At 41.0% G+C, this 55,827-nt stretch overlaps 1 protein-coding gene across 1 annotated transcript; it reads right to left on the reverse strand.

Annotated features, from left to right (window-relative positions):
* Positions 1-1,131: 1,131 nt before the first annotated feature.
* LOC113172128 (vertebrate ancient opsin-like) lies at positions 1,132-39,637 on the reverse strand. The gene is made up of 4 exons (XM_026374962.1): positions 39,265-39,637; positions 33,571-33,899; positions 12,075-12,308; positions 1,132-2,920 (listed from the first exon to the last, which is right to left on the reverse strand). Exons 1-4 carry the CDS (start codon positions 39,635-39,637, stop codon positions 2,645-2,647), a joined length of 1,212 nt encoding a protein of 403 aa, XP_026230747.1. The 3' UTR covers positions 1,132-2,644.
* Positions 39,638-55,827: the final 16,190 nt, after the last annotated feature.

The raw sequence follows: 55,827 nt of genomic DNA on the forward strand, positions 1-55,827 counted from the left end.
AGAACACCCGGAGCCGCTGGTTAATGGAGTCCATCATTACAACGCTGTGTTACAGCCACATTGATTATTTAGGCCGCCTCTTATCTCCGCACACCAGGGGCTTTACAGTCAACAGTGGTGACCAAGACCAAGTGTTACACAAAAACAATTAGCAGAACATCCCTGAAGATGCACTGAAGCCTGAAAAAGATTTGCTCAACCTGACGTCTCTCTACCAATTTAAGTTGGGATCTCCAGTGAATAGGTTAGTTTGCGCAGTTCTTCTGAATCTTTTGTGTTGTTATGCACTGATAACACATAGTTTACATCCTCTCCTAATCTTTGTAGTTTATTATCTATTGTGCATAATATAATAATGCACAGTATTTAAATAAATAGGCCTCATTCATTCATTTTGCTTTGAAGAAGAAAAACGCAAAGCCAAGACAGGCTATCATTACCCTAAACTATGTTGCAGCAGCATCCATGACCACCGGTAACTGACATAATGTATACTTTGCTGTTACTTTCGAGAAAATGAATGCAGCATAAAACTCCATGGACTTATGGATGTAGGGTAGTCTTAGGCTTGTGCTGATCAGATCAGCTGTCATTTGAACACAAACAGAAGCTGCAGGCAGCTCTGCCATTAGTGTGTGTGAGAGTATGTGTGTTCTTGTGTGTGCAAATGGGTGAATAAGATAAAATAAAAATAATGATAATGAAAGTCTGTGATTATTCCGTATATATAGTAAATTCCTGTAATTACTGACAGTTACCTTATTTTTTATAACTATAATAATGACAATGGAATACTTTAAGGATCCCTAAGGTGAACTTGTTTCCGTCAATTTTTCTTGGACAGCTGCCCAGAGGTATATTGGCACTACTACAGGGTTTTTGTAGGTGTCTGGTCCACTGACACCTCAACATGTGTGCAGGAGGAAGTGTGAGTCATGTATGTAAACAGACATACACAAGCTTGAGAACAGGGATCAGAAAAAACCATTAACCCTTCTTAACCCCTCCCACACCTACTACTACCATCTCACACACACACACACACACACTAAGAGAAAGACACGTGCAAACAAATTCTAACAAACACTGCACAGATTTATATTTTAAAAAAATGATTTAACAGCACCCATCAAAAATATTACAATTTCTTTACCTTTGGTATCAACTCATGTACACAGATGTATACAAGAGCTCGACAGCACATAAAAACATTTATGTGCTAAAAAGTGAACTGTAAAAAAAACTTGCAGGAGCCTAAAGCACCACACGACTTATAGCTTAGACATTCACTGACAACACAGCATTAATGCACTTTCAGAAACTCCACAGTTGTCTTGGTATTGCAAGTAGGGAAAAGTTTAAAATCAGTTATTAAAAAATTGTACAAGATGCAAACAAGCACATGGCAATGCAAATACATAAATATATACAAAACAAACGTACCCCATCTAACATTGTTTGTTTGAGGCTCCAGGTAAAATTATGTTCTGGGAAATGTCGCAGAAGAACTTCTACTTTGGTTGTTCTTTCTAATACGACTGCAATGTGTGATCATGCCAATTATTTGTAGAGCCAAATATCCAAATCAACAGTCAGATACCTGTGCACATGTGCATGTGAATAAGGAGCTGAACTTGTGGTTATTCAAGGCTGTTTAAAGTTCTATCACACAATGCAAATGTCCTGTGACTGAACATGGGACATCCAACAGTTTGGGTTTCATCAACTCCAGCACAATGAACATTGAATTTCAAAGCTGTATGTACAGTACATGTAGAATTCAATAGAAAAATTTAAAAAACCCAGAGAAGTAGTCATTTTTAAGTATCCAAGTATCTGGATGAGTGGTATTCAGTGAACAGAAGCTGTTTCCAATTCATTCACATATTGAACTTCAATCATTATTATAATAACTATAGAGTAACTCTCATGCGTCTCTCTCTTATTAACCCTAAAAGTCACTATTGCTGGTAATAAATAAAAAAATAAAGAAAAAATAATGCCACAAAAAACACACTGCTTTCCTAAAAACAACTTATACAAAGTGATGAGGGAATGAAGGCTTAGAAACTGATAGCTTAAAAGCATAACAAGCACATTCTCATGACTTTGCCAGCTCTCTTTTGTCTCTTTGTCTTTTCTAACCTTGGAAAAAAGCTTCAAAAACTTCAGGTAATCATTTGATCTTCAGCATCACTTTGTACACACAGTCAGTAATCAATTGGTGCAACAACACATCCTTCTTCCTGCACTCTCACACATTTCTATTATGACCTTCCCAAACATTAGAGAAGGCATAAAATAAATGATCCCTACAATTCCTCTTTTATTACTAGACCGGTCTGATGATGATTTTATTGTCTTGCTCGCTCTTTGCAGGACAGATGCATACTGTTTCTCTTCCAGACATCCAGCTTCTGCAGGCTTACCACAGATACTTGGATTTCTGCTCATATTGTCCAGAGGCCGTCCGTGATTTCCCTTTGATACAGATCTGTCAGCTCTGCTATTCGAGCCAGATTTGATGCAACAGCCACGTTAAATCCACCTGCAGTGGCAGGCTGCTGCTCAGGACTCACAAGCACAATGTCTTTTGCCATTATTAGTGATTTCCTGGCTGGAGACTCCTGGTTGTAGCCAATTATCAGTCATCTACTTGAGCCACTAGTGATACTATAACAGGTTTGTTGATGTCTGAAGAAGGAGCTTTGGTGATATCAATGGTGGGTTCAAAAGAGGCACCCAGTTGGGGCACTGTGGCAGCTGGCTGACCCAGGGAGGCTACCATAAATAGGAAGTCATTCGTACGACGTGGGCCCATGACTGCTGCACCTCTCATGGCAGCCTTGGAAGAGCTCTTTAAGCTGGAGCCTCGTCGGGGTGCCTCACAGCGCAGCAGGGCTTGAAAACATCTGTAAAACTGGGGCAAACATACAAAACAAATGTAACCAGAAATGCTGCAAAATTAGAAACCACAAAGAGAAATGCTGTAATGTAGTGCTAGACCTCGACTGATTACAGTAAATATACATGTTGAATATGATTCAAGTTGCTGCTTCTATGGGAAGTAAATTGGCCTGATAATTTTCCCCACCTCTCTCTTACTCTAATGAACCGAATTACAAATAATTATCACTCTCCCATGCAGTATTTCTCTCCTTTTGATGTGGAATACACATCATGAATACACGCAGCATTTGTCCAAATGCTGCTGTCTCCAAATTGAGTGAAATATTTAGCTGATTACATCTTTAATCAGAAAGGAAAATGACTGCATTTTCAATAGATGTTACTAATGTGTGTTTATATAGAGTGGAGATGTTGCTGAGAGAGAGAGAGACTAAACTATTGTAACCATTCAAGTTTTCCATTATTGGATGTGCTCAACAATTTTCATAAAAAAGGCATAAGAAAAATGTTATAAAATATAATAATATATAATAAAAACTCTGATATAACCTTTTAGAATAAAGAATTGTAAATTAAATAGGCTACAACATTTATTTGTTTTGTATCATCCTGTGGTCTATCTAATGTTTCTATGTCTGCTGGGCAGAGAAACATTTCATGGGGCACCAGAAAAGTATGTCAATCAGAACAACAAGTGGAATACATGCATGAATTAATGTCAGTAAGTGTCCACTGAAAAAGCCTCCTACAATTTGTACCACTTCACTAAAATGCAAACAATGCCTGCAACAGAGGAAGCAGCCAGAATGAAAAGAGAATGGCAGAAAATCTAAGGTCATAGTCAGGCTTCAAGTTCGAGCAGGATAGAACGAAGACATTTTTAACGCCATCATCTCAAACTCTTTACATTTACTTTTCTAAAAGATTTTGTTTATTTAGTAAGTTTCTGCCTACAGTTCTCCTAGATTTAGACAGTCCTTATATTGTTCCCTTTTCCTACACAAAGCTCAGCAGGCCACTAAGAGTCTGCTGTCTGCTGGTGGGTGCACAGACGGGCTTGTACCAATCTTTCACATAACGTCAGAGATTTCTTTCACCTTCCTGCTTTCTCTTTCTTCTTCCACGTAGATGAACCCAAGTGAAGTCTTACAAAGACAGGCTCGATACTGGAAGTGAGGCAGCCTCCAACAGCGCAATGGGAGCTCCCACATTCTTTCTTTACAATAAGCTCCACATGGTTGGTGGAGAAGTGGCAGCAGCTATCAGTGTCTTCATGGGTTTTTTTTTTTTACCATACTATGAGACAGCTAGAAGTGTCAAGACCTAACAACTCTTTGGAGATGAGACAGTAAGTAGCTCTTAGCTGTTGCTCTAAGAGCTCTGAATCGCCATAGAGCCTCTGAAACTAGAGAGGAAATGTGTATTCTGTCATTCTGCCTTGCCTTCGGTGTTGGAAAAATATCCACATAAGGTTTGATTTACCACATATTGTCCAACCCTTAACACATTTGTATTGAAAAGGACATTTTCATTGTTGAGCTCTTAAATGGGTTTTACAAAGCATTACATTTAATTTTCAAGCTGATAATTGGCTCATTTGGAACTGAGCAAAGCACCAAACATTGAAAAGTGGACAGAATTCTCCATTGTTAGAAGCTGAAGAAAGACCTAGGCAAACATTCACTATAGCCAGTCCCAAAACTTGCAGTACGCCCCGAGATACTGCTCTCTAGCTCAAAAGTGGACATGTTAGCACTCAATAATTAGTCACAGAAGGTGCAATTGACCTAATGTCTGCTAGTGAAGTGCCCATTGTGGTAGCTCCTTAATCCACTAGGTCTGGGCAAGATTGTCAATGGAGAATGGGGCTGATGAATCTCTTCTATGTGCTCAGTCCATCCCAAAAAGTACTTCTGCCTCCCACAGAGGGGTGAGGTGTTTCTCTAAGGAGTCTGTTGACCCATTTACATGTAAACTATTGTGTCTTCACTGCCAACACAGAGATCGGGTTCTCTTTGTGTAATCAGGTGCAGAGTAAGGGGGTAAAGGTCGATGTTATGAATGGACGAGTAGCACATGTGACTTTAATGCAGGAGACTAGAGCCTCTCATAATAGACTTGCAAATTGACATTTATTTTTAATTGCCTAACCTTAACCTCATTTTGACCTCACAGACAATCCATATGTTTCCTTAACAATACCAGGAGGTGAGAAACCTTGGCCCTGTTTCAATAATGAATTCTCTTGTTTGGCAAAGGGATTGGTTATAGGGCTCCATTTGTGCTCCTAGTGTATGAATTTTAGCAGCTCTAGTGCTAGCATTAGTTGCCTGAGCTGAAAGGACACTGTTAAATTAGTAAAAAGATCCTCAAGACAGTCCTCTGAGAAACAGATCTGGACGTCTCGTGATTATGATTTCATGCAGATCCTCCTGTTTCACACCATCTTCTACAGATACACAGTCCGGGTACCTGCTGATGGACAGATAGGAAGATACTGAATAATTGACAACCCCAGCAGCAAGTTGAAAACCTAACAATGCATTCAGGGTGTTCGGCCGTACTTTAAATTCTAGGTATTTCCACATTGAAAGCGTATTCCCTCTACAGAGGTGAGCACTAGCTCACAATTTACACCAATTTCAAGTCCTCTTCCTCAGCTCCTGTTAATGTGGACTCTGAAGGTGCCACTCATGAGTAAACGTAGTATACTTAGTATACTTTCTGAGTTCATGTATACTTATAGTCTACTACATTTGCTCATAAGATGCAAAATATGAAGAAACTATTTCACAGCAACTTTGTTAGAGTAATCATGTAAGGAAAATACACGCTGTGAAGGTTATTCAGCTACAAGTATCAACAATATTCTATTATGACATACTGAGAGAGAAAGCTAAAATAAAAATACAGTATACAATATTAGAAATGAATTACATCAATTAAAATAACAGACTGAAGCACTATAATGTTGATGTGTACCTGCAGTTGCACTGAAAAAAAAAATCAATGCTGGTGCGCTAAACAAACCATCAACAAATGGTCCATTCAATGCTTTTTAGTAATATTTGGGGAAAATAAACTACAGTGTCCAGCTGTAAAAGGATATATAGGCTTTAAACCCAGTCTTAAAAATTACATCTTCAATTAAGAAACAGCGGGTTTGGGACTAACAGGTCCTGGAAGTTGTGAAGTATTTAGAGACAGGCTAACACAGTGTTGGATTTGGGCTTCTCGTAGGATTTGTTAACTGTAAAACATAGTATGTTGGCTGAAATACGTGAACTTAAGACATCTCTAACACATGAATTTTTTACCACACCACAGCCTCGTCTCAGGAGAATTTCTTAGTCATTTGACTTAACATTGAACTTCTCCTTGACATTCCTGTTTGTCAAATACTTTCTGGGTATGTAGAGATGCAGAGAGGGAGAGTGTGCGAGAGAAATGCCTCAGGACATAAACAAAGATTCTCCGCATGCTGTGTCTACAGGCAGTACATACGACCCCTCTGTCAGCCTGTCCACAACCTGGGGTCATCTAAGAGTGAAGGCTAGCAAGGAGATGAAAAGAAATGAGGTAATCAACACCTCTCCGTGGTGCTGATGTACGCTCCCCACTGCCCTCAGCTATCCAAACAACACAGTGAAGAGGAGTGGAAAGATGGATGAGGCTGTGACGTCTGGAACAGACAAATGGTTAAGGATGAAGTTAGTTAAGACACACAGATGTCAAGGCTAAGGTCCAGAGAAAGGTGAAAGCAATGACAGATGAATAGATACAGCACGACAGGGCAACGGAGGGAACGAGACGCACCAGCAGAGTATTTTAGAAAGACAGGAGACTGGCGGTGACTCACAAAGTCTCATCTCAGAGTGGTCACATCACATTTGGGTGAAGGGTAGAGGATGACAAGAGGTCAAGTGTCAGACATCATCACAGACAGTAAGGCCTTCGTCTATTATTTAAAGCAGAGGATGTCAGCCTAAAGCCGGATTCCACGGTACGTCCATCTGTTTGTACGTGACAGTGCAAAGTTCACACACGTTCGGCTTTTCAGCGGGAGACACTGCTTTGGTTTGTTGTGTAGAAGTCCAGCAAAATGTAGAAGAGGAGGTTTTTCATGTTCAAGACACAAATATTCAAAGCTTTAGCAGCGTTCAGATACACAATTTGGCAAAACGTTGATTGCAGACTATCACTTCAGTACATACTTTAGTGATCTAAATGAAGTAAGCCAGTGGTAGAAAGCTTTACGCTGTAAGCCTCTGTTATTGGTATCAACAGATAACCCGCTGCTTCCTTTGACAATTGCGTGACTTAATTTGATCCACTACACTCCCCGGCGTTGTGAAGTATCCCGCAGAACATAGAATGTAATAAAAATTGATCTGAGCGCTCTAGCTGGAAAATGACAGCCACATGGAAACATGTGAACAGAATGACAATCGTCCAGTTCCCTCTCTGGATTTTCTGGTCGCATTCTTAATTCAGCAAAAGGTTGTACCGCATTTGTATTGTGTGTATCAATCAGTCTTTTGCAGGAAGAAAGGAAGTTTCACATTTTAGACTTAATTTCATTATTTATCCAAATGTTTGGTTCTTGACAGTACAATAATTCATAAGTATGGATTATGGATTATTGTATTTGAACATTTTCAGATGCACCATCTGAACAACACTAAACTAATTCAGTTTTTATGATATATTTATATATTTACAAGTTGGGCGTGAACATAGTGTAACAGTACACACAATGGTGCATACACATTATCTGTGATGCCAACAGGGCAAGTTAGGGTATGACGCTATTTAAAAATATCAATTAAAAAGATAACATAAAGCAGTAGATCTGTGAGTGTGTCAGCCTTAAGGCTCCTAAAACCATGTCACGAATGCTTCCCCCTATTCAGGTCAGACTGAAAACTGGTTTATAAACCGCAGTGAAATACTCTACGTCCTGTATGCCGGGAATTTTGCACCAAAATTAAATTTAAACCTGGCTCCTGCTTTATAATAAGCTGCGTTCCTTATTGAGAGAAAACTTCTGCTGTCACTGTTAAACATACAGAATCCTTACATTAAAATCAGTTGTCGACGTGACGACGGAGTAAATCACTCAGGAAATCACGGGGCCCGTCAAGCTGTCAGTCGTGATAAATCATTTCACAGCTGCTGTACAAAGGGAAGCAGCTGACATGAGACCACCTGTCAGTTTGTTTGATGTATAGTTTAATTGTTTGAGTCTGTCCCTCTTGACAATAAGTAATTACAGAGTTTTTTTTAATGATGCATCTGCAATTTGTTGACAGATAATTAGTTCTTTTGAAACACTGCTGGTTGGCTTATGTTGTCTTGAAAAGTCTCATACACTCTGATTTTTGCAGTATTGTTTGTAACAATGATAAGGTTAATTAAACAGTTTGGTATTTTGGGTAACATGCTCATTTGCTTTCTTGCAGATACATGACAACACCTCTCTTATGTCTGTCTGCTAAATAATCCAATCTGACTCCAGGTATTCCTTTAATCATGCACTCTTCTATTTGTATTAGTTTGTGTAGTCCGTGTGTGCACAGGGTTTGTTGCACAGTCGCTGTGTGCGTCTCTCCACTGGGCCCCCCGACAGACTCTGCTCTATTAACTTCAAGGTTCAGCCAAACTGCTGGAGTGTTAATTCCCTACCCCTGAAGTGTGTGTTACCTGCTGAGAGGCACTGAGCTGCAGCTGTAAACATCAGAGAAGTTGCGGAAAGTTTATGGAGCCACAACATTTGCGTTTCCATTTGTGCCGAACAGTAGTTATCAGGGTAAAGCTCTGCTGTATACTCAGCAGACATACAGATGAGAAAAAAAAAAACCAATAAAATAAACCAGTATAAACTTACCCATAATTCCTGGGTTGTTATGTGCATGTTCTTGACATCCAACCCCGGTCTCTTGACTGTGAATTTCGCTGATTGTTGATGGGACAACAAGCCAGCTGCTACTTGTATCTGTACAGCATTTTTAGTCTTCAACTCGCCTCAACTCACAGTTTCCATAGTAACGGGCTGGGAGGAATTGAAGACTGAAAATGACATACAGGACATCTGGTGCCCCTCTCTGGCTCTGGCTCTTTGCCTCGATGTCACGCTGATGTGTGGGTTAAAATGTCCCTGTAAGGTCAGTTAGAGGCAGGAGTGGTGGTGGTGGTGGTGGTGCCTCGACTAGGAAGGCAGAGGGAGATGAAACATCCAGCTGACATGACAACATCTGGACAGGATGTTAGTTTGTGTTGATTTCCAACTTTACAATGAAATAACTCCTGGCAGAAACCACATAGAAATATCTGCTTGAGTCTGAGGGGAAACATTTCTAAACCCTTACGCAGCATTTTGTGCATCACATTACCTCGTCAGACTGAGATGATAAAGATAAACGCCGGGCAAAGTTTGCCACAGTGGAAGGAGAACGTGAATTATCGTCTTGTGTTTTTTTCCTCACTGTGGTGAAATAACAAAGTCTAAATGTGCTGTTTGATACAAAAACTTTCACTGCAGGAAGGAATTTGATAAGGAAGTTGAATAAAAGAAAACACATTAAATCTTAAACGATAAGGCGCTCGACAGTAATATTATCTGTCAACAGAGCAGAAAAATTCTCTGCAGGACTTTTCTTTGAATGTATGTTATTAATCATTTTACAACAGGTCTCAAATGCTTCTAATCTCATTTAGGAAGCTCATAAATTTCATCTTGTGGCCTTTAGTGAGGAAGTGCATTTGAAGGTTTTATCAGCTAAAACATTAGATACACACAGCAGATAATTAATGTTTGATACAGTGTGCATACAGTGAGTTTGAAATTATGAAAAAACGATGCTGTTAATACAAATACTCAAAGGAACACAAAGGAAAATGTAAGTCTGGCCATTTTTCACCCAGTCCCTGGTTTTTCTAGTGTTTTATTTCCCCCTGTTATGTCAGTGGATCCTGTTCAAAACTTCCCATACTTGACTGCAGTGCTGTCATTCAGCGGCAGTGCTGCTCTCCAAAATGCACTCCAAGATCCAGGGCACTCTCCAGGAGTCATACTCAAAATCCAATTACTGATTATCCATTTCTTAAGTGCTGCAGCATACGGCAGCTGACGAGTACTGGAGACTGTTTAAGTATGCTGATGCTGCGTTCACGTCACATAGGATGTTCTGTAAATACAATCTGTCGACAGGAAAGAACGTTCCTGCCAACTTCCTCGTGGGATTTAGAGAGTAAGATCTGTGGACGTTTGTGCAGCTGTTGTTATCACACACCTGTGAATTCGACATTATGGATTTATACACAATGTTGTAGGGATTTTTTTTCTTTGGCTGTAATCATAAATGATTGAATGGGTGCTCTGATGAGTTATGCATGCTTTAAAAGTGCATACAGTAAACAAATTAAAACAAATTTATGGATGATTGACTCAGAAATTCGCTGCCACACGTTAAAGTTTTACAGGTATTGACATATTATTTAGATTACACACAAAATGTCAGTTTTTGGACTTGAATTTCTACTGAGAAGATTTATACTAATATCTAAAGGTCTACAGTGAAGAAGGTTATTTCAGCGCAATTAGTCATGTTACAAAACAGCAGGACATTAAGACTTCATTAAACATCGCTGGATTTCTCCATTAAAAAAATCCTGCCCTGTTAGCGTGGTCTCTTTGGGCAAAACTACATCAGTAGTCCTACTGGTTTGGCAATATCTCATTAAATCTGACTTAAATTCACCAAATGCCTTTGCTGGAAATAACCTAATCTCCTTTTCAGGAAGGAGGATCTCGGAAACATTGTTCCGGACCTTGAGCTCTTTCTTGGCCGAACCTGTAATTTCGAAATAAAAAGGGATTCAGCTGAATGATTCAACAAAAACATGTCTGTTTCTTTCACTCTGTGAGTTGAATCAAATAACACAAACAAGCGAGGGTTGCATGATAAATGTGACGCTACTTTTAAGGTCCACCGAGGTTAATTATTTGGGTATAAAGGCTTTGTGTGTCCCCTGTACACTTAGAATCAGATGGTTCTCTACATTTTGGCCACTAGAGCCATAACAAGACACATGTCTGATCTTGGCATTCATGTCCCAACACTGACAGCCTTTTGGCTTTCATCCTGTGTTCTGTCTCTCTGGCCCTGTAGACACACACACAAAAAAAAACTCTTCTAACTCTGCCGCAGTGTAAGAGTCTATTTTCCAAAACGTCAGTCTGGTCCTTAAATGCTGGGGATATAATTTAAACAAATGGATTTAAAACCAAGTCTTCAAATTTGAATGGCATTCAAGTTTAATATAATAGGAACAGGCACAGATCAGCAGCTGAATGCCAGTTTTGATTTATCTAAACACAGACAACAATAAATTAAAGTGAAAGAGCAAATTAAACATAATGATAGTTCCAGGCCACTTCTGACAACAACCCGAAAATAGGAGCTGCCAGTTAAAGATAATAACTCCCAAAGCTATGCATCATATTGTCTAAAGTGGGCACGGGCCAAGGTTAATTGAGACCTACTGTGAGTTTAATTATCAACACTTCAGACGATGGGCGCCTTCATGACACTGCAATTCCCCACTGTTATTTGACAAACGCTCAGTAAGCGCCAGAAACTGGTTGGAATCACATGAAAGGCTCAGATTAGTTGAATATGAAATAAATTGGATTTGTTAAACATCGCCTGAGAAATGCAATCTTGGACAAGACAGAGCAGAGAAGGATCAACACAGTGACTTCCCTCTCCCCTCTTATTGAATTGTTCCTGCCATTAGATGACTGGGTTTCAGACCCTGTGATGCTTCTTGGTGCAGCTAGCTAATTTACAAAGACTGAAATCCCTCACACTCACGTCTAAGACAGACTTTTTCACTGAGAGTCTATGGAGAGTCAAACGTGAAAAAATAGCTTCTTCATCTGCACACATGTACATAATTTAGATTATTCAGTGTCAACAAGGCACTGGAACACCATCTGATAGGAATATGAAACACTGACTCATTTCCATTATATCAAAGCACCTTAAAAAAGTATCAAGAGGACTGGCATCAGAGGGCGAGGTGACCTCTGCCTGCTGCTTTGTGACAGCAGAAGATAAAAGGCAATGACCCCAGCTGCAACCTCTCTCCGTCTTTCTTACCTGCTTATTCATAAAGACATAGATGACTGGATTGATGACTGTGCTCGTCTTGGCCAAGACTGAGGGGATGATGCTTGCCTCTGGTGTGACCAGGCCTGGAGGCCCGAAGGTGGCCAGCAGGGCCATGATCCCGTACGGCAGCCAGCACAGGAGGTAGCAGATCACCATAATCACCACCATGAATAACACGCGCTGCTCGCGTTTTCTGCTCGTCGATGAATTGATTCCACTCACCTGGAGGCAAAAAATAGAAGCAGGACTTTAATTAGCTGGCCAGCTCCTGTGATGACGTACTGTCCTGAGGCACTCTGAGCTGTTAGCAAGAGATATAGAGAGCGTAAGAAGACAAAATGCAGAAGTGACAGAGCAGATGGGTTGAGATAAAAATCATTTGAAGAGAGCAAGAAACTGACCTAAGTGAACATAAACTCACTACACCAGTGCAGACTAATGGAGCGCATTTATTAAGAGGTGTTTCTTACGTTATAGCCACCCTATGTACATTAATAACAGGCCCAAAACATTAGAAAAACCTCAACCTCAATAAAAAAACATATAATAGAATAATCACCACCTTTCTGACAGTTTCAGCTAAAACAGAGAAATTCTAACCTGCTGTATTGTGTTCCTGGTAAAGTGACCAGTAAATGTATATTTCGCCATTTTCAGAAATATCTACATAAATATGGGGATACATGAAGTCTTGAAGTCAAATAAGGACAAATCTGAATTCTCACAACTTGGATCCTATTTGCACTAATGAGCTAATTTATATGATTTGGAAATCAGTTGGTGTATAACTGAAATGTAAAGATGACAGCTCACAGTTTTCTAGGAGGTTTTGTGTTCCACTCTTTCTTAGCGAAGAGTAGTGACTTCCTGGCATCTCAGCTGGATGCCTGCAAACAAATGAGCTATAACACATTAATTGCTCTTTCCAGGTTTTATGCTGGATACAACAAAGGGGAGCGCTATCGATCTTCTTATTTAGCTCTCAGCAAGCAAACCAGAAAATTGCCCAAGAAAGTCAAAGTATCCTATTAATTGCTGACATCTGGAAACACTTCAAAATCACTAAAAATAAATCAGACAGACAGCACTCAGCCTTGTTGACTATTACCAGGTCGGGTTTTTGAGAGAATAAAACAAGAGTAAATAATAAGTTATTATCCAAATTGTTACATACTGTACATCTATGATGTGTTATTGGTTAAAATACTGTTAGACTGGATGGAAATAATGAGCAAAACTGCAAAAATTTGACTTTTAGTGGGCAAGAAAAGGCTAAACAACAACATTCACCTTTGAACACCTTCCCTCTCCACAGACGTCAGCCGTCTGATGGGTTTGTGTTGGCTACTGTCACTCACTTTCATCGCCATGGAGACACTTTTTTCATTTCCTTAAAGGGGAATAAGGAAGCAGTGCAACTACACTGTGCACATTACTAGCTCACACACACACACACACACACACACACACACACACACACACACACAAGCAAAAAACTCAAAGCAGAATGCAGTATTAAGAAAACAACTTCAGACCCATTTTCATCATCACTCATATTTCTGTACACTATACAGAAGCAATAGGGTTCAAATAAATATGGCATGGTATGATTAGGTGTTGTGCTGCATTAATCAGTTCACATCACACTGACCACGCTGTAAACTCACACCTGGTGACTCATGCGTTGTCAGTCAGTCAACATAGCACTGAGTTTACACAATAAGAATAAATGTTTCTCCATTATGACAGCCTAATCAAGCCAAGTCGGTGATTGGCAGCCTCTTTACATACATCCCCAAGAGGCTTAACAGCTCCGCAAATAAGAATTTATAGGAAAGTTTTATTTATCACTTTTATTGAGACTCAGGGCTTTAATGGCTCAGATTACTTCCTTTCAGACCAACAGTCTCTAGAAGTATGCACCTCATTTCTGGCTGACAGCTGTTGATAGCAGATTTTATCAGCTGAACCAGCTAAATAACCGAGCTAATGTCATGTGCATGAGTTACAGTGTGCTGCAGGTGGTTGACTTGTATTTTTATTTTGTATCAAGCAGAGGGAAAGCTGCACATAGAGATATGCAGGGAGACGCTTTTTATTTACCAAAAATGCCCAGGTTTTGAGATACACATAAGTATCGCTAGAAACCAACTTGGCAACCACAGGTGAAACATGTGATTGGACAATTACTGTTCGGGGGAGGGCACGAATACTAGTGGCCATGCAATCTCTGACCCCTGACCTCTGGCTGGACAACAAGTCCAACAAATCATCTCCAGTACACAATACAATTTTGTGTGTGTCTTTGTTGAAAGGAGCCATTAGAAACTCAAAGCAACCAAATTTAAGAAGTTATAGACTCCCCCAACAACCGGTTTGACTTTGACCCCCTCCCCCATAGACTTTCTAACTTTGTCAGCCCTGGAGAATAGGTGACTAATAGACTCCAATCTTGGCTCTGATTAAATAAATGAAGTGGCAGAGATCACAGACAAATGGAGGAAATGGAGTAAGTGCTGAATGATTGCAATCAAAGGCAGGGTGGCTGGTGAAAGGAGCTGGCTTACTAATTGACCGGCCTTACAGAGAAACTGCTTCATATGCTAAACAGCCGTCCCCAGAGCTGTATAATGAATATTTATGTGTTGTGTCTGTGTGACAGCACAAATCTGTTGCAGCCTTTTGTCAAAATGTTGAAGACTACAAGCTCGGTAATAAGCATCAAACTAACAGCAGGTTATGATGGACAACATGATGTTGCACTAGGCGTAAAGTCGGTAAACTGAGAACAGCAGCTTCTTCTTTTTTTTTATAGCTCAGCATCGTGACAGTTTGAAATAGAGTCGTAGATTAGGGGCAGCGGTCCAATGCGGCACTGTTGTTCACAGAGTGTGGATAGACGGGTGAGAAAGGATTTGTCAAGAGCTGTTTGACAGGAAATGTTTGTTAAGAGAGAATGTCTTCACAGCTTTCACTGACTTAATTGGATATCCGATGGCTAATTTTCATTTTGCGACGACAGAAGGAGCATTGTCTCCTCTTGAGTCCCTGGCAGGCTGTCAATTATTCAGACAGATCATCTGGCCAGTGTGCTGCAATCTTAAAATTAGTTTAGTGCCATAATAGAAGAAAGTGCATGGAAATAGAACAAAGTTTAGGCATCGGTATGTGAAATGCCTTCATGCTTACATCATCACAATATATATGTGCTTTTACTCTGTGTCCAACTCTCTATGTATTCCTGATATACAGTGAATGAATAAATGAATGAAACTGTTTGGCCCAATACTCCAAACAGCCATGTTTTTCTGGAAAATTGACCTTTTGTTGCCGTGAATAATGACATGTTGAGAAGAAATAGGGGAAAAAGTGCAACACTGTTGTAGCACCCCAGTGTCTCTCAAGGGTGAGGTCACAGTGGACGGTTGAGCATTCAAAGCATTGTTTTCATCTTGTCTCCTACCAGCAGTGTTGGTTTCTTTAAATCATGATCACAACCATACCCCTACCGTAAACAGGCTATGATCAAAACATTCATATCAGCATGGAATAGATGACTGCGTGTACACTGACAAACCCGTGCACAAAACCAGAACCCTACAACTGAAACCTGTCCAAATTTCTTCTCTGACAAAGGTGTGCATCAAACACGAGTATACAAACACAGCAACCTGTTCATTCTATTCAGAGGTGCTCCCTCAGGGTGTTAGGTTTCTGCCACTTTCTGATAAATGGCTCGAATAACATGAAAACGAAACTTTGTACGAGACCAAATGGTAAGACTTGTTCTGAGTCTTCTTACTGTGAGTAGAGCAGTAGTTTTACAAACCTGTGATTTAGCCTATTACAGGTGGATTGTTTCTCATGTTTTCTGGGGGTTCTGGATTTTGTGATTAGAAAAGACATAAATTCTTACATAGTATTGGCTTAGTAAAGACAGCACTAGAAGAAACTGATGGGCCCATGTTTGGCCCACTGTGTAGGGAAGATGTTGCAAATCGATGGACAGACAGGCAAGAAAACAGCAGCGCTGTGTTACTCTTGTTGATTTTACTTTCTTACCTCTTAACTATACTTCACACTACTGCATGTAAAAGGCTATGAAAGTGTGTACAAGTATTATTTGTTGCTGGACCAGTATGAAGTATACATTGAGTGAGGAACAGTGCATGTTCTGGTACTGACAAAAGTTAATTTGCCCTGCACAATGGAGAGAGGTCACTCCACAGTGAGAGGGAAGCAGCAGACGGAAGCAGAGTCAAAGGATGTGATGAGCAGGTCGTCTTACAGAGGGGAATGCAGCAGGTTGTGGCAGAATTTAGAGCGCTGGTTGGGACGCATGGTGCAGGCTGCATCTCCAGTCATTAGCCTTGTTCAAGGAGGAAATTGTCGAAGGAAATGCAAGAACTGGAATCATTGATGTGTTTCAATTTTGAAGAATGTTTCAGCGGCCTGGCTGCAACTTGTGCCGCAGTGGTCCAGGCAGAGGATGATTAATGTTTGAGGAAAGAGTCTTGAAGATCCTCAGATTTGATGGATTTTGGGGAGAGAAAACTCCAATACTTGGGCTGCAGCTGCATTATATGACAGCTTGTCTAGATTCCTGTCAGATAACCTGCTAGTTTTAAGTCAGGACTTGTTTTAAACCTCTCAGCTGTGATTGAAAGGTCTAGTGCAGGGGAAAAGTGCTGTAGAGTCCTAACATCCATCTTCATCTATTTTTTAGTATTGTTGGTTTTCAAGGAGAATCGTTCACAGCTGGTTGTTGTCATAGACTGTAGGTTATATACAGTGGCAAATAAAGTATGTGAACCTTTTGGAATTTCATGGTTTTCTGCATTAATTTGTCATAAAATGTGATTTGTTCTTCATCTAAGTCGAGAGTATTTAGAAATATGATGTGCCTAAAAATAATAACACACAAAAATTATGATCATCGTGTCTTTATTGAGAACAACCATAAATACCTCATAGTGAGAGTGTTAAAAGTATGTGAACCATTAAAATGGGTGATAAGGTGTTAGCATAACTAGAAGACAATTTACATTTACATTTACATTTAGTCATTTAGCAGACTTTTATTTAATTATTTTGAGGGTGTGGGACTAAACACTCTAAACACTTTTTGAGTTAGCTCCATTCATGAAGAATGTGCTTATGTGAGCCATGCCTCACCAAAAGGAGCTTTCAGAGGATCTAGAATAGTTCATTTACATAAAGCTGGAAAGACTTTCGGTCTAATACTCACCGGTCTACAGTTAGGCAAACAAACTACAAATGGCCAGTCAAAATGAGCCTCACAGCATTACAAACAGTCATTAAATCATTACATTTGTCCTAAAAAGGTCACTGCATGTTATGATCAAAACAACATCCCAATCTTAAGGTATGGTGGAGGAAACCTCAAGATTTGGGCCTGCTGTGCTGCATCAGGGCCTGGTCAGCTTGCAGGGATTGAGGGGAAGAGGAATTCCCAAGTGTATCATTATATTATATTATTATTATTATTAGCTCAACTCTTTAGAAGGTGGATGATGCTATAGGACAATGACCCAAACACATAACAGAATGGCTTCAGAAAAAACGCCTTTTGAAGTCAGAGCACAGACCTCAACCGAAAGGGATGCTATGGAACGACTTCAAGAGAGCCACACATGAGACGTCCAAAGAATATGACCAAGCAAAAACAGCTCTGTAGGAAGAATGGGCTAAAAATCATCCTGAACAATGTGCAGTTCTGATCCACAGCTATAGGACGTGCCTGGTTGAAGTAATTGCTGCAAAGTTACTAAGCATATTAGATTTATTAATGTCAAATCACATTTTATGACAAATGAAAGCAGTGTGTATTGAATAACACACAGTGGGCAGTGAACAATGAGGAATTAAATGTGCCTGTGCTTTGCAGCCAGACATAAAAAACTGATTGTTTGCTTTGATCAACAGTCTGTGAATGACACTAATGTTTCTTAATTATTTTTTGTTTCTTTCAGGCAGAGAGAAAATTTACTGAAGTGAACATTTATATTAGTTCTAATACCAAGTTCAATATAAAGTAAATCAGGGAACAGCTAGCAAAAAGCATGAAGACACACTTGGTTGCTGTAAATGTATATATATTTTTTTAATTGCTGGTCAGAAATATCTGACACAAAAGCTATATTTTCATATTTCATATCAACAGCAGTTTATTTCAAACCATGCATGAAAAACTGAAATTATGAGGCTGGATGAAATAAACAGTGTGGAACGTCAGACCCAATATGCATTTATGAGTCCCTGTGCTTGTCATCTCTAAAACATTATGACAGACTGGTGTGATCATCTGCTTTTTATATCAGTTAAATCAAATAGTACGGCCCGGAGAATAGAGCTGCATGTGTAGCTTTAAGTTAAGTAAACTAGTGAAATAGTCTGACGTCTTTGAATTCCAGCTATATTATATTGTACTATTCTAATATAGCCATTTCAGTGATACATAGTAAGTCAGATGTGTAAATCAGATTCTGTGCAAATGTAATAAAAATGATAAGCTCTGGGTACATCGGCTGTATCTTTTCACCTTGGACTTGGACGATCAGTGCATAACCTAAATCTGTGTTTGATACCTCGCCAGCAGGCACATGCGAAGTCCCCAGTGTGGAGCATTCTGCAAGTCACCTCCAGCACACATAAAACTGGTCTGCAGGTGGATGGTGGAGACAGGACTGACAGCTACATTGACGCAGCGCTCAGGCTGAAATAATACTACACGCAACTGTGCATTTGAGAAATGCCTTTGACAAGAACAGTAAAGTCATTACAGTACTAAACATCACTCGACCTTTCGCACTCTCTGTTCCTGCTTAGTTATCAGTCCTCCACTGTCTAAGTTTCATCTGTCCAAGTCTAGATGTTCTTGATTTCTTGTCAGTGAATTACATGGAGATAATTCAACCACATCTCACACACACACTGTGTGTTTTTAATTAATCCGGGTAATCAGTTAATTTGGAGTCTTTAGGGTGGCTAACTGGATTACTCGGATGTAGTGGGTGGCTGCCAGAGAGGCTGCTGAAAATCACTTCATCCCTTGGAGGATTCCTCCCGCACCTTCCCCAGCTGCTTGCCTGCCCTCCTCCCTGCCCCCATGCAGCTCCAGAAACTGACTATTAGACTGTGAGATTGGTGGTGGCAATGCGACAGAAAGCAGAGCTATATGAGCCAAAGATGGGAGTGTGAACAGACAGGGGAAGATGGAGGAGGAGGATTGCAGAGAGTGAGATACAGCTGATAGAGGCTGCTGGAGAGGTTAAAGAGTACAGGAGGAAGTGGTGGGATTGGTGCAGCAGAGAGAGGCGAGAGAGAAAAGGTGGGAGAGTGAATCTCTCGGAGGAGTCAAATTAAATCATATAAGGAAGAGATACATGCCAGTGATTTCTGTTTAGGAAGAATCCTGGTTTAATGGTTAGAGAGCTATTTGGGAAGTCTCTCTCTCTCCTATTCTTGTCTTTCTAGCCTTTTCTTGTGTAGTTGTTATAGTGTAAGTTCCCCACGCTGCAATCAGCAGGTTAGGTTTACAGTTCAAACAGTGTTTATCAGGCCACAGAGATGCAGCCATGTTTGCCGTGCCAGTACATAAACGCGAACTCAATTTATATGAGAAGGCTGTCATGTAACCCAGCTACGGAAGCAGTCACAAACAACCGTGTCCGACTGGCCCACCCTTTTTTTTTTAAACACGTGCGCCCTCAGAGACTGTGGAAAATGGCGACCGAAGCCAAATCATTTCAAGCAATTAGCATCTACCATGCCGGGTGAGTTTCTTGCGAGATCGCACTGTCAACACTCGTGAAACTCCTGGGAGAGGTGAGCTGGAGCAGCTTTGCAACACCGCTCCACCTCAGCCAGGAAAGTGGGATTAGAAGCAATTTTCTGAGTACCTTTAGTGAGGTTTTGCTCCATATCTCTTATGGAAACACTTTCTCTCCCCATGCACCACTGTAAATCGGCTGTATCAAACTCTGAAATGCAGAGAGCCAAAAACTTATCTTGTCGCTGTTGTGGTGAGTTTATGTGATGATAGATGTAGGCGTCTCGCTCTTAAAGTTTATTTAATGAGGAGGAAACTGTTCAACTAATGCCCAGCTCTCTTTACTCTTGCAGCTCACCCTCATGAAAACTTGGATTCTGATTAACTGACAGATTGAGTGTCTTTATCTGATCATTTATTAAACACAAGAAGATGATGTGATGATCCCCAGTTCCTGGCTTCTGAAAGCCTGGGCATTACAAGACCTGCAGCAGGGGGGTTGTACATGGAGTCCCAATTAGATTCAATAAGTTCTGTAATAGCTGGAAACTAAAACTAAAACCTTGTTGTTGTTCATTTGGAAAATTGCTCTGTATGATTATTCCCCCTTAGTGGGGTTTGACAGCTGAAACTACACATGATCTCAAGGCAGAGCCAAATCCCGATCCAGACGTCTGCCAATCTGATCTCACTTTTCAACTTTCCATCACCTCCTCCACTATTTGCAAGAGGGAGGTGAAGTGCAGTCATCAACAACAAGACCTCCTACTGATGCTGAGAGTCACATGAAAACAGGTCAGCGATTGTTTAAGTGAGAAGCCTCTGAGTTCACTTTGTGTGGGTGAGTGGGTGAGCGAGGTGGTAAGTGGCCCTTGAAGCTAATCACCTGTACACAACTCCAGTCTTATGCTGACTGTGCTTTGGGACTCGCCCACAAACGCACCAACACGGATATTCACATTCAGATGTGTGCATCCACTCTACATGCAAATACAGTCTTGAGAACATCCTCTTTTCAAAATAGACACACATATAAAAACAGGAGCACGAGGCAGTCGAGTCGTACACACAGTTAAACACGCACCTAGACGCTGAGACAACACACACAAACATATATCGCCCAGAAGGGGAAAAAAGACATAGGTGCAGCACTTTCAACCAGATTGTTTTGCCTCAGCATTCCAGCTCTTGAGTCGGCCCGGGTGTTCTGCCAGCGCAGTTGTTGGCTGCTAAACATGATTGATCGCAGGATTTGTGTCTGCTGCATTAGTCCTGTACACCACAAGCCTCCGAAGGCCTGCCAAACTCTACGCCTGCCTGTCGCCCGTCAAAGGGCCTTTCTCAGCAAGAATCCTCAACGCTCCACTGAGTCACTTTACAAAAATTCACTGTCCCCCCTTCCCTGCCTCCTCCTCTCTGCCTTTCTCTGTCGCTGTGTTCCTCCTCTCCGCCCCCATGTACTGAATCTCTCCCCCCTTGTCGTCACATCGATGTGCCTGCAAGAACAAAAAACAGAACAGTAACTTTTATTGAATGAGGGAGACTCAAGCAAATCTGTCGAGCACTGGGGAATAAGCATCAGCAGCTGCATTCTCCAGACAAACAACTTGTAAGGGGAAGGAATCAGGAATCAAATTGAAGGTGAGGCTCTGTCGGCCCCCAGGGGGAATTCAGGGGCGGATGAAGTGAATTGAAGGTTGGTGCAGGTGCATGTGTGTATATGCTGACATGGGGTGCTGGGACATTCATTTTCATTTGGAATAACAACACTTTTAGCACCCAAGAGAAATGGAGGCACTGTAAAAGCAATGTGGAATTGACTTGTAGATTGCTTTTGGTAACGTCTGGAGATGGTGGCTCTTGTCCTGCCTCCTGGTGCTCTAAAGGTACTCAATCGGGTCTTTAGAGTTGTCCAAATAGCAAGAAAAATGACTCATAGCTTCTGACTGTGAGCAGGGATTCAGAGGTGAGTTCATAGCCGCTTTCATTCAGCACACACAAGCAACATGTTTGACGTCAAGAACGCCTCAAATTGGGCTCCAGACGTATTCTGTATGAACCTCTCCCACCATGAAATTGAAGGGGGAAAAAAAAAGGCTATGAAGAAAATAATTTGAATAGAAGGTGGAAATCCACAGGAAAATTGTCACTTCAGTAAAGTAAATGGAGTCTTTGAAAGTATTTGTGTGACAGGCTTTGTGGTAAGAGGGAGCATTTTATTCCTACTCGTTTGATGAGTTTGCCATAGGTTCCAGTCAATAACTAGTTGACTCAGTCCAACTCACTGACACAAGTAGAGACACAAAGATGCGTGAACTCTCAAAGAGACACATTTGAAATCATGCATTTGGTCATGGACACACCGTGTCAGAGCTTTACTTTTAACAAAACAAACCAGAAATTGCTCAACAGCTTGTGCCTTTCACCAAGCAGAGCCCCTTCAGTGTTGACAGTTGTGATACTACAGAGGCACCAAAATGTATAAATGATGAAGGCTGGACAGTGTAGCGGTGAGATCGCCGCCCTCCATGTGGGAGACCAGGGTTCGTTGCTATAATTAGTTAAATCTTGTACATTCACAGACACACGATACAGATATGTTTGGCAGCACAATGCAAACAGAGGAGGCCTGATGACCTCAGTGGTGGGCAGGTCCCTTAGCATCCAGTTAACACACTGACATAGCAGTGTAACCAAAGTAGGCTGATACACCCTTACTTTTAGTCTCCAGCCTCAAAAATCATCTACAATTCCCATCCCGAGCTAAACTGCATCTTTCTTTAGACCCTAATGACATCATCAGTGTTATTTTTGCACTGCAAAACCACAGAACACATTATACGAGAGACTACACACAGACATACAGTAATAAGACAGCTATGTCCTTGTGTTTCATCAGTTAGCAGCAGGAGACTAACGGCTCATCCCTCAGCGTGTCCTGAAACTGCCTAAAACACCAACAAAATCCCACACCTTACCAGGAGGATTCCCCTACATACGGTTTTAAACACATTCAGGATGAATATAATTGATGGTCCCAGTATGGGTTCAGTTTAATGCATCAGGGGAACAGCAACAGCAAATTAATTATCTATATGAACATTTAATTTGATATAGTGGAGGAAAAAGCAATTAGCCAAAGTGGAACACCACACAGATAAGAAAATTTCCATTTTCTCCAACTTTGGGGTTACAAATGATTTTTCCAGTGGTTTATTTTCATTCTCCAAACATACACCAGATGCAATGCGCCAATTGATACTGTGAAAAGTAATTTCAAAGGTGAATTATTTGTACACCTGCTATTAGGTCGACAGTCACATCACAACAGAGCATTTTGGATTATCAGGCTCCTAAACTCAACGTTCCCTGCTGAGAGTGTCCCCCTGTGCAGTACGTACACTGACATGAGTGTTGACTGCTGCACAGAATGACTCCTGTTTCCTTTTGACCTTAAGAGCTAATTTAAACATAAATGTTTTGTGAAATATTGTGAAAAACCACAAACTAAGGAGCTTTAAAATTAAAACTGACAATTGGGAGTTTAGCCGTAAGCTGTATTCTAATACAGCCCCAACATTTTAGAAGTAAATCGGCTAAAGTTTCTGCCAGCTATAGCCTACCTGTAGATCAGTATTGTACAAGCAAGTGGAGGTGGAAGAAAGGACTGGCTATGCAGTAAGTAAGTACAAGTTTTAGCAATATGCACACAGGCAAACTGTGTTTTTACAGAGCCTTTCCACGTATTCTGTCACAGTCCACAGATCTCAGGTCCAACAGAAGGCAGTTCCAAAGTTTTGGGGACGACAACTTCAAAGCCCGGCTTCAGAAGAAATCTTTGGGTGATTTGCAGTAAAGCTGCAGGAAGTCTCAGGGAGGGGCCTGACCATGCAGGGTATTAGAAGTAATCACAGATTTAATTGGTTTCTGATTTTGATGTACCTCCCTAGTCTCTAGAGGAGACTTTTACAGCGTACAACGTTGTGAAATACATTTTATGAAGTCCAATGGGAAGGATGGAGTATTATTAAAAAAGCATATTAAATGTGAAAATACAGCACAGTGCTTTAAAATACTCAGAGAAACTGTTGTATCTCGGGACAAGTTGAAGCAAACGCAGAAATATGGAATTTATAAAGTGATCCAACAGACATGTAGCAGCCATTGCGATCTCTGCATGGCAAAACAGCAGAAGCAGATCCAACTTATTCTCTGCATGTGGCTGCATTGTTTGGTCGTGGCCATCTGTGGTGCTGGTCCCAGTTGTGCACTGCCCACTGAGACGCCCGAGATAGGTTGCAAGATGTCTCCTGTGAGTTATACAGTCCCCACCAAAAATATTGAAATGGCCAGTTCATTTGGATCATCAATACAAAAGCTGTCTTATGATATTTGACGTTAAACCCAAATATCTTTAATGTGAAACACGTTTGTGTTTGCTGTACGTTGAGGAAATCTTTGAAACTTTGGCAACCAGTTGCAGTAAAGCTCATGGATTTGGTCCAAATCTTGCAGGACCAGACTAAAATGTGATATGTAGGAGACTAAAACTGGTTATAAGAAACTTCAAATGCACAACTAACCCTAACCCATATTACAAAGCTTCCTATTAAAAATGAAAATGCATGTTCATCACATGATTACATAAAAATAGGTCATTAAGAACCCACTCAATGCTATAATCCATCTGTAGCCACTGCTCCAGTTCTGATCCAGAATTCTCTCATGAGGTATGTTAGGTTTCTGTCTTCAGGGGGACAGACAGGGCGGAGCTGGGGCATCACACAGTGTCAAAACAAAAGGCAACCACTCTCAATAAACCTGTGGTTTGTAAAATATGGCAAAGACAGCCTGCTATAATTTCAAGGACCACATCAAGGTTCATCACTGTGTGTGTCACAGCCGACAATGAAATGCCACTACCTTCTACAGACAGATGGCTGCAGAGGCTGCCGCTGCCAGACGAAAGGCTGCCTCGCATTCAAGTGCTCCAATTAGGCCACGGCTTACTGGGTCAGGACAAACGGAGAACCCAGAATTTGAGCAAACAGCGAGACACCAGTCGCCCTACTTTCCCCACCAATACACACAAAAACAAACAAAGGCTTTTCATCATTGGCCATCATTTTGACAGCTGACCATCAACGGCTGGGTGGGTTTTCTTATACACTAAATTATTTCCTACGTTGGACAATATGGTTTTGAAAGGCTGTAGCATCTCATAGGTCCTTCCGAATTCAGCCATTTGCCACCACAGCTGGTGAACCCCAGCTCCACCAACAAACAAACTATTAATAGTTTATTGTGCTCAAAATATCAAACATCACCGTATTCAGTATCATATTGACGGAGCTGCCTGCAGCTGAGGAAAACCCACCCAGCTTCTGTTTCATCTAGTTGTTTTTACCTGGTGCACTGCAGCTAACGAGAATCTCAGATTCAGTAAATGCATCTTGCTTCCATGTTACTGTCTGAAAGAACCATTCGAAGTCTCATATCAATTATCATCTTACACCATCAAGCGAGCCAGTATTGTTTAGAGCTGTAATTCATTTGTGTGATCCAGGCAAATTTGGCATTCATTTTATAACATCCAGCTACGGCACGCTTAAAACCAAAACACCTTAAATAGCTGTGTCTCTCCTGTGTGATCCAACTGACTGTTTTTGCCCTGTGGATTTCTGATTTTTGGTCCGAGCCTGCCCTTTGTTCTCCTCTTTGAGAATCCATCATCAAAGCACATGAGTGAAAAACTGGGCTGGATGCTTTCACATCTTACTGTCCCACTTTGGGTTGAAAGCAAATGCGATGGGAATTACATTTACTGTATATGACATTTTGATGACAGCCATCAAATCTTTGTGTCCAAACCAACAGCTTTAGCTCAAGTGTGAATAATTAATGTAATATGAAAAGTAACTATGAATAATTAAATAGCTTTGCCTATGTGATAAATGTAGTTTGAGTTACTAGGTCAGTAATAAACCCACCCAGCTCCTTACCACTACACTATCCAGCTGCTGGCCAGTGTAGTGGTGAGATTGCTTCCCCTCTGAGTTTGTTTCCATTGAAACAACATTAACATTTTAGATGTGTGGGTCAATAAAGTAACTTTCTCTTTTTGCCAGAACTTTATTGATGTGGGCTAGTTACTTACAAAACTTACAGCATATCCCAGAATACAGAAACCTCAAAGTAGAAAAGAGTATTCAACAATCCCCCGTAAACACTGACTTTATACTGCAGTGTTCCCAAAGCCACCAGTCTTATTGATCATCTTGCAAATGGAAAGTTTCAGCAGTGGGTCAGATAAAATTGACGAGTTACCTTAATATGGCAGCTGAGACAATAAGGTTCTGTCACATGACTGAGGAGGATGCTTCAACATGTGTAATGTTTATCACAGTTGAACAGGTTTTTAAAATACCCTGTATAATCTACAGTATACAGCATATCTGTAGAAAAACCAGATAAAGTATGGGTGATCTATATATTATCATCTATCATAATGCTACCTGCATCCTTTTATCAGAGCTAAACACACCAGTGATATTGGAAACATCATATTAGAGTCTGGCATTAAGTTTATACTAGACACAAATTCTGTGGGTTTAATATTAATCCTGGAAAAAAACATTTTCAACTCATGTTTTGTATATGTAGTAATTACGTTGTTCTGTAAGTCACTTCACTAAGTGCCTGGCTAAATATGAAACCTAATGACACTTTCATCAGCCTCACTGTCCAGTTGTGTTTGGTGCTAAATAGGTGCTGAATACTGCACTGATAAACATGGTAAACATTACAGGCTAAACTAAGAGTGTGTCAGCATGCTTCACTCAGCATTTATTCTAAAGCAGAGCAGCACATGAGTCCAACTGAAAGTCTACGTCAGTTACTCACTCATCTACTAAAATGTATTTGATTTCAAATATTTTTAAATAGTTTCACATCACAACAGATGGATGTAAATAATTTAAATAAATTTTCTGCTGCTTTACCTCTTGGTAGACTTGGTTAATTTGACTCCTGTGTCAATCCCCAGTCATACAAACACAAGCAAATAAAAACAACTTGGTCTTCTCATCAGTAAGTCTATTCTGCTGTCTTTGCTGTAACTTGAGTATTTTGGTTTGTCTCTTATGCGCAAACCAAAACTGAGCCAACTAAAGTTTACTAAAATATACTTTTTTTCACAGAAATGAGTGCATTCAGTGTGTGTCTCACGTAGGACAATAAAAACACAACAGACCCTTTGAGCACATGCACATAAAAACAAAGGCTTCCGCTCTTATTTTGTTTCCCTTGCTTTGTATGCACAGATAACTACTTGCCATCAGATGTCAACATCTGTCTTATTGTTTCACAAAAACAGCACATTTTGGTTTGCTTTCTGGAGAGGTGATGAGGGGAGGAGATGGGATGGAAGTGATTATCGCAACTGAGGCAACCAAGGTGAAGAAGATGGATGATAATGGCAGGGAAAGAATATGTGATGAAGGCCCACGGAGAGCTGTGAGACTGAGAGCCCACAAAAGAGTGAAAGAGCAAGTGAGAAAGCAGGGATTGAAGCAGTCACTGCAGAAAATGAAATGAAGTGAGCCGTTATACTGTGTGTGTGTGTGTGGAGATTCAGAAAAGTCCCACTGGCAGGGACTATCAATGTTGATGTACAGTATGGAGATGTGACAATAAGGATCACACGTACATTATGATTTACATGATATCTACAGAGGGAATGAAAATGACCCTGTATACATATACTCCCTAGCAAAGACCCTGGAGTCCACCTGATATTAATTTATGTTTACTCTTTATTTGGAGCAAAGAAAAAATCCATCTGGTGCAGTGGAGCAACAAAGTCTAGTGTGACAGCCTCGTGGATGTACTCAGCAATTCTCCCAATGCAATAAAAGATGGCAAATATGTCAACACTGCTGCTCTCCTCACAGCCATTCCTTACTCTAAACACACTGTTAGAAGCACTCACAAGAATTGAGAGCGTTCGCAGGATCCCTCACCAGCTTCCCACCAATAAGTAAAGAAGCATTTTATATTTGTAGATACCAGCAAAGGACTGTAGGTGGAGGCAGGAGAGGTCCCACCCTATCACACTCCCTTTCTATTTTTGTACAGCGTGATTGCAGGTCATGAAATTACCAAAAGAGCAAAGCCAGGGAAAAAATATCTACTTGTGGCCAATGAAATTACTACATGACACACATGACGACTGAGAGGTCACTATGTGGGCCAGCACAAAATGAGGACTCCAGCAGTCACAGTCTGCCGCACCCCCCCCATTTCCCCTTTCATCTCCCTGGCTCCCTCACAACCTCTTGATATCTTCATCTCACTCCCTCGCTCCCTTTTCACCTCTGCGCCACACAGCCCGCAGGATGTTGGAGAAATATTGTAGCACTTGAGAGTATCGCCTGCCATCCACGGGGACGTATGAGTAACATAATGAATTCAGACAAAGGTTATAGGAATTGAGACACGAGAGGGAACCAAAGACTCCCTCACGCGTGTGCACGTGCATATTTTATCATTCAAATCATGTGTCTTGGCCATATTAGTCTGTGCAAATGAATCTGTTCCTATAATTATGCTGGTGACGTCTTTGTTCGAACAACTTTGCAAGTGTATGAAGGCAAGATCAACTGGGTGGAGGGTCGTAATGAATGAATTATAAATCATCAGACTCATCCATTCACCCATTTAGTCTGAATTGCTACTCCGTCAACAAATTCATTAGCAGTTAACCAAATCCGAATGACATGCATCCAGTTTGATCATAGTCTTTATTTAATTTTAAATCAAGTTAGACACTTCACAACTATGTGAAACTACATAAGTCATAAGGCCTCAGTAGAATCATGCTGGTAATGATCAATCATGATGAATTCATGTACTTTTACACCAATCAGGAAGCCTAAAGCAGTTAGCCTTTAAATTAGTAATAGGACTGAGTGGAGAGGCAAATGAAGCAGGGCAGCTTCAGTGGAAACCTTTATTATTTGTTATAATGCGAAATAATAAAAGAGCACTGTAGATTGTGCTCTTGCTGTGATAAACTGGAATGGCAGAGTGACCTAGTACTGGCACAGGGAGCTCTAATTTTTAAAGGTAAGGGAAAAGAGGACATGTAATTCATTTCTACTAATCTCAATGGTTCGGTGGCCATTAACAACTAAACCAGGACATGCTGTGCCTTTCACCATTGAAATACCAAATGTCTGTCAGCATTGCTGACTAACCAGATAACATGTAGTACACAGCTGAACATTCATGGAATTTGCAGGTTCAGGTTAAATGATTTCCTCATTTGCATTTCAATCCTTACATTGGGTGTCTAATTTAATCACTCTGTTGTGAACACCTTTGCTCATTACATATTACAAACTGTTATTATTCATAGTGCTTTTTTTGCCCTGCAGATGGTGGGGGTGTTTGTTTCTACAGCGTCCACCATTATGACATCGTATTCAGCAACATGGCAAATTTACATTACAAAGTTAATTTGCTTCTACACACACAACCAAAGCCATAAACAATAATCCAAAGTCGAGCTCTAAAGCACGCACCTGTTCAATAATCTAGCCTGTTTGTTGTACGTGAGGACAGACTCACGTCTCTTGCTGTGTCTGTCCTGTGCACTGATAAAACAAGCATCACATAGAAGAGGCAATAAAAAGAGACGACAACACTGACACACACTTAACAAGCAGTGTACGTCATTTTTACTGACAGATCCTCTTAAGCTAAACTACCATCTTCAGGGCTCTCTACAGGTGGTCTATGGGGCTGAAGTATGGGCAGAGCTCTTTGAGTTCTGCTCAGTATGGCTGGATGGGCAAACTTTAGAAAGAGTCCCGGTCATTACAAACCTCCATTTCAGGATTATTGAGTCCTCTGTGCTCCTGGGGACACTCAAACCTTTAGTAACGATGTTATGGTCTTGCCCCGACCTATGCCACAAATGTATTGTGAAGGTCTACAGAGAGTTCCCCTGACTTCATGGCTTTGATTTTGTCCTATCATGCAGAGTAAATTGTGCACATGCACACATATCCCTACACTTTGGAACGCCACAGCAAAGAACCTGAATGATTTTGCACATGAGAGATTTTAGTTTTTTATTTACAGTATGTTTGAACAACAAAAGTTAAATTAGCTACTGTTTGTAATTAGTATTTCTTTTCTTTCTGAATCTACTCTATGATGTGCCACACATTACTTGACTTCCCGTTCAACTCGCTGTGCTCGCCGTGTGATAGATGCTCTCACAGTAAATGGTTCAAAGCGAACACATGTCAACTTGGACAAAACCCCTAACTCAATTCAGTCTTCCCCATGTGGACTGCCCCAGTGATTGTCACATTATTAGATAGGGGAGTTCAACTCTTTTAGCTTTAGACAAGTTGCTCAACCACTTTTATCTGTCCCAGCTGGTGTTACCCAACGTGGCCCTAAAGTGGAACTGTAGCCTTTACTATACAAGCACAACAAGCACAGATAGATACACTGCACATGAAATACTGCACGGAGAAGATCCACAAAGAAAGTGGAGTTGACATGTAATGTGTACATATGAGAAAGAGTTTGGAAGCAATAGAAATACGTAGAGGTAGGGAGAGACTGACAAAGAGAGAAACAGACACAACACTATTACTTTCGCTCGCCTCCATTTTCATCCGTACAAAGAACTGTGTATTTTATAATAAGGAAGGACAACAAATAGATGAAGTGTAGAATGGGACAACAGACAAAGAACAAAGTGAAGAAAATTGACATAAAATCATAAACAGAGAGGAAGAAAGCGTTACAATAAACCTTATGAAAGAAAGAAGAACCAAATTGTTGTCATTCTATTGATGGCTTTTCATCTTTCCCCATAATGATGTCAGAGTCACACACAGAACCAGTTTATCAGAGATGACACAGCAACTCATTGTTTACCTGAGAGAACACAATGCTCACAGAGTCTATGTGAGTAATCCTAATGTTCCTCGGAAAAAAAAAAAAAAAACACTCTCAAATCTCATCTTGCAAACCGTGCAGACGTGTGCAGGTGTCTGTGTGTGCACACGTGCGCGGGCATGTCCATGTATATGTGCATGTAGAAGTGTGTAGCTTCCCTGGAGAGGGCGAACACAGTCTTCCACCCTGTCTCCCCTCATCAAATCAAATTTAGGTAACCTTATGTCATGACCTCAGTAGTACCACTTTCTGTATAGACAAACTCTAGTTAATTGAGGTATCAACGTTATATATGCAAAATACAGCAAAATCAATAAATAGCAGAAATGTTACTAATGACAAACTGTAATAGGCAGCATTTAAAGACTAACAAGTCATTTGTGTGGTCTGAATAAATGCAGATACAACTAGGTAGATGATCTGGTGAGCTAAGAAGTAGAAATATACATTTTTAGTACATGCATTAGATTACATCACAACGTGCAGTCATACTTGATAAAGTGTATTTCTTAAACATAGTTCTACCATCAGTAATTTCACAAATAAATGAATGAATGACTAGCATGAACGCAGCCTACTTTTCCATAGCACCGTGCTAAGTGGACGGGAAGGTGAGTGAATCAGCACAAGGGATCCATATTTAATTTATTACTGCAGAAACACTTTTGATGGATCTAAATCACTGTTTCAAAAAGTGCATTTGTCGCTCCAGTATGGTGAAGCACATGCGTTCCCTGTTGCACCCAAGGTCTCTTAAGTAATTATGTCATTTTTTTGCAGGGTAATGAAAATTCATTCCTTGTGGAGCACAGTGCAATACAGAACGGACAGAAAGAAAAATAGCTTTCAGTTTGAGTTTATAAAATAATTGTTGACTAAATCTAACCAGACTGTGAACTGACTGACTTGGCATGTGCAAACAGGACATGATGAGACTGAGCAGCAACGATTTGAAGCTAAGCAGCATCGCTGACAGAGAATGAATGAATGTAAATAGAGATAATGAATATAGTTCATGAAGAGTTGTTAAAGATTAAGTTTCCATATTTGATCGACGTCTGTACCTTTTATCAATCAAACACCTGCCGTAAACAAATGTTCTAATATAGTTTTATATCTTGTGTGTAATCTCATCTGTCATCTGTATCATTTGATTGACGCTGCCCTTCATAGGCTGCCGCATCACTGAAGTTAAAACCACTGGAGATGGCAACGACTCTCTGAGGGTGTTAAGTCAGAAAGCAAATCACTGGCTTTTACTCCTCAAGGGGCCACGTTGTGATGCTACATAAATATGGACTCTGGCGTAAGTCATACTGAAAATGAGACCTATACATCTTCAATCAATCCACTTGCATAATAAATGTGAAAACCAAATGGTGCATGTGGTGTGTCCACGACCCAGGTGACTGGTTTTATTTGACCACAGCGACAGCACCAATGGTAATTTCAGCGAGACAGAGCCACCGTTTATGGTTCATAACTGTAATTAGATCTGCAATAAAACATCCATTTGAATGGGAGGTATTAAAAATGTAATAAAGTCCGAACCCATCGTGTTCATAAAGAAGCTGCAGGTTGTTTGAGCTGAAATAATAAGAACTGGAGAGGCGCGTGTATAGTTATCAAACCTTTAAAGGACAAATCCTTTTTTTTTTTTTTTTTTGTAAATTTAAGCAATTTAAAATCTGTGTGATGATGTTATGTTTTAAATGAATGTGTACCATTGTTCTAGTGTTATCTTCACAGCTGGTTATATGTGCTATTTTGGTTGAATTTCCAACTTCACAAAAATCTGATTGAAGTGTTTTATATCCCAGGACACACGTTCTGCGCTGCACATAAAAGCTGTTTCTGTTTCTGCAGCGGTCTGAAATACCTGCTCTAATAAAGACAATAGCATTGCTCTTGTCATCTTAAATTGCTGGAGTCAATATTGGAGTTTATATATATATATATATATATATATATATATATATATATATATATATATATATATATATATATATATATATATATATATATATATATATATATGTATATATATATACCACACATATATATATACATTGGTTATTAACTTTTAACTGTGTCAAGCATCCACAGGCTACAATTGATACAATTTACATTTAACCTTCCATATTACAATGAGACCACTGGGCTGCATTTAGCAGAATAAGTTTCCTTTAGTTTTCTGGTGGTCTGTAGAGTGTGAGAGACAGTGTCAGCATGGAGGGCAACCCTACTGCAGGGTTAGGGTGTGGACAGGATTTAAACGCCAGCCTCACCTTTAACAAAATACTGAAGTTCTTATTGCACAACATTTCTCCAGAGGAGTGGTTCACCTGTGAATATCACACTGTTTACTGAATTATTGAGTTTTATTTTGTAGGTCCAAGGTTCACTTGCACAAAATGTTGTTTTCTACCTGTCTGACTTCTGTCAAACTTGGACACATATATGCACAGTGAGCTGGAGCTGGATCCATTTTTGCTGTTGCTCAGTTCACTGTATACTTCATTCACATAGTTACCCACAGTGGAGTTGCATGCTGACTCCACATGGCATAAGTTGAGCAGTGAGTTTAAGAAACTACTAACTTTTACTAAGTAAAACAGTTGTGTTACCTTTTATAAGGTAAATGCCCTGGATTGCTATGCTATCTAGCGTTTTTGTTCTGTGGAAGTCTTCCCCATCCCCTCATTGTCTCACCTGTCTGATGGCGCACAGCAGCTTCCCATAGCAGAACACAATCGCCGAGAAGGGCACAACGAGGCAGAAAACAAACAGGCAGATGATGTAAGAGATGTTATTCGCCGTCTTTGATGTCCAGTTGACTGAGCAGGTGGTCCCGGGGCCTTCGGGGCCATAGTGGCTCCAGCCAAAGAGCGGCGGCAAGGTCCAGAAGAGGGAGTATACCCAGGACAGGGCAATGCCCAGGGAAATTTTACGGTAGTTGGAGAGGTCCGCCTCGGTTGGGGCCATCATGGTGCTGTATCGCTCATATGAGAGGACAGCAAGGGAGATGAGAGACACAATGCCTGCAGCAGGGTAGACAGGACACACACACAGGTAGGTAAGCATTATAAGCATCCACGTTGCACACATGCAGCCACACAGCATGATATTTGTACCTTAATAAAATCCACACAAGAAAATACAGCACTTAAGCAAACACTGGAGAAACCTTGTGCATGCACTTCACATTTAATGAGACCATCAAGTAGAGACATAATGCCCTGCCTGTCCAGATGATAGTCTACTGCAGTAAGGAATATGTGCACAGCCGCCATGATATAAAGCAAAGGAATCAAAAGCCCAGTTAAAATGAGCTCCGTGGTTTATAGCTTCAGAGAGAGGGCAGGTTGTGATTTCAAAAAATAAAATTGCCTGTGCAACATAATAAAACTCTAGCAAACGTGTTGGTGGAATAATCTAATATTTGACTTCGCATGCTGGGGCCTGCAGCAGATACACATCGCTGTAAATCACAAGCAGTACCGCTACGTGCAGTGTCCGCGCTTGACAGGCGCAATGCAGTGAAACACAGCGCTGAATTTTCCGAGAAGCTTTCTTATCTTTTTATAAGTGCTCAATAAACACTCATGCCGTATCTCTATATCTCTGCCTTTTTTTTTTTCTTTTCTTTGTCTGCATTTCAGAGGCAGAGCAGCAGTGGGCCTGGAGCTCAGTGATCTCTCAGCCTTTTTATCATGTTTGCTATTTGTTTTGAAGCCTTTATGCTCCACAGGGCCATCCATCATGCCCATTGATTTTCAGGGGCAATGAAGTGGACCTGAACTAGATGTTCCTTCAAGAAAGCGGTCCTAGGCTTTTTCTGAGGTGTCAAAGCCGTGACTACTCAGTACGATGAATGAATACATGTAAAAATGAGGAGGGGCAGTGGAACAAAACTGAAGCACATTTTAGCTGCTGTGATTGATGGGTTTGCAGAATGTGCTCCTGTCGGCCTGTGCACACTTGCATAGTGAAGATCCACTGACCACACTCCGTGCTTGTCCAGATTTCACACTCAGCTTACGATAACCTGCTGCAATATTATAAAATCAACACAGTTTTACATCAACGTATTTGTGTTTCTGTTGGATCTGGTCTGAGCCAAACATATTTCCTGTGTATTTGGACAGCTTGGCCCGCTGCTGTTTTGTCTCATTCGACCTGGCATTTATCCACTGTTGCTCTCTCTCTCTGCTCACAGTGATGTTTGAAATGATACAGAACTGCAGATGGAGTGGCTGATGTCATCTTTAAACTACAATTCATTGTGGGGTGCATCAGTAATCGCTGTGATCATGGCTCTTGTACAACAGCAACATTTTAAACCTGGGCGAAGTCAGACAAAACTTTTTTTCCATTGAAAATACAGTTTTCTGATTGGCTGGACACCAACAAGCATAACAATGGTTATGGTCAATCTTCATCTAACAGTCTGAATCAGTGCAACAGTTCTTCTTTTTTTTTTCATTTTAAAGATGTTTTGATCATGCAAAAAGCCAAACAACGAATGGAGGATGAGGCAGAGAAGGAGATTTACAAGTGCTTTATCTCAGTCAGAGAAGCAAAGAACATCGTCACTGAACTTGCCACAGTGTTTATAATATAACATCACATTGATCTGGAGTTGGATTCTGAATAGGAGGAAGGCAGTGATGTCGCTCTTATAGATCTCACAGACGAAGTAGAAGAAGAATTGACCCTTTCTCTAGATAAGAGGAGCATATAGTTAACCCAATTTCCACTGGTGATGTCCAGTGCAGACATTAAGGCAGTACATAGGATTAGTGTTGCAGATGACCTGCTGAATGATCCAGTGACTGGGAAAAGACATTGACTTAATGGCAGCATATGTCTCTCTCTAAAACCCCACTATAAGCTTCAATGCATCAATGGTTTCCTCGGGATCAGAGCACTGATGCACCCTATACCAGCACACATGCTGGCTTGTGCTCTTGCACCTACTGCTGATAATAGTCTGGGTGGTCTTCGCCTGACCTCCATGTTTCCTAAAAAACAAGCTGAAACGTGGACTTGTCAGACCACAGAACATGTTTCCACTGTCTTTGAGTCCATCTTGACGCGTGCTCAGACCCAGAGAACTCAGCTGCTTCCTCCTTGTGTAATATAGTTTGAGGTTCAGTAGCAGACTATTTTAAGGATGGTTTTCCAAAAGTGCTCCTGAGCTCGCGTGGCTGTATTCATCACAGTAGCATGCAGCGCTGCTTGAGGGCTCGAAGGTCACATACTTTCAAGAGTGGATTCTGCCCTTGGCCCTGAGACACGGAGATTTCCCCACAGACCCTGAATGTTTCCACAATATTACGTGCTGGAGATGGTGAAACAACAACAATTTTTTGCAGTGTTGTGTGGAGAATATTCAGTTTGGCGGATGCTGCTTTTGCACTTATCTGGTGCTAATAAACCTTGTTGCAGAAAACAAACACTGTTTACAAAATAAATCTGATCTGTGAATGCTTCTCTGTGCTATTCTTTATCATTTATTGCATATTAGAAAAAGCATTTCTGCAAAATGATTCCGCAAAAAACTGCTGCAGCACAAAGCAAATGATTTCTAAAGCTCAGGTTTTAGCTTGAACCATGGCTACGCTCTTTTGACATCAACGCAATCCCATGTAGCAGCCACTTGTGTGGCACCAGTGGGGTGTGGAAGTAGTTGGGCTTATATTATCAAGCCCAGTGCAAAACACAGTAGTGTTGTCTGAGATGTGTTTTTCCTATTCATTTCTCTCGTTTGCTCTTTTATACACAGGTACCTCTTCTCATTAAGGCCAGCAGGACTTTGAGAGGGCTCTGGTTGTCCATGTTTGGCATTTGGAAGGTGTTTCTGTATGTAAATGAGTGTGTAAATGTATTAGCAGACGAATGTAGAATAGGGGAGATTTATCATTGTTAGATGCAAGATGCTGTGCCTGCACACCTTTGATAAATACCAGTTTTCTTGTTCTGGCAGACAGTTCCTACACACACACATGCGCGCACATATTGTTTAGAGAACCCGAGCATGCTTCAAGAGATGGCTGGGTTGTAATGAATCTTTAGGGTGACAGACTGATAATATTTGTAAATGTCTCCTGAACTGAGTGGACAAAATCGAATCTGCTAATCAGCAACTCTCCTCTGTGACATCACACTCCGTCATGAACCAGGGGACAGCGACCCTTTGCCCCCAGGCTCTTGAAAACTGTCCTCATACGTCTGATGACAATTAGTTCATCAATGAAATCTTGTAACATCGTAGTAAAAGGCACCTGCACAACTTTAGATGTAACTTTTAAAATCTAAAATTAACCAAAACCCATCTGCAGGATCAAAGGCAGCAGCTAAATGTGATATTCCAAAAATTAGATATCTTCTGATGAGATAATGTCTAAAATGATATCTAAACTATAAATACAGAAATTAAAAAGAAATACAAAAAAGCTCTCCTGTCTTCATGATGCACTTCTCCCTCACTGCCTCTGTCTTGTTTTTTCTGTTAGAAAGCATCAGATTCAGAATCACAGGATGAAATGAAGCTGTGTTATAAATTCCATCGGCGTACGATCACACATGCACAGACCTGATGTGAAGTCTCTAGGTTTAAAATAAGAGAAACCTTTCTGTGGGTTGCCACCATTAAGGATGATGGCTCTGACCAACCAACTCTGAATGTGCAAAGGCGATTGTTTACATTAATGTCTGGCTAAAACCAGACCTATTGTCCCCAAAACATATTACTGTCTCTGCTTTGGGAGACCTTTAATTCACTATTTGCTACAGGTGCTCATTAGCTGCCTTGCTGTCTCTGACCTTTACAGCACAGTGGCATTATTCAGCTTTCTCCCTGCTGAGGCTTCTTCCCTGTTATAATTTCAAATCACTCAGGCCAGGTGTTGCCTGTGCCTGTGTGAATCACAGATGCACGTGAGTTTGCATCTCCTCTCCTCTGCACAGGTTCATCCATTTTTGAAGCTTAATCTGTGGTAGAATGTATCTGTGAGGGGAGGTGTGCACACTGGAGGTCAATCTAACTTCAGTAGGCCCAGCAATGCAGGGTTAATCTAGTGACTGTGTGCTGGGTCCACTGGAGGAAGAAGGAGGCAGCCAATAGTATGCAGAGACACGCAGACTCGATGTGAAGTGAGGACAGAAATAAAAAGAGTCTTTCCTGTTCCTGCACACTATAATGGAAGACAATAAAAGTTGTGAATTATTGAAACGCATTCAAAGTTCTGGTGGAGGCAGTGAAATGGGTTGTGTTGTTGCTTTAATTCAGCACTCGCTCATTTCCAAACCTCATCCAGTCGAAAATAAACACACACAAGCTTTTTTCCAGGTAGGTGAGTGTTGTTATTCTCAGTTGCATCATTGTGCTCCATTTGCATCGATATCAGCACTCCTGAGCAGAGGTAGACCTGCCTCCCCCCCTGCTCTCATTACAGATTTCTCCCCCCCCGGGTGATTTTATTGTGCAGCTAATGCTGCTGATGCATGCCGTAGCCTGCGCACGGCCTGAGACCCGATCCCCACAGCAGCCCACCTCAGACCTGCACCGACAGCTGAAGGAGCCGGGATGAGACTTTTCCGGCCTCGGGCTCAGTCGCTCAGCTGCACGGTAACAAGCATTTAGCAGCCGGTGACGGTCCAGAAACACGCGTTTTTTCGCAGTTCCCAGTGAAGCGTGCGCTTCTCCAGATCCCCAGGGCGCCGTTGCGCCTTCACAGTGTAGCTCTGGAAGCGATTCAACCTGTGTGCCACAGCTGGAGATGATGACCCGGCACCGCACCACGAAACCTGCGCATCCAGCAGCATGTGCAACGCGACGTCTGCGCCGAGAAGGATCCGCAACGTCATCGCTCCTGACTTATTGGCTGCGTTTTGTGTTTGTTTGTTTTTCAAATGATCTGCACTTTTCCACGCACCTTAACGAGCCCTGCTGTGAGAGGCTGCGCAATGATCACACCCAGATTGAATGAATTTCAAGGCACTGCTCCATGTAAATCCAATCAGCTGGTCAATTAGTGCCAAGTTGGATGTTTTCCGACGTTGCGCATTGAGCCGTTTTGTCATTATTCACAGGGACCGAGCGGATTTTCAGCCTTTCTGTGGAAGTTTGCTGTGATCAGGAAGATGCACTGCGTAAACTACAGGACGTTATAAGGAGAGATGAGATTCAAAATGCCCATTTTCCTCCCAGACCGCACAAATCATTTCATCTTCAGATCCAACATGGGCAGTGATTTGGGAAGGATCCATACCTACAGCGCACCGTCAGTCCCAGACATCAGAAATAAGAAGATACAGACCCTAGAGCTTACAAATGTAACACAAACCAAATCACACAACACGAACGAACATCCCACCGCGGATTCCGCGTTTTCTACTCACCAAAGAGAGAGTTGGCGAAGCCGTACCACACGCACCCCCCGTCTCCTATGAGCCACCTTCCCTGCGTGCTGGCCGCGAAGCTGAACGGAGTCCCCAGTACGCACACCAGGAGGTCGCTGATGGAAATGTTAATCAGCAGCAAGTTGATGGGCGAGCGCAGCATCTTATAGCGGCAGAACAGCACCAGCACCAGCAGGTTGTTCGTAAGTCCCAAAGTGCCGATGAAGCCCAGGCACACAGCCACGACGAGGTTCCCTGTTGGAGTGAGGGTGGTCCGGTATGAGCCGCCCCCCAAGTGCTCTTCCCCGGCTCCGGCGCACAGAGCGCTGTTGACCCCCGCGCAGCCGCTCAGGCTCACGTTAGACACGATCATCGCAGCTCGGTGCCACAATGAAGAGCAGCTAAAGCTTGGTGGACATGTCTGTTTTCTCTCTATAGGAACAGAAAATAACCACAAATGGAGCTCCTTAAAGTAGAGGAATAGAAATATGAGGTAATAGTTAGTTAGTTTGGTGGTGGTGGCAAAACTTTGTTCAGGGGGAGGGGGAGGGGGGGGGGGGGGGTGCTCCACGATTTAAAAAATAAAAAAATAGTTTGTTTAGGCTTTTACTCCACAGTGTGGCAGTCTGTAATGCAAACTCCCACTCTTCCCAGACACGCTGCTGTCTCTCACACAGACACCTTCCCCACTGTGTCCGTATTTAAATCTCGGTTGCCCGCTCTCCAGCAGCTGACGTCTGGGCGGAGGAGGTGGAGGTGTGTGGGAGGGGGGGGGGGGGAGGAGTACGCAAGCATCAGGAGAATCCAGCGGCGGACTAATCACAGTATCATCATGTGTCTCACAGTGCAAGCTGCTGCTCTCAGACCAAACCTCCAAGTTTCCGGAGCTGTCCGCGGACCGTGCGTCAGTGCGCGGCGCTGTCCGCGGTGCTGAACGCGCTCCCTCAGGAGAGAACACCAGCTCTTTATTCCGGGCTGTCGTACATTTGAAGTGCAGTTTTGTAAGTAAATGACTTAAGAATGCAAAGCTGTAATTCATTTGCCACATTTAAGTCATAAATGCAGCGCTCAGGTCGATTTACCACACAAGTGCCAGCTACCGCTTATTAATCAAATGCTCAAGGTGAGTTAATTGATGCTCACGAAGTCAAATTAGAAATAAATGTATTTGAGTTATAATCCCCACAGCTGTCTTAATTTAAAATGGACTAGATTTATTATTTGGTGCAAACCATTAAAGATTCTGCTGTGTTTCTAAATTAGAAACAAGGAAGAGATGTTTTCTGAGTGAGAAGTGGCATCCAGATGTTTGGATATTTGGCACATTATTATTATTTTTTCTTTCTTTTTGATTGTCCAGTTGCCTTTTTTTTTCCCCCTCCTTTTCTGTCTTGGTTCATTCTATCTGTGAAATTCAGTCATCATTTTTTTCCCCATCTGTCAGCACTGAAAACACATTCTCCAGAGATGGCAGATTCAGACTGGAATAATGAGGAACAGCAAAATGCTAAAACATGATGAGTGTCAGGCATCTCGCCTCATGGTGTTCATATATCCTTCTACACACTGGGAGAAAGCCTTGCTGGTAAAAAAAAAAGCCCAGTGCTTCTGAAACGTGGCTTCTTTCTGAGGCCAACAAGCATAATGTGGACCAACTACCTCAACCAGCGCAGGGCTAAGTCTCCCATCTGCTTTACATGGCCGACAGGTAAAGTGCTGCCCAATGTAGCACCTTACAGTTTTAATATATTTGGGAGAGAAACTGATTGTTCTAATTATAATTAGGCTGTTTTATATTAGGAATATAACTTTATAGTAAAGAGTTAGCAGAATGTCTGGAAACAAATGTGCCCTAAGGACGTCCTCGGAGAACTGTTTGCTGGCTGCAGGTAACACAGAAATTCTCATTTGGTTGCTTCCTGCTCATGTGTCTGTGGCTGCCAAACTTGCAGGAGACAGCACAGACAGCCGCAATGTGAAAAAAAAAAAAAGAAGTCAAGTATGAGTTCAAAATGTCAGCAATTAGCTGGTAATCACAAGCAAATCCTTGTGTTCATCTGCTGGCATTTGGTGTTAAAGCTGTGTTCAATATGTGCGACCGGCTAAAAGCCGTGCCCTCTGCAGCACTTCGCTTTGCACACTCATGGAAAGTTGGACAATCCGATGGGGAAACTTACACCCTGCTCTAATCCTTTCCCACCAAATAACCTCCCTTGTCACTCCAGAGCGCGGCAATTACCTGGGAAAACTGAACAGCGACATTTACTCTGACAGCATCTTCTCCATACACGCTCCTAATTGGATTGAATTAAGACACTTGGGTGCTATTGCGAATGAAGCACCCGTTTAATCATCGCAGTGGGACTGGGCAGTTGGTATTTCAGTTGGGTTTCTGGGTCGGTTTGGTCGCCGCGCGGTGGGGAGATGCCCAGGAAGACAAATGGGGTCAAAGGGTCATCACAGAAACTCTATGTTATATGTAAATTAGAAACTAGGTACAGCTAGACTGTTGTTTTACAGTTATGATCATGTCTGTGTTAGTTGTTCTGGACTCTTATCATCATATTAACTCCTGTGCGTGTAGCCCTAAAGAGCTGCACCATCTTATCTCTTCACATCAATCTGCGATGGATGAATTGCTGCATTAAGCGGCACCAGCATCATTTTTAGTTGAAGGGATTTGTTCCCGTCCACTGTAGCGCGTCCACACACCTGTTGTCACGCTCGGCCAACAAAGTGAGTTTATTCTACCCAAAACAGAGTCACATGTCGTGCTTCCCATCTAGATCGAATCAGTCTTACAGCATTTGCCAGAGTTGACACTTAAACAGTAATGAAATAAGTTGGTGAGGTGACTCCTTCTCTGGCAACTGTGTCAATAGAATTCATTATTTTTCCTGTTGAAGACTTGAACCTAAAATTATTTTTAAGGACAATCATTGGTTCCAGCATGGATTCTCACAGAATTGTTGCAATATAGCAGAAATAATAATAATTAAGAAAAAAACATAATAATATTGTACAAAATGATTAATCATTCTTGTCACACACAGCACAAAAAATAATATACTCAAGGGTACAAAACAGTTCCAATGCAATAATTTGTACATTTATTGGTCTAGTCCATCAATAGAGGTGAAAGGTTAAGTCAAACCCCTCACAATCAAGGCTTTAGTGAGCTCTGAAAGTCTGAGCACAACACCTGTACATGAATTTAGATCAGATCAGCTGGATGCTTCAATGCACATGCAGCATGGTGCATGGTTCTAATTTAATAATTTAAAAACATTTATTTAGTTTCACATTGTGAACATTTCTGTAAACCAGTGTCATCTTCCCTAAGATGTCACTGTTTCACTGTCAGGCCTGAAATCAGTCCTTTAGATTCCCCTGCCCTCACAAAAAAGATCATGAAGGCTGTGGTTCTTTGTTTGTGTCGACATTGTGCTGCTGCAAAGGATTCACACCTCAAGGTAAAAGTGTCACCGGTGTCGCTGCCCTGCATCCAAATAAACCACAACCAGAGTATATACAGTAGATCTTTGTATGCAAGTGGTCCACTCACAGACAGAAAACACAATGACATCTCACCATCAAGGAGAGGAAATGGATCTAGAAGAAAATGAGTACCAGTAGAGAACAGGTGTGGGAAGGGGAAGGTCAGTAAACATGAGGGGGGGGGGGCTACTCTGTGTCAGAGAGTGTACCACAGTGTGTACACAAATGTTTTTGTTGCACAAGATTTGTCAGCGAGATTGTGTTTTAAAGCGGCATCACATTCAGTTCTCCGTCTCCTCCACACTCGCCCTCTTACTCCAACGTCCACAGGCCCACTCATCCTCATCAAGGCTGCCTTCCCCTCTGACACTGACCTTGGGAGAGTGGCCGATGCTGCTCTGCAACTTAATACGTCCAAGGCTTTAAGGGAAGCTCAGATGAGGTGCGGCGCGCTGGATCCCATATTGGAGATTTATTGTGCAGGTGTAATGCGTGGGTCTGCCACAGCCCCTAGCTTATCTGGACGCATGTGTCACTGGAGGCCCATTCTTTAAATGCTTGACACGCAGCCTGTCATGTCATGATTCATGCGAGGGGGATATATCTTGGATGATGACCGAGTAGGAAAAATTGTCTGAGAACACAAGGACAATTCATGATGTAACACAACATGTTGTGACAGAGTGACAGGTGTCACATCAAGTGCGTGTCTCCGCACGTCTGTCCTCAATCTACCATCCACTCGGCTGCATGATTTGACCACGACTTTTACTGTAGAGCAATGATTTTCATATGGTTGGCAACAGCAAGCAGAGCTAGCTTTGTGGCTAGATGTCCGGTCATGTGACTGTTGCTGGTTGTAGAGATAAATTACCTATAGGTTGTTCAGTGCATCAGGTACTTGACTTATATTCAGCATGAGGCTAAATGACATGGATCAGCTCCAAACCGCTTCAGTATCACGACATTGCAAGTTCACAGTTTTGCCTTGAACATCGCTGCTTACACCCATACTGTCTCAGTAACACCGACAGAGTAGAATGTAGCTGCTTGTGCGTAGTTTTATTAAATATCACGCCGTAGCTGGACCTATATATTGGAAGCTTTTGCTGCTAGTTACGTTTTTGAAATACAGATACACATAAAAAATATAACCAACTAATAAGATGCTGATGTATTACCTGTTGTTACAACAGCATCTTAGTCAGTACTGATTAAAATAAATTGGAATTCCTAATGGATATTTTCGTCTATTATAAACCTTAGAGCATGTACATAGCATATACTTCAGAAAAGAAATATTGGAATATTGACGTCTTTCTTTAGGCGTGTACTTTAAAAGCATGTTGATTACTACAAATGACATTTTTTGTCATACGCCCATTTCTCAGTCAGGTTTATTTAGCACCTAACTGTGATGTTCTTATTGAGCCACCACACTTTTAGCCAGGCCTGCAATCATCACATCTACTAAATGAAAGGAACAAAAAGAAAAAGCAGTGTGACAGTCTTGTTTCATGCATTTCCTCACAGGTGTTAGTTGTGTCTGCCATGAAATGACTCAAAGCCAATAATACAAATAAAAGAGGAGAGAATGACCATAAACACGTGTGCACGCATTTGTCACAGTAATTACCTTTGACATGGTCCTGGAATGACTGCAATGAAGCAGTGAACTGTGAAATTAGTACAAATGTTTCTAAAATAATTACTTCTTTACACATCTTGCTATTTTGAGCTGCATTCATTTGGACTCACGTGTCTGGCAGCTCGTCTTTTTGCTCTGTTTTGTTCAGCACCAGCTCCAGTGAAAAATGCCAGGCTCTTAAACTGTTCCAGTATGTTCACTAGCTGTTCGCAGACTTTGTCTGTTCTATATTTGGTGCCGGCCAGGTAGCACGCGCTGCCTTTTAGAGCTTTGTTGCTCTGACCTGCTGTGGCTGGAAATTACACAGATGGGAGCAGTGAAAGTAAATCAAACAGTAAAGCTGTCAGTCAGAGGTTGTTGTTCTTTTTTATAGGGTGGGCAGACTGACACACTTAAAGGTGGCACATTTGGAATAAAAGAAATATGTTCAAATATAATAAATAGTGATACATATATTTTTCTATATAATATTATAAATAGTATTTGCTCAGTTTGAGAAATGCCAAGTACATAACTTTGTGCATTCTGAAATATTCAAAATAATCACAATTTTCAACTGTAAATAGCCATAAACAAATAGTAATAAATAGTAATAGGGTGATCCAAAAATCCATCCCTTGCAGAGTTAAGCTGCATAGTTGCATGTGCTGGAAAACCCCAGTGTCCAGTAGTGGATAAAAAGCATGCACGCATCTTAAATTTTCACAATATGTATTATTCATTTTTTATTACTTTATAATGCTTATGCTTTATTGCAGGCTAACATATTCTTTGTGTTGAAGGTTTTACGTTATTTTATTTATTCATCAGAAATGTAATACCTACCAACTATGCTGGTGTGAGGGGTCACCAGTGTTGATCCCTGTGGCCATGCCCTGGTGGGAAAAATCAAAACAATGAGCTACATAAGACCGAAGCACTGTAAAGCTGAATTCTAAAGTGAAGGGTGATCACTGAGTGAGTTTTTCTATTGTTATATAGATGTTGATGAATGCATGTTTAATGATAGCTTAAAGCTGACACTGATTTCACATCAACTGATATGGTTACATTACAACCTCGCCTCAGTGTTGTGGATGAGCGCTAACACAGAAGTCTGCACTTTCCCCGTGTTCTTGTTGGATTTGCAGATTTTCTAGCAGAGCCAGCCGACCCACTCCACAGAAAGAAAAAAAAAAAAAAGAGACACAAGGGACCATGTGACATATAAATAGAAGTTAAACAGAATGTCGACCCTTTCCTCCTGCTGTTAAAATGCATCTCACACCCTGGTGTGAGAGCTGCCCAGGCATGGTCACACCTGCCACAAGCGTAAATCCCTGAGGTGCAGCTTACAGGCTCATAGTCAGCCAGTGGCTCCAACTCTGTACAGTCTGAATAAAAACATCTCAATTTTTACATGGCTTCCTGCAAACGCGTGTGTATTTTTGTACAGGAATGAGGGAAGTGCGCTGCAGGTGGTATTCCTCTAGAGGCTTTGGAGGCTCTGCTCTTGTGTCCCTCTTCATCTCTTTTTGGATTAAACTTGATCGTTGGAAAAGTGAACTGCTATGACTGCCTGGTTCAGCCTGTGACTTATTTTTGTTTGTGTTTGAAGAAGGAGTCCAAGAAGAACCCGCCGAATTGTCAGAACACTGCTGCAGTGCACTCTGCTCGAAACCTTCAAGTGTACTGTACTTCTCACCCTCATCAGTGATGTCACAGTGTCTGCCAAAGACAAAACTCCCGGTGCAGCGAGATGCAGTCACTGCAAAGTACTTGAAAGTTTCGGATTAAAGACAGCAATGCAGTATTCTGTGCTACGCTGGTGCTCTGCTGTTTCAGTCTGAAATCACATGCTTATAATGAAGAAAAGCTTATAAATGTGAGGGTGTTTTATTATCATGATTGTCAGGATTCATGTAAATGGATAATGTTACTGTACAATATTAGCTCCTTGCACACTAATAATGTAAACACCTCAATCACATAAGGAGGTGGTGGAGGTGGAGGTGTGTATTGATCATAATCTTTGTACAAACTGAGCATCCCAATAAAGGAAACTGACAAAAACACTACTTGAGTGTAAGTGGTTATATTATTTTAATGTAATAGACTGATTTGGTGTCCCTAATTGTGAAAATACCCAAAATATGTTAAAGGCTTACCCATTTCTAGTCATATTCATATTTGTAGCAGTGAATTTCAATTCCCAATCATATAATCCAGACATTCAATCGCATTTGTGACACTTGTGTGGCAGCATGTGGTGTGCTATTTGTATTTTACCATGATTATTTCATGTTACTAGGTTATTTCAGTGGCAATTTAAGTTTACCTCAGCTTGACTGCAGGAAAGGGGAGGGCAGCATGTGAAAGTCTCTATGCCTGATAATCACATTATCAGTCAAATCAAATCGTTTTAAAGGCTCCACAAAAACCAACTCATTATACAAAAACATGCACGTCGATAGTTACACTCACAATTAATTCTGCACATATAATTACTGAAACACAAGGACGCAGTGTTGGAGTGACACCAGAGACAAGGCCATGATTCAGCCTTAGAGCAGGCTTGGCAGGTTAATCAGCAAGATCGCTAATAGACTGATATTGTAAGTGACAAAATTCACAAACAATGTGTTTTTATCTCCACATGAAAAGCTCAGAGGTTGTGCATCAGCATCACGCCCACATACACTAATGAACACTCAGTAGTTCACTCACTATAAAGCTGATAGATTCACACAATGCAAACTTTATTGTAAATGTCAATACATTCACCATCACTGTAATATGTCGGTATTACAATGAGAGTAGCCAGGCTGCAGTGACCATGCAGAAAAAACCAAACCAAACCTAACAGCTGTAATTTCTGTCTGGCCATTGATCATTAAAACCTTTTATAGATCACCCCTACAAAGTTTTTCTTTCCATAAATCTCTTTACGTCAGCAACGAGCAATTGAAGAAAAGCTTTTCGCTGCACAGTGTGAGAGGGACCAAGTGCTAAAAGCTCTAAGCACTAAAAAGTTCCTCTTCAGGTGGCGATTACAGTGAACACCTCTTTTCATGCTACATCCAAATGATTATTTTTTTCCTTCTGTGTGTTTTCAACCACTGCCATCACTTTATTATGGTGCCATGTTAAAATCAAACACGTAACGACATGTCACACATGAACATTTGCTACTTCAGTGTGGTACCTGAGCTACATTGTCAGACTTCTGCTGTCTGTATAGAGACAGTAAGATGTAACACAGCCTTTCTGGCTAAATAACAGAATGCCCTGAATACATATTTGAGAACATACTGAACAACTAATCAATTTCAGCATGTTTCTTAAAAACAATAATCTTTACTGTTGAAAATTGAGCTGGGAAGATCTATCAACTGTTGCTGTCAGTTCTGATTTTACCTGTGAATAAGTGCGTTTCTCAATGTACACTGGAGATTTTGCTGTTCTTATGCCCCCAGCAACTGCATCTAGGAAACAGGTTCATGTAACAGCAGTGAAAGTAGAAAAAGTCATAAAGTCAACAAATACACGTACTGTTGGTTTTTGTTTTGTTTGTTTTTTGTACAGCAATAATTACCTAAAAACAATATGCAACTTAAACTAGCCTGGACTCAAATTCAATTCATTTGCACCTACCCAGCCCTGCCTCTCCCTGCTCTGCTGCCACACTCCAGCCCACTCTGCAGGCCTCTGTAGATTGATCATTTTGATTTCCAACAAACAATGTGGTATCTATGACATCACCAAGTCCACATCAGTATTAAAAACCAGCATGATTTTTTTTCCCCATTGAAATCCGATGTGTTTTGAATTTTTTGAGCAGCGTACTACTCTAGAATGTTAATTTATATGAGGAAATAAACCAGTGCTGATCCTGTTCCTCATTAGTTTCAGGTCTTAAACATTGTATATTAAAGTATTACCAAGATATTGATACCTCTTAAGTAATTAAGCAGTATCAATATCAGCAAATGTTAGCCTGTTTTCCAAAGGCACGTTGTTCTCGCTGGGGCGAGTTGATCAATTGAGGAGGCTAATTGACTTGACCACAATTGTCTTAGTACAGGTGGAAACTTGTAGGAATTTTGTTTTGATGGAAAACAAGGACATTTCAGGTATAGTATATTTCTAGAATTAGCATAGCATCCTCTGCAGCCCTGTTGTTTCCGTATGGAAACTGAAGCAGGTCTACAACTATTTCTGGTTTTACCTAATGAGTGCATTCAAAGCACCTTTACACCGTTTCTCATGACATCTCTCAAAATGAGTTCAGTGTCTATCTGGGCAGGGAATAAGCATAGTGTCAGCAACGGTGATGTCAATAGCTCTACACTGAGGGTCCATCTCTGGGGTTTATCCTTGTCTTAATGTAATCAGCTCACAGTCCTGTTTACAGTCTCTTTCTGTCTTGTTGCACTGTTTAACACAGGCTTCTCACTTTGGACTAAAGTTCTGTGATTTAACAGAGACATGCAGAGATGAGGGGCGACTGACAGTGAGGTACCGAGCACCCCCAGCAGAACGAGTGCAGCAGACTGTTGAGCATGATAAGGCAGATATGTAGACACGACAGTTAACAGCATAGGATTTTCCCAGAACCAGGCAGAGGGCACATCTTCTGTTAACTTTTGAAAAGGTCAGCAAAAAATATATGTATATATTTTTACAGGACAAACTATGTTCACGAACGTGCACCTCAAATAAAGAAAGTGATGGCTGTTATTAGAATGTGGAAATGTCAAATAAATGCACGGCAGATCTCATATTTTATATGTCACCCAGTGTGTTTGGCATGTTTGTGTTTGGTGTGTTTTGGCATGCATGGCACAGACACATAAGCTAGGCCTGGTCCTGGATTCACCAGACCCTATGGTTAGTACTGCAGCTCCAGTTCGTTGTTGGTTTTTGACTGCGATGGGATTTATAAGCAATAACAAAAACATAGAAAATCACTGACCTTTCAGTTGAGCAGGGTTTGGTGATTGATGCGTCTGCTGCGGTACAAACAGAGTGTATTGGATTCTTTTGCCACATTGACGCAGTAAACCAGAGCATGCAGGAGCTGAAATAAAAGCCTCCAATCTTTAGATATTAGTAGTCACCTACAGTACAGCTCTGTTACAAATCAACTATTATATCTCTCGTAGAGCTTTGACAAACAGCTCAAACTTGCATCCTTGTGATTCAAATGGTATCATGAATGTGAGGGAGGATTCAGACCAAATATGAATGTACATAACTCAAACATTCGTTCAGCAGTATGACTCATATTGGAGGAAGAATAACTCAGTTGATCAAACAACAGAGGTTAATTATTCATTGTAAATATGACTAAGACAGTACAACAACAGATGAAGTGTGAGGAGAAGGCCAACCTGTAGCCCGTCTCACTGCATGTTTGATGACGCGAGTGCTGTCTTTTATGCATATTAGTGTGGGTTTGGAGTGTAAGTGAACAGTGACAACTTGAGCATGTGTGAATTTTGGCCCATTTAGCCTCAGTGTTGTAATGTCTATCATACTTTTAATATATTTTTATTTTATTTTTTCATTTTTCTTTACTCACATGCTGTTCCCAGGTCAGATGTTCACAGATTGATATTTTTATTTATTTTAATAACAGTTGGCAAAAACTTATGAAAGTAGAATAAAAATACAGATTGCTGAGGTTCCAGAGTTACACGTGATACCGAAGGCCATGTTTTCTGTACAGTATATATTTTTTGTGAACTTCTCTTATAGTCATAAAACAAGTTGTTTTAAGTTAGTTCTTAAAAGTCAAACTTTGTGTGTGTGTGTGTGTAATAGAGGGTTATATTAGTGAGGGAGACTGAAAGAGAGGTAGAAAGTTAATGACAGTGGACAAAATAATGCAAAAACTTGCTACTTACAGCAGCGTTCTTAAGGCAAGAAGGCATCTTAAGGTGATTTATCATCATACTAACTGCTGGAACGCTGTACAATAATATTGCTTTGTCATTAGCTTTTATTACTCAAGGACAAAAGGCCTTGTGACTGCTTGCTCCCTCGTGGCTTTTCCTATTGTGGAGTAGCTGAGTATGCTCAGAAAGAGGAATGCAATTCGAAAGCAGGTGCAGGAAGGAGAAGTGCTGCAGTGTCTTTCCCAAGACGCACGCTGTAATGGAATATATAACGGTCAGTTTACAGGAAAATTTAGAAAATGACGTGCGGCTCATACAGAGGTAAACCCAGAGTAATGCGATCACAGGATGTTGCTTTTTGACTCCATCAATAATCTGGCAGCAGGAAGGCCTGCATTGCCTCTGCTCAGTCAGCACTCCACATTTCACACTGCACACAACAATCAGAGACTCCATTTAAATCAAATGTTACTATTATGGAAGCTGGGAATCGATGAAAATGCTGCACCACTCACAATTTCTCATCAGGGGTTTTGTGTTAGTGTGTTCTTGTTGTTGTTGTTGTTTTGTGCTTCTTTGGCATACAAGAGCACACGTTTCATTTACACCCTCGCGGGAACAGCGCCCCTTCTAGAGCATCATCTTTTCATTTGACAGTCATTACTCTTTGTCACGGGCGATATGAGGCGCGGAGTGGAAAAATAAATGTGTGCCGAGGCTGCTCCCTGTTCGCCAGCACGAACCTTGCAGATCAACAGCAGTTTTCAAATCATCAAGCTGAGGAAGCAGAAATCTGTCGACATATCAATGGCATGCAATTATTCATCATTTTACCTGAGGGACCTCCTTTGCCATTTAATAAACACGACGCTTGTTGGGGACCGGGAAATCACACAGAGGACTGTTCTATTATTTGGCAGCGAATAATAAAGTGAAGTTGTCAGGGGAGGTTTGACTCTAGCTGGGTGCTGAGATTAATAGTCATATGATGAGATAATCGTCTGCACAGATCTGTTGGTACAGGCCTGAAATAAAGTCTGTCAAAGAGGCCATTTAATGAACGCAGGTGCAGTGAGCGGCACTCAGCATGCTGTGCTCTCACCTCGTTCGGGCCTGGACCTTGTTTCATGTTTGTTGGATCTCACTAGAAAAGGCTATTTTATTGTATGGAAGGCAAGTTAGAGACAAGGATCTAAACACTAGACTTAAAACACTTTCTGTGTGAATTGTCCTTTAGACTGCCAGTAATCCACTTCCCTGAATAGGAATTGTCTGATCATATTTCATTATCAGGGTTCGAGGCTGACACCAGCTGCATCCTGCTCTGTGATAAATATCAGGAAGTTTGCACAGTAACATCAATGTGCTGTCTTATCCAGATTTCGTGACATTTCCATTTTATTTTAATAATGTTTTTCAGTGGATTTGTGATACTTTTTTCTTATTTACGTGCTATGACAATCTATTGCATCCATAGCACTGTGATCCTGTGTAAGTACAGTATGATTCCTTTTTATATATTAGATTAAAAATGTAACCAGTAAAAGCGCATCACTCTCACACTTAGTTATATTTTTGTTACATGTGTTTAAATCACATCCTGACAGCACCATGTGACAACATGTCATTGTAACAATATGAATTTTTTGGAAAATGTCATAGTGTGGTTAGAAGAAGAGAAGAAGAAATCACGACAACTGCACTGACAGCATGGATCAGTTGAAGCCAGTGTAAAGTTAGATTAAAGATCCTCTCTCTTTCATCCTCTCTATCTGCGTTTGTTATCCTTTTGTCACTCGTCCATTTGCCTTTTCCATTTCTACATTCCTAATACTCCTCGCTTTTGACTGAACGCATCTTTCCACACAGCAGCCTCCCGTTCACACTCCCTTCGCTCTCGCCTTTCGTCTATCTTCCTTTCTTCCTCATTGTTCATCTTGCCTTTTCCTCTGACCCGGTCACCTCTGCAGAGTAATTTAGCATCTAGTGAGTTCTGGGCCAAATGTGTCACCATAGACATACCAGCAGCAACATGAGCGATTTCCCACCGGGGACCACAGACACTTCTAATCACATCCTCAGGGACACAAGGAGACACTGGGTATAGGGTGAAGAATAACAGACAGGTGGTGGAAAAGAGGAAGACGAATCTCATTAGGTAAGCTGGTGGGGACACAACCCTTAATAGTGTTGGATATCATTCCGGTGAATTAATTAGGTGTCATAGGCAGCCAAGCAGGAAGTGCAATAACCTCACAAGTGGGACTTCCACTGTGTTGATATCTGATTGGTTGAAAGAGTGTCTAAGGATTTTATTCACTGCTTAATTGTAGCAAAAGAAAATATAATATTTGTAGGGTTATATTTAACATATGTTTTTAAACTAGGACAGTGTCCAACAGAATACCCCACCACGCCTTGATTGACATGTTGTGGATTATCACCTTGGTATATTGTCAGTGAGACCTCTATGTAGTACTTTCTCCATCTGATTAGAAAAAAGCTATGACGGGTCACACATGAGCATGAGGAGTGTAATGGGTTTCTCACATTTACATAAATATAAGCTGTTCTGGAGGAGGAGGAGGAGGAGGAGGAGGAGGATGGCGGCAAACACGTGTGTCCACAGGCACATATGTCGCGGTGTCCCTCGTGTGTGTCGACTTCCTGTGATTGAAAGCACGGGCGACCTCCCCTGTCATCTCGTGTGCCGCGCTTAGGGAAAGACTTATGTCCACATTACGCCCCCACAGGTTCCTTCCTGATTAAGAGATGGCGGATGGAGAGATAGACAGAGAGGTGACAGAATGGACCCCGCGTTCATTATGTATCTGGATGTGGCGCTGACAGCTGTGATGACTGATGCGGAGAGACTGTGGAGAGGTGAGGAGCTAGGTAAACTTTGTGACCACAGCAGCCGCTTTTTTTTTTTTGCACTGTGTAAATATTGTGCTCATTCAGAAGATGGAAAAAAAAGTGTCAGACCTGCCACATGTGGCCCTAAAAAGCACTAACAAGCACACCGCCTTTATTCTCGAGCTAGACAAATGTAGAGTGTATGGGTAAGTCTGACACACAGTAATTCAGCTGAAAATGTTTGATATGTAATGCTTAATAACATTAAAACTCTACAGTACATGCCTGTAATGCTTGTGAAAACGACCCATATCAGTGATTTTCTGGGTTTTAGCCCATTAAGTGCAAATTGCATAGACTCTGAATTACTGCCGTCCATTTTCTAAAGCATACCATAAAATATCAGATTGATTCTAGGACTCTAGGTAAGTATGACATTATTTTCATCATCATATGAGGTATAAGCATCAAAGTTACATTATCATCACATGGGAAGCTGATGCATATATTTCATACTTATTGTTTGTACTAATATATTTTATTGGTTATTAGTATATGATATACTATATATATATATATATATATATATATATATATATATATATATATATATATATATATATATATATATAGTCTGTCTATCCATGCCCAATATTTGCTGTGGTATCAGTTTTGAATTAAGCTGGTGCAGCTGAGCTTGTTTCCCTGTGGTGGTAGTTCACGTTATTAATCTTTATTATTTATTATGGGCCTGTTTGGCTACTACATTTGATAAGTTTGAGCCACATTTTTTACCAACCAATGGAAACAACGGAAACTTGCAGTTTGCAATTGGACTCAAATCAACACATTCTCAGATGCACCTTTCTGCTGGACCCAGCGCTGCACATTGATTTTGGGCCATATTGAAATGCAGATAATGAAATCCATGAGATGAAATCCGCCAGTTTAATTGAAACAGAATAAACGAAAGCGTGATTGTTTGATTACTGCGCATAGAAATGATTAGAGAAGCTCCTCTTGACAATCTCCCACACCCTTGAGAAAATGAAGAGCTTCTGGTTCGTGGAAGTTTGTAAATCTTCAAGGATTCATCAGTTTGAAAGATATTTCGAATAACCAAGTGTAACACCATTACACTAAGCGCCTCTCCAGGTCCTGAATGTTGCCATAGTGACTGCCTTGTTCACCTCCCCAGGAGTGCTGCTGGTGGGTGATTACCGCAGATGAGATTTAAACCCATTATGTAGAAAAGTACCTCACTCTAGATGAGAAAATTATATTCCTGTACAACAATAAAAACACTAACACTAACCTTGCACATCTTACTATACAAATCACATTGTATTCTTCTGCCAATAGTTGAGACAGTGTACTTACAGTAATGACTCATGTTTCAGTGGTGTGTGTCTTTGTGTGGAATAATTGAATGTTCATGTCAACACAGGTGGAACAAAACATGTTCAGCACGTGTTATGTGTTGGAAGACTGGTGAGGTGTGGATTCGAAAACAAAGACTCCTGGAGGTCAGAGGCCAGAGGTGAGGCAGGGAGGTCTCATTACGATGACATGATGTGCAGCAGGAGCACTGTTAACATGGATGTCACATGACATGTAAAGTCCTGTCCCTGAACAAGACACTCAACTCCAAACCCTTGACGCCTTGTCCGTTTGTCCCACACTTAGTGCTGCCTGCACTACACTGCACTTGCAGTCATCAAAAGGGACAATACTATGATCGAAGAGAAGCTTGTATTTGTTAGTTTAGTCATAATTCTACTTTATTATAGTTGTAATGTTTCAGTCAAAGCTTTAAATAGTTTGGACCGCTTCAGTAAAAAGCACTCACCTGCCTTCTTTACTTGACAAAAACACATTGTGTTAAGGTGGTTTTGTCAATGTATGTTTTTTTTAATCATACAATAATTTGTCTTTATTCATTTATTATGTAGCTCCTACATACCAACTAGGTAGGAAGTTGTAGATATGACTACCAGTGATAATGTAATGCATGTTGGCACCACTAATAACTAACCAATAAAAATACATAGTATACATGTGACTTTGTTAAACAGACCAATCACCGTCAATTAGCATGTGGCCTAACGGCTAATGCAGTTCATAGCAGGCTGTCCTTCATCTGCAGGCAGGTGAGAGGTTTGCCCTGCATTCAGATCTGACCTGACCTGCTAGAAAGTGGATGGCCTTTACGCAGCTGGAAACACTATTTTTTTCTTCGGAATATAGATTACTTGTCAAAGTACGATATGGGAGGACAACTGCAGTGCATCTCAGGAAGCAATTATTACAAAAGCCTTCAATCTTGTATTCTTCCCCACTCACTGCGTTGAATCAGCTTAAGAGAAGCGCAGCAGAATATATTCTCCCTCACCAAGCCATTTTACTCGGAAATCTAAAGTGGATCTAAATCGTGTTAATGATTTCACATGCGTGGATAGTGCATGTACCAGGAACCACCACCAACAAAGAGGCGTGTCTCCTGTAAAACCTCTCACATGGCCTCATTTAAATTACTGATTGTGGCCAAAATGTTACAATATTCCAATATTTCAAAATAAAAGCATAGATGCTTTTTTTAGGTTTCAATCCTTTAGGATCCACTGTACTTAAAAACAACATAGTGCATCAGTATTAATGTGTATAATTTCATGCTCTGTCACA

The sequence above is a fragment of the Anabas testudineus genome, chromosome 17, assembly GCF_900324465.2.
Source record: "Anabas testudineus chromosome 17, fAnaTes1.2, whole genome shotgun sequence".
Classification (NCBI taxonomy): Eukaryota; Metazoa; Chordata; class Actinopteri; order Anabantiformes; family Anabantidae; genus Anabas; species Anabas testudineus.

Bases quoted from the DNA above. Each gene is read 5' to 3' on its own strand.
- LOC113172128 (XM_026374962.1), bottom strand. From the start codon at position 39,637: ATGATCGTGTCTAACGTGAGCCTGAGCGGCTGCGCGGGGGTCAACAGC. The intron at 33,900-39,264 runs GTGAGTAGAAAA...ACCCTGCTGCAG, and splicing joins CTTCGCCAACTCTCTCTTTG to GCATTGTGTCTCTCATCTCC. The intron at 12,309-33,570 runs GTGAGACAATGA...TTTTGCCTCCAG, and splicing joins TGCTGTGCGCCATCAGACAG to GTGAGTGGAATCAATTCATC.